The following is a 72,089-nucleotide window of genomic DNA, read 5'->3' as shown; positions in this document are numbered from 1 at the left end:
ATTCAACAGTTTAGTTTTGCTCTTCCACCGACTTGGCCTGTAACACATAAACTTGAATTTATTTGCAGTTTTTTGGAAGGCGAACCGGCAACTCGTATGAGACCGATCGCGAGACAGTGTTACTCGGTAGAGGAATTTCAGAATGCTTTTCTGTCAGCGTACTGGTCGAAGACGACACAGCGCGGAATTAAAGACCAACTAATTAGTTTGCCAACCTACGAGAACTCAAATTTTCCCAGTGTAACGCAATTTTTTGAGCATATGGTCCAACAAAATCAGTACCTAAGTGAACCGTACAGTGAATCTGCACTTATACAACTATGCATCTCTAAATTACCACGGTCATTACGAGTGTCACTTCTAACGGGCCAGCAAAAAGAAAACATTTCAGCATTCAGAGATCTTTTACAGCTCTTGGAAGTACAGCAATCTGATTATTCTTTTGTAAACAAAAACTTTTTGAGTAACAACCAAGGTCAACAACAGTACTGCAATTATGATCAGGGACGTAATTCCAATCGGAAAGATAACAGACGTTTTAGGAACGACAACTACCAAAACTTTAATAACAGGCAAAATTCTAATTATCAATACCGTCAAAATTTTCAGCAACAGGAACAACACTTTAGTAACAATAGAGGTGTTTCACAACAACAACATCAAAACCAGCCGGTTAACATACCTAACCAACAATGGAATACACAAGGTCAACCAGGCTTTAATGTTTCGCCGCGTGGACGTATAGCCCCTGGTCCAACAAATAGTAACGTACGTCAGCAAGGAAACAACTACGTACAAAGAAGACAGTATTTCAGTTCCTATCGTAATGCACCGTATAGGAATGACTATTACGACAGACGTAAAAATAATGAGGACAATTTTCAGCGAACATCTAACAACAGTCGGTCATACCAACAGCAAAATCATACGCAAGAACATATTCTCATGAATGAACCCGACAGTAGGTACCATCCAGAGCGTAACACGCCTGGAAGAAGTAATAGGACAGTTCAAATAGTCGAAATGCCACAGAATCCTCCTAATAATAATAACACGTCAGATAGAATCTGACTAAATACTGCACAGGACGCATCTTCTAATAACACAAGCACTACCTTAGACACGCAAAATGTTGTTCACGAAAATGTAATTACTTTTGACGACATTAGAGACACTCTTTTACAGGAAAGACCAGTTATTCAGAAAACCATTTCACATCCTGTTATTGAAATCAAAATTGGTTCTTCGAAATTTTCAGCAGTAATTGATTCCGGATCACCAATATCAGTAATAAATGAAGAGACTTTTAATGAGTGCAACAAAGAGAATACGTATCCGACATTACCATTAGGCAAAACAAAAGTGAAAGGAGCGGTACCGAGTAAAGGAGTAGACGTTAAACTACAGACGCATTTATCATTTTGTATTGGAGGTCACACTTTCCACTCTAATTTTTGGATTGTTCCTTTATTGACAACAGACATTATTTTAGGCACGAATTTTCTGGTACAACACGACGCAGTTATCGACTTTCAGAATTCTTATTTAATGCTAAAGGATGAAAATGTGCAATTGGCTTTAGAATTTCAGCACTCTTTATCTGCGGAAGAACAAACAATTAACCGTACAGAGGTCATTTCCGCAACTCGTGACATAGACTTTAATCCCACATTGTTCACGGATACGTACGTACATAACTATAATACTCCAGACGAAGCTGACTACGACGTTATGCAGTTAATTTCTGATAAGGTTAAAGAGAGCAGTGCAACTACAGACGACGAACGAACGCAATTACATAAAATTCTTTTACAGCAAGCTCCAGTTTTTGACAACATTCCTGGTACTATGTCCGGCTTTATGTATGAATTTCAAGTCAAACCGCACGACACATTTAAAGCAAAGCATTATCCCATTCCGTATATTCACAGAGAACAAGTTAAAAAAGAATTGCAGGATATGCTCGATCAAGGAATTATTGAACCAGCAGTTAGTCCGTACATAAACCCGCTACATATTGTTAAGAAAAAAGATGGCTCACTTCGCCTTGTACTTGATTCACGTCACATTAATGACATTATTATTAATGAAACAGATCGACCACAGACATTAGAGGAACTTCTACAGAAATTTCACGGTACAGCTATTTATTCTACACTAGATTTGAAATCGGGATTTTGGCAAATTCAACTTCATCCAAATTGCAGAAAATATACAGCTTTTCTCTGTTTCGGCGACTGTTATCAATTTTGCAAACTACCGTTCGGCTTAACTATTTCTTCTGCAGCTTTTATTCGCGGTTTGAACACTATACTTCCGACAGAACTTAAAGACAGAATTACGACGTATGTAGACGACATTCTTATCGCAGAAGCTAACTGGTCTGAACACAATATGATTCTTGAACAACTGTTACAAACTTTTCATGCACAAGGACTTACAGTTAATCTCAGTAAATCGCACTTTGGCAAAACTTCTATAAAATTTCTTGGACACGTAATTTCAGCAGAAGGCATTGCACCTGATCCGGAAAAACTTCAAGCTCTACGTGACATTACTGTTCCTACAACAAAAAAGCAATTACGCAGTTTTTTAGGCTTAATTAACTTTTTTCGCAAATTTATTCATCACTCTGCTTTAGACACACCCAGATTATGCCAATTAACAGGTAAAAACACAATTTGGTCTTGGGATAAGCAAGCACACTCTGAATTTATGAACCTGAAACATGCTTTGTTGAATGCTCCACTTTTATCGCACCCAGATCTTACCAGAAATTTTTCCATTGCCACTGACAGTTCCAACACCGCTTTAGGCGTACATATTTTCCAGGAAATTGAAGAAGATGGCTCTACAGTAATTAAAAACATCGCATTTGCAAGCCGCATTTTGTCACCCGCTGAACGAAATTATTCTGTTACAGAACTTGAAACATTATGTGTTGTATGGGCTTTCACGAGATTTAGGCACTTTCTTTATGGCAGACATACCACCGTTTACACAGACCACAGAGCGATACAATTTTTACTTTCAGCTAAATTTACTCATGACAGATTAAGTAGATGGAAACTTTATTTACAAGAATTTAATTTTACGATTGTCCACATTCCCGGCACACAAAATGTTATAGCAGACGCACTATCGCGTTCTCTCAGCAACAATCAGCAAGACGTAGCAACCCACTTCTGCAAAGCAAATTTCAGTGTCATGTACATTCAGCAAGTTGCATTTGAAAACTTTATTTCATCGTCATTACAGGACATAGCGCAAGAACAAAACAAAGACAATGTGTGGAAAGAAATTAAACACCTTTGGGAAGATAAGAATAATGTTACGATTAGAAACCACTACACTGTACGCAATGACATTCTGTTTCGCCGCTCTCATCCTGACAGCAACATTTGGTTATTATGCATACCTGACGAACTGGTCAACAAATTAATTTGGTACACTCATTTAAGCTACGCACATTACGGAGCAAGAAAATGTTTTCTTATACTGAGACAGAACTGTTATTTTACCAACATGGAGAAACGTATACGACGAGTTTTAGCGTCTTGTAAAATTTGCCAGAAAGCTAAATCAGACACCACTTCACATATTCCTCCGTTATATCCCATTATACCTGTGAAATTAAGACACATGGCCGCTGTAGATATTTTTGGTCCGATTCCGAGAACTAACAGAGGTTTATGCTACATTTTTGTCGCTGTTGAGCTCACTTCAAAATTTGTTACTTTCACTCCATTACGCAAAGCTACTGCTAAAAACTGTTTCGAAAGTATTTGTAAAACATTTTCTATCTCATGTAGGGCATGTGATGAGAGTAATTTCTGACAATGGATCTCAATTTCGTAGTACCGTATGGACACGCATGTTACGAGCTAGAAACATTTCTCCGATTTATATATCCAAGTACCACGCTTCTTCGAACCCCTGTGAAAGATTAATGAAAGAAATTGGTAAGCTGTGCCGAATATACTGCCACAAAAGACATATTGATTGGGATACACACATACTCTCATTCCAAGATGTAATTAATTCCATTCCAAATGAATCCACTATGCTATCTCCGACTGTTATACTGAAAAACGTTGAACCACCGAACAAAATTAAAGAATTAATAGAATTTCCCAAAAGTCGTCGCCTACGACACCACGAAATAATTAACATTGCGCTGAACAACATCAAACGTGCCGCAGAGCGCCGGAGAAGACAGCAAAAACAGGTTTGTACACGCCGATACTTTCACGTTGGACAGAAGATACTAGTACGTACACACTATTTATCCAGCAAATTAAAAGGTAAGTGCAGTAAATTTGAACTTCTATACGCAGGTCCATATCGGATTCGCAGCATCCCTCACCCCAATGTTGTACACGTCGAAACTTTGAGAACCAGAAAATCGAAAGGCAATCACCATATATCAAACATTAAACCGTTTATTGAGTGAAACCACTGTATGATTCAACACACTATGATGCCATTTACTAATGCAATTATTTCACGTGACTAATTATTGATGATTATCGTATTTTTTCTTGGCAAGTGCCCGGCAAGGTAAGGTTAGCAGGTCGCTCTTCTTGTCGTTACACATCAGACCGTGCATATTTCTCCAGATGAATTTACACATTTACGACTATTTCAGCAATTATATTTATGTGACTACTTATTGATGATTATCGTGTTTTTTCTTGGCAAGTGCCCGGCAAGGTAAGGTTAGCAGGTCGCTTTTCTTGTCGTTACACATCAGACCGTGCACATTTTCCATTTTTTTGTGTATGTGACTGTACTCCAGTTTTGTTTGTATGCACTATGAAATAGTTAAGATATAACACACACCAGTCGACTTTGACACTTTTTTTTTTTTTGCCTTATGACATCTCAACATCGTGACTGTTTCACATTTTTTTTTTGCTACTGCATTGTATTATTCTGTGTACATTTTTGCATCTGAACACTGTCAACGTCTTTAACATATTACGTTTTCTGTCATGTTATGCTGTATGGTTAATTATGTTACCATAAACCAGTCATTATCTAGTGGGTATATGATTTAAATGCAGGACATTAATCTTTGTTCATCAATTTCAGAAAGGAATGATGATTCTAAGAAATAAATTTAACATAAATGGGAATTTCACCTACGGAATAAACGAAAGGAGATGCAATAACTTTATGAGGAAGAGTAAAGGGATCAGGATTAACAAACATTAACAAGAATATACTATACTCATCGAAGAATAGCAGTCTTAACTAATTTTTTCTTTCAGAATACAAGGTGATTGATGCAGGCTGTCAGAGAGAACTACACATCTTAGTTTTAGTGATGAAATATGCTAGAGATAAGGAATAGTTATGTAATGAGTAATGAAGTGATTTTTTGCAGATGATAGTGAATACTGATGAATAATGATGAAGGAAATGGTATTATGAATAATGAAGTTTTTCTTTACAGGTGATGATAATGGTGAAGTTATGATGATATGGATAATGAAGTTTTTTTCTTTACAGATGAGAATAATGTTGAAGTAATGTATTTATGCTACGTAGTTATTTAAGTATTTGTTGCGGTTTGCTTTGACAGCAGGTGTTACATTGCATAGTAGGATGACTGAAAGTTTTGGAAAGGACAGCTATGGAACACATTTTTATACACACTTCACTGCCTGTTAATTCGAAGTTCACTTCTTTTCAGCATAGTGTGCGTTTCTTCTTTCAGGTCAATAATCCGTTTTTGTAATTTTTCCAGGAGAAGTTTTTTTTCATGATACTTACTAAACCTGTTACTTATTATACCTGTTCTAGTACTTGCATTTTTATATTTTTACCCATTTGTGTCTATCGTTTATAAATGTGATCACATGTACTGTCTTGTTACATAATCTTGCTACAGCTGACTCATGACGAATGACGTTACCTATCCTCATTTGCAGCAATAGGTCAAAAGCAAAAAGTATTATGCCTCAGCAATTAATTATCGATCCCAACGCAATGCATTGCTAACAAAAAAAATATAAAATGTATTAACAGTCCCAAATAGTGATACCAGTTTGAGAAAATTCTGAATAATACTGATCAACTCTGAATAGCATGTCACTTGATTAATGACCTCTTAATGAGACTATATTCAAAATAATGCTTTGTCACTAGCTAATAACTAACACTGTTTATTGTAATGTTACCACTTATAATGCTTGTGATTACTAATGATTTGACTGTAATTAACTGATTTTAATAATGACTTTGTAATGGTCTGAATACTACTGAAGGAGGAACACTGTTTATTGTAATGTTACCACTTATAATGCTTGTGATTACTAATGATTTGACTGTAATTAACTGATTTTAGTAATGCCTTTGTAATGATCTGAATACTACTGAATGAGGAACACTGTTTATTGTAATGAGTACTTGTAATGCCCATGATTAATAATGCTATGACTGTAATTAACTGATTTTTAATAATGACTTCGTAATAATCTGAATAATACTGAATGATGATTTTATTCAATACTTGCTGGCCACTGAGTGCCAATAATTAATGTCACTCCACGAGTTGTTATTAATTATGCCATTGATTAGCTCTTGTTTCCAATGTTGATACTTTGTAATTTGAAATGAATGTGACTGTTTAATAATGCTTTGTAATTAGGAGAAGGCTAATAATTCTTAATATATTGGAATTTCAAATGATTAATTAACGACGCCATACTTTGTTGTTGGAAATGAATGTGACTGTTACATAATGCTTTGTAATTAGGAAAAGACTAATGATTCTTAATAGATTGGAATGACACATAATTAATTAACTATGGTACTGTTTAATAATGCTTTGTAATTAATTAAGGCTAATAATTCTTACTATATTGAAATGACAAATGATCAATTAATTAACTGTAATTAGACAAATGATTAATTAACGACAAATAATTAATTAACTGTAATTAGACAAATGATTAATATGATTAATTAACTGGAATTATACAAATGATTAATTAACTGTAATTAGACAAATGATTAATTAATGACAAATGATTAATTAACTGTAATTAGGAAAAGGCTAATGATTATTGGAATGACAACTGATTAATTAACTGTAATGAGGAGAAGGTTAATGATTCTTAATTATACTCTGTAACTGAAAAGAATGCGATTATTTCATAATGCTTTGTAACCAGGAAAAGAAGATTACTGATTCTATGTAACACAATTAATGAACATTTTTCTGTAATACTACATACATGGTACAGAAATGTTCAATAACTGGGCTATGAATGCCGCACACTACTACTGTAATTGACAATATTATGTGACTTAATGTCCTTCACCTTATGAGCTAACTACCCTGAATTACTGCAATGTCCATTTGTCCTGTTTATCCTAGTGATCATGGAGCACTATCTTTGGTTTTGCACTAATTCTACGTTGGTGTGCCTTGTAAGAGCGTGGTGTTGATACGACATGCTGTCCACCACCATGAGCGATGAAGACATTATTATGGTCCCACTGTTTGGTGTACGTAATGTACTGCCAAAATGAAAACATGGAACATTACTACGACAGTTCAGTGTCTTGGCTACACTGATAAATTCTGATGGGAAAAGAACTTCAAGTTGTGTCACTTGGTGTTGTACTTCTGTGGAAAGATATGGACTTTCAGAGCAGCTGTGTGCAATCTAAAGTGCTACAACCATGATGCAATCCTTCCCTTTCCTATCCTGATTCTTGTCACATAAAGAAAAAATTTTTTTGTAATATCATTTATGTTCATAGGTTATACATTTTTCGATTTGCTTAACTCCAATGCGAGTACACTTATGTCACTTGTCAACATAATATTTTTTGCCAGTCTGTTTATTTGTTCTGAAAATGCTAAAGAATTTTTTCAGTGCCTGTGCACTTTATTATCTGTCAAAAAAAATTGTATATACATTTTTCTGATTTGCTACTATGTTTTGTACTCACATTTTGTCTTTGTCTGATATATTTTGTACTTAGTGCGTGTGCACAACATTTACTCTATGTACTACATCTAATTATTCTTGCCAGTCTGTTTATTTGTTCTGCATATGCTAAAGAATTTTTTCAGTGCCTGTGCACTTTATTATCTGTCAAATAATTTGTATATACTTTTCTGATTTGCTACTATGTTTTGTACTCACATTTTGTCTTTGTCTGATATATTTTGTACTTAGTGCGTGTGCACAACATTTACTTTATGTACTACATCTAATTATTCTTGCCAGTCTGTTTATTTGTTCTGAATATGCTAAAGAATTTTTTCAGTGCCTGTGCACTTTGTTATCTGTCAAAAATTTGTATATACATTTTTCTGATTTGCTACTATGTTTTGTATTCACATTTTGTCTTTGTCTGATATATTTTGTACTTAGTGCGTGTGCACAACATTTAAATACTCTGTAAGTTGTAGAATTTTGTTAATTAAAGAAAAATTTTGCCGCGCTTGGCAAGTCCAAATGACTCACCATCGCTGCCAAATTTTTGCCCCCCCAGTGGAGGGTTATGAAACACGTATGTAACATAGCAGCGATGGCGAGGCATTGTAGCATCTGTGACCAGAGAGTATGCGCTTGACCGCGCGAGTGTTGCGAGCGGTTCTCTGTGAGTAGCAGTCAGTCTGTCGTTGCGAGTCTGTGAGTAGTAGTCGTTGCGAGTCTGTCAGTAGTAGTCGTTGCGAGTCTGTAGCTCTGTCTAGTTGAGAGCAGTACTCAGTCTGTAGTCGTCATGCAGAGCGGTCGGTCAGTAGTAGCAGCCCAGTGCGGTTGTGTGATGTAGGCGGTCGGCAACACTGGTCAAGATGAGGAATAAGGTATACTGTTAATTAATATAATCATTAGATAATAAAAAAATTTTATTTATTGTAATTATTCTCCAACAAGTCTCCCAATAATAATTTTTTATTTCAAAAGCATTTTTTCAAAAATTTAATTTTTTATTGAACTCAAGATTTCGTTGCACTTCCCATTTCATTCCACTTCTTTTGAAGAAAAATTCCACTAAAATCACAAAAAAAGAGAATATTATTATTTGCAATGCAGTTCCTCCAAGCGGTGCGCAACAACAAGAGCAGATATGTGACATCCATTTATTCTGAGGTAAGACTTTAATTCTGATTGTTTTACACAGGGTTAAAGACCGATATTTCGGTTTTAATTGAATTTTCTTATCACTGAATGGACTTTAAATTTTTTTATGAAAAACTTATACTTAAGTCAGATTGCGATTCTCACTTTTATTGTCATTAAATTTAATTGCTAGGGGAGGTTACACTTGGCTCCCATTTCTATTAAGTATTGTTTATATTTTCTTTTAAAATTGCGGTGGGGAGGTTACACTTTCCACACGCACGTCCTTTTACATCCAACATGCACCCCACTACTCCTCATTAATTCCCGCCTACAGTTACCATGGGCACACATTACGTCATCCTCATCGAGATGATGTAATCGCATCGACTTCTTCCTTTTCAGAAACTTCATCATCAGTATTTTAATCTCATAAATAGATTTATTTCCATCTAAAATATATACGCACGTACTTTATAGTAGCCCGCTGGAATTTCCATCTGTATGCTTGATATGAGGAACTACTGTAAGGATTCGATAAAGTTATCACTAATGGACGAATTCACAAGGACGATTTCTGTATGTAATTTATAATATTTCGTGCAAACTGGCTAAACTACTATGAATTAAAGCACCTTGACGCTGCAAAAGGATGTCATTACCACTTAGTATTGGATGTCAGAGTTCCTTTGAATCATTCATAGATACTATAAATTAAACTCTCACGCCACATTTTTCTGCATATATGTGAAGGTTAATCTCAAGTGCTATTATCTGGACTGTGATACGGTTTTCACTAACAGGTAGACTGATTCACCATCAAGGTTTGCGGGAACAGGAGGTAGGTGTAAAGCTGCGCGAGGCAGCAACAGTCTGGCTCAACTGCCATTTGTGAGTGGCTGGTTTGAAGTACGAACATATTTTCCGGTACAGTATCGTTGTTTAATGGATGTGAAATGTGGTGTAAAGTCACAGAGACAATGTAGCTCGCGCTGGACTGGCAGTGGAGTCCCTGGCAGCAAGTTGAGGTAGCTTCTGCTGGACTGACAATACAGTCGGAAGAATCGGGCTGCGTCCTAGTTCGCGGCTCCCTTAATTGAAACGAGAGTTCAATGCAAACACCGCATATATGTGGAACAGGTAATATTCGCGCCTTAGCAAAAGTTTCCTGGGGAGCATTATTTAAATAATTCAGGTTACATGAAAGTCTTGCTGTCTGATAACCTAGCAACGTTCTCTGAATGTTTCACGTAACTCTGTGCTGTGGGCGATAAACAAAATTACCGCTGTGCTAGAGAAGTCGTTCGGTCTTAGGTACTTACGACGTGTAGCTGGGATGGACCACTAATCTTTCTATATATGAAAGTATATGTCCTGACTGACTAACTGTTCATCGCCCAGTCCAAACCGCTAAGGATAGGAAATTGAAATTTGGTGTAGGTTTTGATCTTATGTTATACTCGTCGTTTCGGAAGGGATTTTTCGAAATGCCGCCGCTCAGACGGTGAAACAGGGGCTGAAATCTTTATGAAAATATGTCACTATGAAGGTAATTTTGAAGCTAGGAGTGTGATTTTAGTTTTGGTTTCTCTGTCAGTAATGAAGAAATACATGTTTCATCATTTTTGTAAATTTAACCCCAATGAGGGTGAAAGAGTGGATGAAATTCTTTAGAAAATAATAAATAAAGCATTTTAAAGCTATATCTATGAAAATTGTTATTTAACTTCCCGGTTAGAAATAATAGAAATAAGTATTTCAACGTTTTTGGGAAGCCAATTCCTAAGCCGGTGAAATAGGACGTGTCTGATACATTGACTCATCATCGACTAGCCAAAAGCGCCATTACTAGAAACTAGATATTTGTCTAGGATGTCGATCGTACGCTATAGGTATCATTTGGTATGGAATTGTTCGAAATTCCATCCCTAAGGGTGTGAAGTAGAGGATGAAAGGTCGAATGAAAACCGAGCGGGGTAGCCGTGCAGTCTCGGCTTGTCACGGTTCGTGCCGCTCCCACCGTCGGAGGTTCGAGTCCTCCCTTAGGCATGGGTATGTGTGTTGTCCTTAGCCTAAGTTAGTTTAAGTTAGATTAAGTAGTGCCTAAGCCTAGGGACCGGTGATTCAAAGTGGTTCAAATGACTCTGAGCACCATGGTACTTAACATCTGAGGTCATCAGCCCCATAGAACTTAGAACTACTTATACCTAACTAACCTAAGGACATCACACACATCCACGCCCGAGGCAGGATTCGAACTTGTGACAGTAGCGGTCGCGTGTTTCCAGACTGAAGCGCCTAGAACCGCTCGGTCGCAACGGGCGGCAGGGACCGATGACCTCAGCAGTTTGGTCCCATAATCCTTACCACAACTTTCCAATTTCTGTCTAATGAAAATATGTCACTATTAAGGCAGTGTTGAAGCGAGACCTACGAAAATCGTTATTTGGTTTCTCGGCCGGAAATAAAAAAATATATGCTTCAGCATCTTTAGAAATCCACTACTACAAGCGAAAAAGTAGGTGAAAGTTTATATCGAAAATAAGTCATTTTATAGCACTACTACAGCACTATTTTTTTAAAGCTGCATCTATGAAAACTGGTATTTGATTTCTAAGGAAAAATGTATTAGGGGATGAACGGTTTATGGAAATACCACCACAAGAAGTTGAAAGGCAGGCTTAGCGAAGACCTCCAGCTCTATCCTAATCGCCTTTTGGTCAGAAGTACATTCGGAAAAGACCGTGCTTTTGTGGCCTTAATGACTGTGAAAAAGTTTAGATGATGTTGCAGTTTGCGAATAGCATAAAAATTCTATTAAAGAAAAAAAAATGCAGACCATACAGTCTACGGGAGTAAAGCAGCGGGCGCTAATATATTGTTTTATAAAAGTGAATGGTTGAAGAGTGTCAACATGATCACAGACAGCCCTGATCAATCTTTGGGGGTGGGGAAAGGGCAGACGGAGTGAACATAACTTTTAAATAAAAAATATATCCATTTAAATCATTCATACAAAGGATGAGAGACTGCTTGCTTCACCATATAACTGTCCACAGTTGACCCTTAGTGCATGGCTGTTTTCCAACCTCCAACTGTGGCATTACGCTATTTGATGGTTCATTAACAGGTATAATTTCAGACGAAATGGATAAGCTGCTTACCACTGATGTGCCTCAGCGGTCCACCTAATGCGTGGAAGAGTGCACGCTCACGAAAAACCACGTGAAGAACAAATGCAGACAAGGAAGCAGATAATATAACATACTGAGAACGACTGGTGCACCGTCAACAAGGAGGTCATTAGAGACGTCGCACGAACACACATTGAAGAAGGAATTCGGCCGTCTCCTTTTACCAGCATTTATGTCAAGTGATGTAGCAAAATGACAGAACACTTTAGTCTGGGTGACCGGACCAGGAATTTCACCACTGTCAATTCTAATACGCATCCAGTGTCTCTTCCACTTTGGAAGCTCACTCTCTCGCAGACATAGAGGCACGTAGAGACAAATGCGTGCTAATTGGAAGTCGAGTATCGATAACTGAATGTATTTGCTAAATAGAGATATTTACAAGTATTGTTTACTTTATATCAGGCCTCGTAGATACATCCGGAGGAAAGCAGGAAAGCATCTGCAGTATGCTGCTGCTTGTGGCCTGCTGGAGAAGTGGTCGGTTTGGTTGAAACTTGACACTGCGTAAGGACACAGCTGAAAGTCGAAAAGAGTTGCTAATTATGGAATTAATGGGCCGTGAAAAAAATTTCTATGTAGTAAAGAACCATTCAACAGCCAAGATGGCATAAAATATTTCTTTATTTAAGACAACCGGTTTCAGCAGACTTTGCTGTCATTTTTAGGTCTTAAAATCCTTTTGTTGTAAAACATGTTCATTTTACGCTGAACCTCTCGCACAAGAAGACAAGTGGATAAAAATCAGAACATTTTAAGACCTGCAGATAACAGATTGTCTTAAATAGAGGAATATTTTATGCAATCTCGGCTGTTGAATGGCTTTTTTACAATTAAAACAAATCGCCCTTCAGTGCTCTCAAAATAAGAAAATTCAAAAAACGGTTCAAATGGCTCTGAGCACTATGGGACTCAACTACTGTGGTCATCAGTCCCCTAGAACTTAGAACTAATTAAACCTAACCAACCTAAGGATATCACACACACCCATGCCCGAGGCAGGATTCGAACCTGCGATCGTAGCAGCAGCGCGGCTCCGGACTGGAGCGCCTAGAACCGCATGGCCACCGCGGCCGGCTGAGAAAATTCAATCTCTGAGTAGTGTGACATGCTAGCATTCTTTCTTTGGTTTCGGAATTGTTATATAGTGGTTGCTTTCAATTGTGTCCTCGATTGAAAATAAAACGTAGTTTCTGTATGAAACTGGCATTTTCTTGTGTTTATTATTTCACAATAATGTAACTACTACACCCAAAATCTTCTATTCACTATTTTCTATAGACTTTGGTTTACCGGCACTATATTTTGCTTCTAATCGTTCTTTCAACGAAAAGATAACATTATATGTAAACTGAAGGGGGATGACTGCTACCAGCTGCAGCGGGACATTAAGCTGAATGAGCGGCGGCGAGCGAAAATCTGTAACGGACTGTGATTCGGAACTCAGGATCTCCTGCTTACTAAACAGGTGCGGTAACCACTGCGCCATCCGGGACAGCCCATTTTAGCAGCTGCATGGACTATCACGCTAAGCCTCACGGTGATCCAAACTCCCACCGAGCGCCATCTATCCGAAAAGATAACAACCCTTCGATTTCGCAACAGCTGTACCAGCGACATGTTCGTTTCTCTAGTAAGATTGTTACACAGATGTCTTTCCTCGCTAAACTCTTTGGTGCTGAACCGTTCCTTGAATGTCTCTGCCTATTGATGTCTGAGAGGCTTGCCCTGAAGGACTGATGGCCAGTGTGGAGTCTCGTCGAGTCTTCCTGGGGACGAAGAACTGGACAGACTGTCGACTTGAGTGCGTTGTGGGGCAGCCAGTCTGCGTCCTGCTGTCACAGAGGAGCAGCCGCTGCATGACGAGGACGGTGCTGAGCTGTAGACATACAGTGCGGGTTGTCTTCGTTTCACTTCTTACCGCCGTGTGCGGAGTATGGCACTTGGATGGGGATTGTGGAGTAGCAGCCAATACGTACTGGCTGTCTGCCTGCTATTTTCTTGCTGCCGTGTAGAAAATACGACGCCCGGGCGGACGATAAAGTGCTGCAAGCATGAGTCCAGGGCTGCCCAACTGCTACATCCTCCTGGCGCGCACACAGGACGGCGCAAAGGTGGATGCTATGTCTGTCACCTACTGACGAGGATGGCTGTGAAAGTGACCATCTTAGCATGGTGCTCAGTTGTAATTGCAAGAGGATATATAGCCGCCACGTCAGTCAACACCACAGTGAATTTATTGTCTGGTCATTGTGGTTAACCATGCATTCTATCCTGGCAGAGGCTATTTGCCGGCCGTTGTGACCAAGAGGTACTAGGCGCTTCATTCCGGAACCGCGTGACTGCTACGGTCGCAGGTTACAATCCTGCCTCGGGCATGGATGTGTGTGATGTCCTTAGGTTAGTTTGGTTCAATTAGTTCTAAGTTCTAGGGGACTGATTCCCTCAGATGTTAAGTCGTATAGTGCTCAGAGCCATTGAACCATTTTAGAGGCTTTTTAGTCTGCTTCCCTTTCTAGTTGCTTCTTCCATTGTTGTTGTCATGGATTGGATTGACTTGCCTCCTAATATTAGCTTCTTGTTTGTTAAATTACGTGTGTTAGTGTGTTTGTCTCTGTTGTGAGATCTTTGTTTTGGATGCTAAGTTTTTTCCTCGTTCGTCCCTTCTGTAAATTTAGTATTAAGTTTAGCTTTTACTGATTATGTATACTGTAGCTGTCAGTTCTTATGTGGTGTAAAGGGATCTCATTCGTGATTCAAGGTTAAGTTTATGGAGGTTCCCACAATTTTCAGTTTTTAGATATTCACCAGCGCCGAGATCGTGTGACAGATGGTGGATTAAATAAACACTGTTGAGCTATTGGTGCCAGGTCCCCACTTTAACCATATGAAGGTTTAGTGAGTTAGAGATGCTAAGGCTATTTGAAAGTTTTCGCATATGTGACGCCCTCTGATATATGTTTATATGAATGGTTTTAGAGTTATGTGTTACAAATTGGTTTTAAAGGAAATCGAGAACTAACTTCTGAATGATTTTAGTGGCTTACAAGCAGTAAGAATTCTTTTTTATATTGGGTAATTGATGAAATGCAGGAGGTTTCTAAACTGTGTTATCACAACTATTTTGTAATTGCTCCTATCACGATCTACAATAAGCTTTTTGCCTGTTCATCAATAAATTTTAAAAAATGGTTCAAATGGCTCTGAGCATTATGCAACTTATCATCTGAGGTCATCAGTCCCCTAGAAATTAGAACTACTTAAATCTAACTAACGTAAGGACAGCACACACATCCATGCCCGAGGCAGGATTCGAACCTGCGACTGTAGCAGTCGCGCGGTTCCTATCAATACATCATTACTTGAAATTTATGTCCAGCAAAATCACCAGCGCATTGCACACTACCTATACTTTTCCACCTCCTCCGCTGACTGTAGTAACATGGAAGTCATTCCTAGATATCTCAACACATGTCCTATAATCCCGTCCCAATGGCAATATTTCGTTTCGGTGCTGAAAACAGGATGGGCACAGTAGCAGTCTGTGTGGAACAATGATACCAACTGAAAATCTCAGTTAATGAGCCACTCGAAAGTACATGCGCTCTCGTTTGGATGCTACAGGTCCTAACCAAAAGATGTTTTTATTAGTCTAAAATAATGGCATAAAATGCAGAAAGTTTGGGTCCCATAGAGTCATTTATGCATGAATATAAAAGCATGGTTACCGATTATTACTGTTTCACTACTGTTTTATTTGATCCAGGCCGTTTAATTATACCGTGAGTGATCTGTCGGATGACAGTAATATAAAATATCATTCACTATGTGATCAAAAGTATCCGGACACACTCAGAAACACACATTTTTCATATTAGGTGCAATGTGCTGGCATCTACTGCCAGGTACTCCATATCAGCGACCTCAGTAGTCATTAGACGTGATAAGAGAGCAGAATTGGGCGCTTCACGGAACTCACAGACTTGGAACGTGGTCGGGTGATTGGGTGTCATTTGTGTCAATCGTATGTGAGTGAGATTTCCACACTCCTAAACATCCCTTGGTCTTCTGTTTCCGATGTAATAGTGAAGTGGAAACGTGAAGGGACACACAAAGCACAAAAGTGTACAGGCCGACCTCGTCTGTTGACTGACAGAAACAGCCAACAGATGAGTAGGGTCGTAATGTGTAACAGGCACACATCTATCCAGACCATCACACGAGAGTTCCGAACTGCATCAGGATCCACTGCAGGAACTATGACAGTTAGGCGGGAGGTGAGAAAACTTGGATTTCATGGTCGAGCGGTATCTCATAAGCCACACATCACGCAGTTGAATGCCAAATGACGCCTCACTTGGTGTAAGGAACATAAACACTGGACGATTGAACAGTGGGAAAAATGTTGTATGGAGTGACGCATCACGGTACACAATGTGGCGATCTGATGTCAGGGTGCGGGTATGGCGAATGCCCAGTGAAATCATGTGCCAGCGTGAGTAGTGCCAACAGTAAAAGTCGGAGGCGGTCGTGTTATGGTATGATCGTGTTTTTCACGAAGTGGCACTATCACAACACAAGCCTACATTGATGTTTTGACTACCTTCTTACTTCCAACTGTTGAAGAGCAATTCGGGGATGGCGTTTGCATCATTCAACAATATCGAGCACCTGTTGATAATGCACGGCCGTCGAGGGAGTGGTTACACGACAATAACATCCCTGTAATGGAGTGACCTACACAGACTCCTGACCTGAATCTTATAGAGCACCTTTCGGATGTTTTGGAACGCCGACTTCGTGCCAGGCCTCACCGACCGACATCGATACCTCTCCTCAGTGAAGCACTTCGCGAAGAATGGGCTGCCATACCGCAGGAAACCTTCCAGCACCTGATTGAACGTATGCCTGCGAGAGTGGAAGCTCTAATCAAGGCTAAGGGTGGGCCAACTAAATATTGCATTCCAGCATCACCGATGGAGGGCGCCACGAACTTGTAAGTCATGTTCAGTCAGGTGTACGGATACTTTTGGTCACATAGTGTATTTCTTAATTCCTTGGTCTAGCTCCGAAGTGCATTACGTATTTATGTAACGTTATGAATGTGCCGTCACACAAATAAGTCATATGGACAGTAATTTTTCTTCATTACATAATGTAGTCACATTACCTTGTTATTTCATAAAGTATGCAGATTAATATTGTGCTCTCATTCCATGGCAGCGGAAAGTCAGTTTGACAGTGTCCATAGGTATGTACTAACCATTGTTATTTGTGTTAAAACTGCATTCCAACTAAAACCATAAAAAATTAATAATAGTAGCAACGACGTTAATCATAGTAATAACAATAATAATAATAATAATAATAATAAACGAACCAGTAATATCAGAAACGGGTAGAAATAATAAAAAATAAGAGATTTGCACTATTTCTAAAAATATAAAATCGGGGGCTTGGTATTGTGAAAGTACAGGCGTTTTAAGAGAAGCTATTACGATAGTTTCTTAGTAGTCATTCGTAATCCCAATTGTGGCATCACTAGACGTCACACAAAAGAGGCAATTTGAAGTACTGCACGAACAGAACTGCAACAATTATTGCACCAGCTTTACAGCATACTTTCAATTATTATTGACTATTAAATATGCTGTACAGTGGAGTTATGACTACCTTTCTTTTTTTTAATAGTGTAATTTCATTATCTCATTTGACGACTTCTATTTTTACTGTTTTGCTCTTTAAGCTTGAGCAATCACTGTGAGTTTAAATTAGTCGCTACTGCCTATTGCATGTAGTTTTTGTTGAAGAAGCATTATCTTGTCAATAAATTCTTGTTGTCTGCGCTATCCAGGTGACTGATTCAAAAGTGGAACCGTTTTTAATGAAATTTTTTAAACTGAGATTTTATATGGTTATTAGTAAATGGTGAAATGCATGTGTTCACTCACGGGTCAGCTCAGTCCTATCATTGATACTAAAACCATTACATCAATGTGAACTTTACTCCACGTCCAGTTTCACTTTCGTACCAGCCTCAGGAAGATCGTAGACCCGAAAGAAAATCGACTGCATAGTGGAGTATTTCCCGTTTCATCACCTATGTGTCAGACTAATTACAAGTTATTCAGACTCAAAGACTGTGGGACCGAAGTCATATGAGTGTGTACTGAATGCATCTCCCTTTATTCTGTTTGTTCAAATCTATTCCTTATCCACAGCGCATTATATCCTTTATCCTCAGCTATGGACAGTCATATTCGGCAAAGAACTTGAAGGCAGGTGATACTTTCTTTTTTAATATATAGGCTATTAAGTTTCGTAACTGTTCCTGTATTGTGTGGAACGAATGTGAGTGCCGTAAACAGCCTCTTCCCATTTTCTTGGTCCCTAAGGCTCTGTTGGGGCTGTTGTACGCCCTTTCTTTGTATGCAATCAGCATCTCAAGTAAGTCCTACTTGATACCGACCCCAGAGAGTTCGCTAATATTCTAAGGTAACCGAGTGTGATATGAGCAATAGTTCTTGTAGAATGATGGGTTTAACCTAGTTTCCTACCAAGGAATCTATGTCTGACGCCTACCTTACCTACGGTTGGGTGTATTCAACCATTCCATTTAATATCTTCACAAATTGACACGTCCAGAATTTTATATATAAAGCGACTAACTCTTATTGCGACTTACTGATATTGTAGACTTAGATACTACAGTTTGTTTTGTGAAGAGTTCATTTTTACTATCGTTATTTTTTCCATTAACTTATAAAGATATGATTGAGTATTTGTACAGAGTTTTTCAATTAGCCCTTCGTTACAGATAAATATGTCATCTTCCAAAACACTGTAGTTACTATTAATATTTTGTAGTTAACATTAATATTGTCTGACAGGTGATTAACATGCACTACCCGTTTAAAAGTATCCGGACACCACAAAGTTATATGGAATTGACTACTAGATGTCACGAGAGGCGAATCAGTCAGTATAAAAGCAGGCGGGAGTATTGTGTTGTCAGCCACTGGATAGTGAATGACTGGAAAGGAGTGGATGTTGTATCACGCTACACTATGTGGCAATCCGGTGGAAGGATTTGGGTTGGGCGACAGCCTAGAGAACGTGACGTGTGTCCTCTGTAGCGTAGAGGAGTTGGTTTTCGGTATGGTGGTGTTTTTGGTAGTTATGGCGCGCCCTCTTACTGTGCCTACGAAACCGCACAATGCAGAAGGATATAAACACATTTTATAGCATTGTGTACATTGTGTACTGCTTAACATGGATGTACAGTTCGCACACTACGTATAAGCGTGATAAAATCATGGTATTGTAAAGCAGGTAAGCAGCGTTTTTTAACATAATAATTTTAATTACAGTAAATGGAAACACTAATTATTCCTAAAGAAATTGAACCTTGGGATAAAGGAGTTTTTGTTTACATAACAAAGGAAATAATATTGAAGGAATGGTTTGTGTTAGTTATTTAGGATGTTTACCATATTTCTTCTGCTGAAGATAAAAATGTAATTCGACCTTGTTATATCTTTGGAAATTCTTATATTCGTAAATATACAGCAAATTTAGCTCAAATTAATTTAGAATAACGGCCATTAACGTTAGATTATTTAAACAAAATAAAATAGTTATTTCAGAGATATCTGAAACAATTAAAACAGAAACATAAAAAATCAAATAACAAACTTAAAACTTAAATTAAACAACAAACACACGGCTTCGTTTATTCTTATTTGGTATTGTTTTAATTTTATCTCATTTAACTTTAATCTTATAACATAGATTTATTTTTTATTTGAATTTCGTCTTCTAACCAATAATTAGAACAATAAAATCTAGTATATTTTACGAATTTAAAAATATATCTATCTTTTCTATGATAATTTTCGATAGTAAGATTAGAAATAATTAATTTGAACCCTTATTGTACATCTTCTAGTCGCCTACAGATTTTTATTTTTATATTTCCTCATTTCAAGTTTTTAAAATATAATTTTTTCTATGTAAATAAAAGCAAAACATAATGAACATGAATGGTAGTGTTGAAAATCTAGTAAGTGAATTTAACGGTTATAGTAACGGTTGGACAGAAGTGTTCACTGATCAACAGAACTAAAAAAATATATATATTATTTTAGACTCTGAAATTATGATAACTAAATATGGTGAAAAAGTTTTATTACTTTTAGTTGACGAAAATAAAATTACTCTTCCATATTGTTATTTTAAAATCTTTTCAGGAGATGATTAATTACAGAAAATTAATGTATTAAATTTTATTTATCGGCATAAAAAGCAAAGTAAACAAAAATCAGTTCATGATATTGAATTTGAGTAAGTTTTTGAAGTTTTGTATTTTTAAATTTAGTTCTTTGAATATTACATTTTAATTGAATAATTAAATTAAAATTTCGATTTTGGATATGGATAAATTTTTAAATAATGGAAACAACAAAACTAAAATCTTGGTTTTCAAGCTGAGAATTTAAAAGAAATATGCAGAAGCTACATTAAAGATACTACTAGAACAGACACAATTGACCAGATGGACATTTCATAATTTAATGAGAAAAACTGGGGCACGAAGGAGATGCGAACACGGATCTCCCGCCTTGCAGTCCGATACCATGACTACATAACTACAATGCCGTGGCTCATACAGTTCGCTCGATGTTGCACAGCTTGAGTTTGAACCGTTCACTGTTTGTATTTTGCTTCTTTTTTCACATTTCAGTACACTTCTTGTTTTAATGCTTGATCTGTGAACATCGTACCAGTAAATCTTTGGGGTGTGTGAAGGAGAGTTTGCCGTGTCAGAAGTGCAAGAATGTGTACTTCATAATAAACAAATGTATAGTATGTCAATAGTATGAGGGCTATTTATTTCAGCCCAGATTAGTTACGAAGTGCAAACCACTGCAGATATCACAAATGATTTATTTGCATCATTTAGCTACACCTTCCAGCTATTTCTCACATGGTCTCCATTCAGACTAAGACTTTTGTCGTAGAGTTGTGCCGACTTTCCAATACTAGTTACATAGAAGGCAGCCACCTGTGCTTTCCTCTAATTTCCTACGATGGACTGCAGTTCGTTTTCTGTGTCGAAATGCTGTTATGGCCAGCGGTTCATGTGTGCAAAGAAATGAAAGTCAACGGGTGGCATGTCTGGGCTGTGTGTTGCTGTAGCTCCTGCAGTGTATGCTCTAGCATTGTCTTCAAAAAGGAAATGCATGACATTTACGTTATGTTTATTGCATGAAATTGGGTGCAGCTGCTCAGCAATCACATTATACTTGGCAGAAGAGACTACTGCACTACCCATTTTTGCGTACTCACTGTGTACTAAGAATTAAAGTGTGCGACGTGAAGTAGTTCAGAACAACTAATCTAAATTCAGATCAAAAATTATAAAGGCAGGAAGTGGGATTGTGTCTTAGACTGAGCTTAATCAACAAAGTGGAAATACCTTGATTAATGCCCCAGGGAAGTGTGCTGGAACGCTTGCTGTTCTGATTATTAACAATCTGATCAATTTATTAGTGGACATTAATAAGGGGTGTGTCCACTTGTTGCCATTCTGATAGCTTTAACTCTGCTGGGGACACTTTCAACACCATTTCTGAATGTTTGTGGAGGAATTCTTTCCCAGGAGACTGAAAGCGAGACGGTAGTGATGTTGAACACAAGAATCTAGAGCGAAGTCGATGATCTGAGTCATCCAAAAGGTGTCCCACTAGGTTCAGGGCTGGACTATGGATCGGTCAGTTCATTTCAGAAATGCTACTGACTACAAACCACTGTATGCTGGTCATTAAATTGATCATATTTACTAAGTAGCTAGATTAAAATTTCGGAACAAAATATTAACAAATTTTTTTTCTGTTCAATGATGATTGATTAAATTATAAATTACGAGAAATTTTCGATTAGCGTAAAAAATTAAACAGGAAATTCGTAATTACAGTATTTATCGTTATCTGTTTCGCTTTCTTCGTTAGAACTCGAATTGTTCTCTTCTAAATAATATATATTAATTGCTTTAAATTATATATTTATTTTTATTACTTTTCTTCCAATCTTTTAATTAAAAAATCTTTTTCTTTATCGTAAACTGTAATTTTTACACAACCGTTTTTAAGTAAAATTAAATCCAAACATTCCACTTGGTATTCTTGGTCTAATAAAGTATTTAATTTTTCTATTGTATCTTTGTAACACATTTTATTTTTGTAAAGTAGATCTAAAATTCTAGCATTTTTATCTTTATCTATTTATAACTACAGTTTTTAACACAGTAATTTTAATTTACAATAAGGAATAAACTATTAATAATTTCAATTACAATAGAAGGAAAAACTAATTGTTTATAAGGAAATAGCACCTTGGAAACGTGTGCTTTTGCTTACATGAAAAAGTAAATTAAAGAAAAGGAATGGTTTCTGTTTTTATTTAGTTATTTACTATAAAATATGTACCGTATTTAATCTGCCGAAGACGGAAATTTAATTCGTCCTGGTTATATTTTTGGATATTATTGTATTCGTAAATATATAGCAAGTTTATTTGGAGTTAATTTAGAATATCTGCCATTAATAATAGATTTTTAAACACACTAATATACACTCCTGGAAATTGAAATAAGAACACCGTGAATTCACTGTCCCAGGAAGGGGAAACTTTATTGACACATTCCTGGGGTCAGATACATCACATGATCACACTGACAGAACCACAGGCACATAGACACAGGCAACAGAGCATGCACAATGTCGGCACTAGTACAGTGTATATCCACCTTTCGCAGCAATGCAGGCTGCTATTCTCCCATGGAGACGATCGTAGAGATGCTGGATGTAGTCCTGTGGAATGGCTTGCCATGCCATTTCCACCTGGCGCCTCAGTTGGACCAGCGTTCGTGCTGGACGTGCAGACCGCGTGAGACGACGCTTCATCCAGTCCCAAACATGCTCAATGGGGGACAGATCCGGAGATCTTGCTGGTCAGGGTAGTTGACTTACACCTTCTAGAGCACGTTGGGTGGCACGGGATACATGCGGACGTGCATTGTCCTGTTGGAACAGCAAGTTCCCTTGCCGGTCTAGGAATGGTAGAACGATGGGTTCGATGACGGTTTGGATGTACCGTGCACTATTCAGTGTCCCCTCGACGATCACCAGTTGTGTACGGCCAGTGTAGGTGATCGCTCCCCACACCATGATGCCGGGTGTTGGCCCTGTGTGCCTCGGTCGTATGCAGTCCTGATTGTGGCGCTCACCTGCACGGCGCCAAACACGCATACGACCATCATTGGCACCAAGGCAGAAGCGACTCTAATCGCTGAAGACGACACGTCTCCATTCGTCCCTCCATTCACGCCTGTCGCGACACCACTGGAGGCGGGCTGCACGATGTTGGGGCGTGAGCGGAAGACGGCCTAACGGTGTGCGGGACCGTAGCCCAGCTTCATGGAGACGGTTGCGAATGGTCCTCGCCGATACCCCAGGAGCAACAGTGTCCCTAATTTGCTGGGAAGTGGCGGTGCGGTCCCCTACGGCACTGCGTAGGATCCTACGGTCTTGGCGTGCATCCGTGCGTCGCTGCGGTCCGGTCCCAGGTCGACGGGCACGTGCACCTTCCGCCGACCACTGGCGACAACATCGATGTACTGTGGAGACATCACGCCCCACGTATTGAGCAATTCGGCGGTACGTCCACCTGGCCTCCCGCATGCCCACTATACGCCCTCGCTCAATGTCCGTCAACTGCACATACGGTTCACGTCCACGCTGTCGCGGCATGCTACCAGTGTTTGCGATGGAGCTCCGTATGCCACGGCAAACTGGCTGACACTGACGGCGGCGGTGCACAAATGCTGCGCAGCTAGCGCCATTCGACGGCCAACACCGCGGTTCCTGGTGTTTCCGCTGTGCCGTGCGTGTGATCATTGCTTGTACAGCCCTCTCGCAGTGTCCGGAGCAAGTATGGTGGGTCTGACACACCGGTGTCAATGTGTTCTTTTTTCCATTTCCAGGAGTGTAGTTGTGCAGAAGTGTTCACTAAATTGACAGAACTATAAAAAAACAAATCTTACATTATTTCAAAAGATGAAATAACTAAATGTGGTGTAAAGTTTTATTACTTTTTGGCGATAAATATAAAATTACTTTTCTGGATCTTTATAATGAAATGTGTTCAGAAGATGTAGATAAGTTACAAAAAATATTGCTTTAAACTTTATTTATTGACGTAAAAACACAAAATAAAGATAAATCAGTTCATGTTGTTTGAATAATTTTGGTATTTTTTTTATTTAGTTTTTTCAATATTAAATGTTAATTGGATAAATTTTATTTCTTTCATTAAATGTATTTTTTTTGCAGAAACAGATAAATTTTTAAATGGGGAAACAACGGGACTAAAATCCTGGTTTTAAATGTGAGAATTTTAAAAAGAATATGCTCTTTGGTCCAGAAACGGCATATATATCCTACATGTTCGCTATATTGAAATTTGTATATGTGTCGTGGTATAACCTCCACTTGAAACTGTGAGGTGTAAGGGAGTGACCTTCACACATACCTCCATTCTATTTGTTCTATACAAGTGCCACATGTTATGACTTTCGTGTTCCGTTTTGGAAGTTTTGGCTCTTGAATTCCTTCGTTATAACATGGTTCCCACCTGTCTATTTGTTGTTTTCATTTCTGTGACAGATCTATGCGACATCTCGCCTGCTTTCATTGAAACATCCCCTTAGAAATGTTTATATATTACTGTGCTGGTAAACCCCTTACGTTATTGATTTTCAAACAGCTGAGCAGAACTGAACGTACTCAGACATTTCGCTCTTTACCTATTCTGATCAACACTAAACTGACACACAATATTTTTAGTGCAACGAATTTCTGACTTTCAATAATCTCTACAAGAGAATGGCCCTGACTAACATTAACCTATACCTTTCACAAATCACTTACCTCACAAAAATCTTCGTTACTCGAACTACTGCAATACAGCGAGCGCCACTACTGCCAGCTAAATAAAAGATTCAAACTACAGAAGGCACTAACTACTGATAGGCATAGTTAGCAATTGAAAGATTTTGATAGAGAACAAACAATGTATTTACCTTAATAGTGTTCAAAAGTCATAATATATATAGCAGTTCATGACATCCAGTCTTACAAATTTACTTTCTCTGATGGACACACGTCCAGATCATCAGCTCTCTCCCCACATCCACCACTGCTGGCAGCTCACCTCCAACTGCGCAACGCTACGCGCCGTTAACAGCCAACTGCCCAACACTACAATAGTGAATATTACAACAATGCCACCCAGCCACCGACTGCACACAGCACAGCCAGTGATTTTCATACAGAGCGCTACGTGGCGTTTCCAATATAAAAACCTAAACAGCCTATTTGCAGCATTAATCGTCACGTTTACTTGCGACAGTAAATATTCTTTTCACATGACTCGTGCTCTGTAACCAACGTATGGTATGACAATTGCCAAGAGTAAAGGAAGACAACAGATAAGTCAGTCATCAGACAGACGGTTTATAATTTTGTTAAAAGAAAGAAAAAAAAGGGAGCACGAGGGAGGTTTGAATACGGATCTCCCGCTTTGCAGTCCAGCATCGTGACCACACAACCACAATCACAACCCCAGGGTTCTACCAATGTTCATGTTGCACATCCTGAGCTTCGACCATTCGGCACTTCTATTTTGCTTCTTTTTTCACAGTTCAGTTAAGCTTCTTGTTTTCGTGCTTGATCTATGTTCAGCTATTGGCGGTCTGTACATTGAGAGAGCTGAAATGGTAAGTCTCAGTAGTGAGAAGTGTAACTTGTCAACCCTTGAACCACTTACAAATTCTATAAAGAACTGACTGAATATGTGTGCAGCTGTTTTCATATATTCCAATAGATCTACATCATGTTGCAAAAGCCTGAGGTTTCTAGCAATATTGTTTGCCAGGTCATTAATACACGACCTGAACATCAAGCGCCCCAACACTCTTACCTGGGGCATTCCTAAAGTTATTTCTACTTCTGACGACAACTCTCAATTTAAGATATCAATCTCCTTTCAACTGTGTGAACTTCCGCGCTAGCCAAGCCTGAAGAGGTCTGCAAGATATCCTTCGGCTATCTGTGAGAAGGCTAAAGATAATGTGAATAAGAAAACAAATTCCGTCTGACCTCGCAATATCTTGCTCGCGTTTCCTATATTACGTAGCAAGTCAGCCCTTGACGTTAGTTTCATTATTACGTGACTTGCAGTAGATAACCGAATAAGAATTCGCTACGGATGGAGGAAAACTATTGATAGGTTGCAATGGCCGTTGTGATGATCTACGCGGACAGGCACGCCATAAATTACCATGGCTACCTGCAAACGGCTGTGTGCGCTTGCCGCAGGACTACATGTATCCTGAGGTAATGTGCAAACAGCGGTCGCAATTCGCTGCGGACACGTGTTCACAGGTGGCCCAGGTGTACTTGAGACAATTGACCGCAGCGGCGGCGCGCGCCCACACAGTGGGGCCCACACCCACGCAGCGGCCGTCCTGTTAATTAGGAGGGAGCTCATTAGGCGCCTTGTTCTGCCCGGCGCTTCCATTACGCAGCGAGGCTAGCTGCTGCCGCTGTATAGCCAATGTCGCCATTATCCGGCCAGCCCTCGCCTATCTGCGGCCCCTGACTGTCCGCAAGCGGCTACTCTGTGCAACACGAGCGTTGGAAGGGTTGCAGAGAAAGCCAGGCTCCACCAAGAACAGTCACCTTTGGCAGCTCCTCTCACAGTTACCACCTCCTTTCACTTTCCGTGAAGGGTCTTAACACGGAATAAGATACTCACATGTTACCCGAGTGACTCACTTTTTTCGCTTGACTGCAGGCCGGACTATGAACTAAAAATGGTTTTCTTATGACTATCGACAGGTGGATATGGAGAGTGTGAAAAGCAACGGGAAGTTATTGGTTGCAGTGGAATCACATTAATAACTGGGATTGTTGTCCAGTTTGTTTTGTATCCTGATCTGTATCACTAATGTTATAGAATCCATAAGCCATTTTCATGAACATTTAATTGTTCTAAAGCTAAGGTTCTGTGTTTAAGAGTATCTTACGACATTACACTCAGAATACTCTGTTTATTTGTGTGCATGTGAAATGGCCGATAGCGTCAAGCGACGTCGTACGCCAGCAGGTGTAGCTCAGCCAGATCCACTTGATGAACTCATGTACCCTGCTGGCGAAACTCATGACAGTTGGAAGAGAGCGACAGTTGTAAAAGAAGAGATACCGTACTCTTCAGTTTGTCTCACAGGTAGTAATATTTGAAGGATTAGCAAATTTTACCTTAGAGATCAATCCTTCATTTAAAGAGCACTTCGGTCAAAATAAATGGATATTTTGTGTCTTTCCATAAATGGAGATTTATACATATTCTATTAAATTTAGATGAATGGTAAAGTACTCACAAAATCGATAACTACCAAATGTTACGTTACATATCAATAATCAATGTATCATGTTAAACATTTCTGAGAAAGGAGTGTCTTAATTTATTCACATTACCCGGCAGAATAATATTTCGCCTGTACTGAGCGAAATTAGAAGAAGCTACCTAAAATAATTCGAAACTAATCATATTTAACCGTAACGCAGGAATGGACTGCAGTATGTGCCAGATTCCAACAATACACACTTTTCGCAGCTGTCATATTGTCTAACGTAATTCTTCTTAATAATAATAAGACGGTTTTTACTACACTGCTTAATATACCCATAGTCCAAAACTGGAAAATACAATAATACCAAAATTCTGATAATTTGGTAACACCAATGCTAATGGGAGATCACTTTCCATACTGCAGATGCGCTACTTGGTTTTCCAATATTAATTTTAAAGGCACATTTGACGCAGCTGTGTAATGATGAAATTCCAATTATTTACAGATTCATAAACAGCGGAAAATAACCAAACATCACAATCAAATTATCAGCTGAAATCCGTGCGCCGTTTATAGATTCGAAATAGCCATAAGGAGTCATGACATACCTACGTAACAGTGTATTTAACAAAATATAAGGAATATCGGTAACTAAAATGGTCTATTAAGGTATAAACAGCGGGCGCAAAACCTTGTATCAGCATCCGAGTTTCGGCAGTTCTCAGAGCAGGGTCGTCGAAATTACGGTTGTGTGATATCAGCTGTAAAATCGGTAAGACTTCAAGCCAGCACTCCCGATACTCACAATATTTTTGAGTATATGTTACTGTTATGGACTTTAAAGATTTGCGTGGTCTGTTAGTTCTTTTACAGTAACGACCATCAGAGAATCTGTGTGCTTTTTATCGTTTACCGTGCACTGTGTTGAACTTGGAGCATTGTCTGCTGACGATGCTTAAATAAATTAGGAATAAAGTGGATCCCTGCATAGTCTACCGACTCAAGTCATTTTTATTTGCTAATATGGTACTGAAGTATTGAATTATATGGGTTCTAGCTCAACAGTGTCATGGTGAACATTCGAAAAGGTGATTGACGTTTCTATTTTTGTTGGTAGGATATATATTCATTGTCTGCTAACACATTGCATGTTACAGTCGAAAATACAATTTTCGTTCGGATTATCTTTTTTAGACACCTTTGCGGTGCAGTTTAACATCTTTTAGTAAGACACGTAGAGTAAAATGGATTACAGATTAACTCAGAACCCATGATAATGACAAGCCCTAATTGGACAATACCATTGCTAAGTTCTTCAGATTGCAAATGAAGGAAACTTAGATGGATGATCTGTTAAATGGTATGAGCAGAATACCAATAACGCGTAAACTATGCTGAGGATACTGCGATGAAGAGTAGTAGAAAGGGGAATAGTGACGTAGCAGATATCAAAATTAGGGATAGCATAGGAACAGAACGAACTAAAGAGACAAAATATAGAGACAAAATATTTCGCAGACTAAGTTGATACTGATATAAAGAAACTTTGTTACAAAATGTGTTTAAAATGGCTCTTAGCACTATGGGACTTAACTTCTGAGGTCATCAGTCCCCTAGAACTTAGAACTACTTAAACCTAAGTAACCTAAGGACAAAACACACATCCATGCCCGAGGCAGGTACAAAGTGGGAACTTTGCTTTTAGTCAAAACTGAAGTGACACTTATGGAGTCCTCATCAGCGTGAGATTGGTGTATGGGTTCGTGTGGGAGTGCTAAACCTAACGAAATTTTTTATATTACAATTTTTTAAAAAAACAAGGTAAGGCACATTGATTAAAATATATTATTGTTGATGGGTTGCTGATTCTGACAATACGACAAAATCGTTACAAAATTGGGTTATAGGATTACTGTAAGATAGCCATTTCTCGAATGTGAACCCTCTTTAATATATTATCGCTATTATGGTATCACGAATAATTCAGGAAATATGGTAGCAGCTAAACACTATAGTAGGATGAGAGGTTTCGTGGGAGAGCCAACTCCTTTGGCTAAATACAGAATTCCACCGCACAGTAACAAAGGAAGATGTTGGATATTATTCGTGTTCAGTTAAATGACTGCTTTGAAAAGTAAAATTTTTCTTCAGATGCAGTAGGGCAAAAGATCATGATTTACACGTACATCAATAATCTAAACTCATCAACAAATTAGTGTTACTAAACCATAAACCAGAATGTTAAATGCTCCATAATTTTTAAAATATTGCAGGCTCGCAAATTCTACGAGTTGTTTTGCAATCAACATCAAAATATCTTTAATGTGAGACACTTCTTCTAAATTTTGCCGAAATTTTACTTATTCTATTTTGGTAAGCTGCCATGCGGGTTTCAAGATATAATAGTGGACTATCTCATTAATGTACACTGAAACAGATTTTATATGGCACAGAAAAATGAATGTAAATTATCTCTAATCTTAAGGAAGAAAGAGCTAGCCTTGAGCCAGTGTAATTCTGTTACTACATACGTATTCATGAGCCATCCTGCGATATCACATCCCTTAAATTGCTGAGGAGGGTGATGTATTGAAATACATTTTGTGTAGACACCAAAACCCACTTGGGAGCGTCTTAATGTTATGATACGTCACGTAAACCTCCTGTGATTTTATTTTTCCGAAATGAAGCCAAATTTTGTTTGGAAAAGGAGTGTGAACATTCCAAATGACGGTGACATGCGACTTTTATCAATATACTGTAATTTGTTAACTTTTTTTATTTCTCAGTATTTACCTTGCCCCTAGCTATAAAAACTGACAGCAAAAGTGAACTTCTGGGCCATAGACCTGGAATCAACTATCACCATGAAACTCATCGTATTACTTTATTGAAATCCTCAAGGTGTGTTTGTATGGTGCTGGAGGACCCGACTTATTAATTGACCCCAGACAAACGATACGCCAAAGTGCAAAGCTGACTGTGGGATTCTCGAGAAGAAGAAAACGAAAACTTTAAAATGTGTTAGAAGAGAACCACATTATCAAGTTCACATATAATTATTAACTGAATGTAGAAGGGCTTGAAAGTCTACACAGGAAAATACTCCATAGGAGGACGTGTTGTGGTACATCTGGCACTGCACCCAGATATAGTTAACTTAAATGGGGAGGAAGTGGAGGGAAAAATCATAAGAGCAGACAAAGGCTAGAGTAAGCGAAACATGAAACATGTTGTAGAAAACGACTACAGTATGTCTGTAAGGATGAGAAGATTAGTACCATATGGGAAGACGTTCACGTGTAGCAGAAGTAGTGAATGATCAAGTAAAACCACTCAAGCGGTTTCATGCATGACTGAGGAGTCCGATGCAAGAGCGCACTTGGTACCCACTGGTTAATCAAGAGTTTATCCCTCAAAAGAGGGGTTCGTCGTAAGTACGTGTCTGCACACTCGTTTCACAACTTAGTTGTTGGCCCAAGGGCTGTCGTAGAACTAACCTCGTCCTCGATGAGTTTCCACATTTAGCTGCGAGCTCCGGTGAGCTCCTCACATTTACCGCTGTCAATAGTAAATACAGGGCTATTACAAATGACTGAAGCGATTTCATAAATTCACTGTAGCTCCATTCATTGACATATGGTCACGACACACTACAGATACGTAGAAAAACTCATAAAGTTTTGTTCGGCTGAAGCCGCACTTCAGATTTCTGCCGCCAGAGCGCTCGAGAGCGCAGTGAGACAAATGGCGACAGGAGCCGAGAAAGCGTATGTCGTGCTTGAAATGCACTCACATCAGTCAGTCATAACAGTGCGACGACACTTCAGGACGAAGTTCAACAAAGATCCACCAACTACTAACTCCATTCGGCGATGGTATGAGCAGTTTAAAGCTTCTGGATGCCTCTGTAAGGAGAAATCAACGGGTCGGCCTGCAGTGAGCGAAGAAACGGTTGAACGCGTGCGGGCAAGTTTCACGCGTAGCCCGCGGAAGTCGATGAATAAAGCAAGCAGGGAGCTAAACGTACCACAGCCGACGGTTTGGAAAATATTACGGAAAAGGCTAAAGCAGAAGCTTTACCGTTTACAATCGCTACAAGCCCTGACACCCGATGACAAAGTCAAACGCTTTGAATTTTCGGCGCGGTTGCAACAGCTCATGGAAGAGGATGCGTTCAGTGCGAAACTTGTTTTCAGTGATGAAGCAACATTTTTTCTTAATGGTGAAGTGAACAGACACAATGTGCGAATCTAGGCGGTAGAGAATCTTCACGCATTCGTGCAGCAAATTCGCAATTCACCAAAAGTTAACGTGTTTTGTGCAATCTCACGGTTTAAAGTTTACGGCCCCTTTTTCTTCTGCGAAAAAAACGTTACAGGACACGTGTATCTGGACATGCTGGAAAATTGGCTCATGCCACACCTGGAGACCGACAGCGCCGACTTCATCTTTCAACAGGATGGTGCTCCACCGCACTTCCATCATGATGTTCGGCATTTCTTAAACAGGAGATTGGAAAACCGATGGATCGGTCGTGGTGGAGATCATGATCAGCAATTCATGTCATGGCCTCCACGCTCTCCCGACTTAACCCCATGCGATTTCTTTCTATGGTGTTATGTGAAAGATTCAGTGTTTAAACCTCCTCTACCAAGAAACGTGCCAGAACTGCGAGCTCGCATCAACGATGCTTTCGAACTCATTGATGGGGACATGCTGCGCCGAGTGTGGCAGGAACTTGATTATCGGCTTGATGTCTGCCGAATCACTAAAGGGGCACATATCGAACATTTGTGAATGCCTAAAAAAACTTTTTGAGTTTTTGTATGTGTGTGCAAAGCATTGTGAAAATATCTCAGATAATAAAGTTATTGTAGAGCTGTGAAATCGCTTCGATCATTTGTAATAACCCTGTACCTTCATATCGCAACATTTAAAGGCCAATGCAGGTCTTCAAGGCAGTCTTGCGGTAAGTGCTGTGTCACTGAGTAGTGTGCGCCAGGGAAAACCGGAGTGGTCTATATGATGTAAGTCTCCCAACCACCGGAGCCGACGTTGCTTGAGACTGGCTGTCATACTCGCAGCTTCACACAATTCAGGGCCACTTCATTTGTAACATTGTCCTTCCACGTTACCCCTAATAGACTTCGTAAACACCGTAGACGCGAAGTGTTGAGCTTAGGTCCTGATCCTGGCTCCATAGAAGAGCGTGCACTGCACACATATTGAATAAACGAGTTTTTTTTTATTTTGGTTACTATAATGTTTTTGTCGTCACGTATCCTTGTACGGACCTCACACAAATGTCGACCGCTTTAGAATTTCTAGTGTTTATCTCGTCGTTCAAAGAGAGATTTACGAGACTATAAAGCTAAGGTAGTAGAATTTGTCCATTACATTCAATAAGGAACCATCTAACCTTTTGGCCGGCAAATTCGTGTATCCTTACGCAGTAACCACAACCTTATTTACATTCACATATGTATAAGGATTTTTTTTTCAGCGTCCATTCTGTCGCGAAATTAAAACTGCAGTGAAAATCCGATGAAGCGTTGCGCAGTTTTGTTGCGCAGTGTCTCTAGTATGCCCATCGATCGCATTACGTCACACTTTTCAATTCCGAGTGCACTATGAGCACATAAAGATACCTAGAACACCAGAGCTTCACGCCAGGTGTGAAGTACGTCCTATCATTCGATTACATCAAGTTGAGGGTTCCGCCTGAGTTCACGCAGCACACGTAACGTAACTGTCATGCTTGACGGTAAAGTACGGCAATGGTGCAGGAACTTTGAAGCAGGACGTGCGGAGTTCTTGATGCTACCGGCTAAGGATCTGCTAAAGACACTTTTGGAGTACAACTGCGCGTTGTGGAATCCTTTCCGGATAGGATTAACGGAGTACAACGAGACAATTTAAAGAAGAGCAGCACGTTTTGTGTTGTCGAGAAATACGGGATAGAGAATAACTGACGTGATACATGATTTGGGATGGACATGATTAAATTAAAGGCGTTTGTCGTTGCGGCGGAATGTCACCAGCTTACCCCTCCGAATGCGCAAATATTCTGTTGGCGACGACCTATAAAAGGAGAAACGGTCATCATAATAAAATAAGATACAGGCATTCGTTTTTTCCGCGCGCTGTTCGAGACTGGAATGACAGAAGTAATGTGAAGGTTCTTCGATGAACCCACTGCCAGGCACTTGTGTGTGATTTGCATGTAGATGTATAAGGAAGGAAGCGAGTGTCAACCGATGATCTTTTTCAGCGAGTGAATCACACATTTAGAGAAAATCGGCTATGGAGGGCAATTCAGACCAAGCGAATACGAATGTTACCACCAAGAATTGTCCCTCTTCATGACGATTTTCACTACACTGCAGTTGCAATAAAGACACTCCTGCAGCGTTTTCGATGGGAAGTGTTTGAACACCCATCTTACAGTCTCGATCTGGTCTTCGCCCCCTCTGATTTTCACATCTTTCAACATATATACAGCCAACAAGCTGCAGAAGTTAAATTAAAAAACTCTGATCAGATTTCCATACCACTAAGGGTATCTTGTTCAGAAGGAAGTCACATAAATTATATGACGTTAGAATTGTCATGTAGTATATGTGACTTTCTTCTTAGTGGTATTGGAACATAGTCAAGGTTTTTGTATTAAACTTTTGCAACCGGTTGGCTGCATACCTTACACACTGAAAATTTATTTACAGTTGCAGCTGTCAACCATGTTTGGAATTGTTTCACCTCTTGGTTGACATGAACCGCTGGCTATGAGCACTTCATTTTGGCACAGACAAGGAGCTGCAGACCAGCGTAGAGAATATTGGCTGAAATCACAGACCTTCTACGGCGAGGTTGTAGGAGAGTTGGTGCCACGTTATGAGTAATGACTAATGCATATTCTGAACTGAAGCTTTACTGCTGAATAAATAGTTGTATCCATATAAATATCACCTACCAAATCTGTATGAATCAAATTTCACGTAATTTTCCTGTTTTAGAAAACATTTACTGATCAGTCTAGCATTTGCTAGAACAAAGTGACATAATCAGGGGATGGTATTTGAAGATATGTTAGTGTCTTCAAGACAGGAAAGGAAGTTACAGGAAAGAAAAGGTACAGAAAGATTGATTGGATATAATAGAACTAAACCACACAGTCATTTACTGTGTATGGAAATTAGGTAGTGGATGAAGCCCCCCCTCCCCCGCCCCACCATCTATACAGTTACTGACAATCTGAAATTTTTTCACTGTGTTCATAATACTTTAATTTCTTTCTCTTCGGTTTCTACATCTACATACATACTCCACAAGTACCATACATTGCGTGACAGAGGGTACCCTGTATCAATACCAGCCATTGCTTTCCTGTTCCACTTGCAAACAGAATGACTAAGTCGGAGCAGCGACTACCTTAGAGAAGCAGCTCGAAGGTGTAGGCAAATGTTTCAAATAAATCGCTTTTAATTTGTACTGTTGTTTCCATTTCGCATCCTATTGCACCTTCAAAAAAAAAAAAATAAATAAATAAATAACCCTCACGTAAACAAGCTTGCACGCAATATCGAATTTATCCACACACCCCTGTAGGGCGTCTACATTATGTGCAACATATGCTGCATAGTGAGCGTCTGAAGAGTTATTTACAAGTAAATACTCACAATAATCCTTTATTACGCCGAGCGTGATTAGCCGAGCAGTCTAAGCGCTGCAGTCAAGGCCTGTGCGGCTGGTCCCGGCGGAGGTTCGAGTCCTCCCTCGGGCATGGGTGTGTGTGTTTGTCCTTAGGATAATTTAGGTTAAGTAGTGTGTACGTTTAGGGACTGATGACCTTAACAGTTAAGTCCCATAAGATTTTACACACATTTGAACATTTGAACCTTTATTACAAGTAGCGAGGTTAACAGTTGTAAGTAGGCTGTTTATGTTTTCTTATTGGCAACGTTACGTAGCGGTCTGTGTGAGAATCACTGGCTGTGCTGTGTGCAATCTGTGTCTAGTTTGCATTGTTGTCTGCCATTGTAGTGTTGGGCAGCGGCAGCTGGATGTGAACAGCGCGTAGCGTTGCGCAGTTGGAGGTGAGCCGCCAGCAGTGGTGGATGTGGGGAGAGAGATGGCGGAGTCTTGTAATTTGTCATGAACTGCTATATATATTATGACTATTAAGGTAAATACATTGTTTGTGCTCTATTAAAATCTTTCATTTGCTAACTATGCCTATCAGTAGTTAGTGCCTTCCGTAGTTTGAATCTTTTATTTAGCTGGCAGTAGTGGCGCTCGCTGTATTGCAGTAGTTCCAGTAACGAAGATTTTTGTGAGGTAAGTGATTTGTGAAAGGTATAGGTTAATGTTAGTCAGGGCCATTCTTTCGTAGGGATTTTTTGAAAGTCGGATTGCGTTGCGCTAAAAATATTGTGTGTCAGTTTAAGCACAGTCTTGTATAATTGTTCAAAGGGGACGTTTCACAGTTTCCGTTAGCCATGGCATGTAAATAGATACCCACGTTTGTTTCGCCAAAAGCAAATATATATATATATCAAACAAGCTAGGGGTCAGTACGCTGTCTTCACGAAATTCCCTTTGCGCTACAAAAGGATCAGACATCGCTCCGCAAAATACCACGGCGCCTTCTATAGTGTTGTGAAAAACTCTGATCACACATAGCAGTCTTGCAAGACACCCTGCCTTCTCTAGTAAGGTATAAACCCCTCCCTCTTAAGTGCGTAAAGTAGATTATTTAAGTTCATACAAGCAATCAAGAATGGGGTCTTCTGCGAGTTGCATCTTTCTTGAATTTCCGGAAGTGTGAAGATCAAATCAAGAGTAGATTGCTGAGTTGGGAACTCATATTAAGACATCAGGTATGGAAGATGTCCCAGGAGCAATGGAGCAATGGTCAATATTCAGGAATATGGCAGGAACGATCATAAGCAAAAATGTCTAGTAAACAAGATCTCCAAAATGCATATCTTAAGAGCTATAAGATCTCCTTCATCTTCAGTACAGAAGCAAATCTCTTCTACCGCAAGGTCTTTGCTTTCCATATTTTAGGAGGTTGTAATGTGGGCCAACCAAGACAAAACTGCCCACCAGTAAGTAGCGAAGTGCATCCTTTAAGAGCTGTGAATACTTCGCTGCTCGGAAACACACATCTTCTACTATGTTGTCTTAACTCCCAACGTAAGGATTTTATAGTCCATGCTTATTAGACTTTTTTGCCTCAACGTTCCTGTTATATCCATGAATATTGACCACTCCTCTTGGGACACACAGCATATTATACTTGTCAAGTAAATTTATTTATATGTTCACCGCCTTTACTCGTAATCATTTGCAACTCGAGAAAACTAGCTCGTGTTATACTTTGTAGAGCACATCATTTTCTGAACCTCCAGCCGAGTGCCACGACAAATAATTCCTACGCTAATCCGGCTTTCCAAGTGTACAAACTGCTACGTCAGTAAATAGTACTTAAGCGTAGGTAACCGTTCCGGAGAAAGAGTGTTTAAAGACCGATTCAGTGGCGGTCGTTAGGCGGAATAATTTATTTCGCAGACGAGTTGCGGTTGCGGAGAACTTGGCCGAGGGGGATGCGCTGGGGGATGGTAGTGGGCGGTAATGGAGGAGGCCGGGTCGATGGTCGTGGCGTCGTCGATGCGACAGTCGACCGCCGAGGATGTCGCCGTGAGAGGGTCAGCGCAGCTCCGACCTGTCCGAACGGCCTGCTAAACTGCCACCTAATTGCTGTCGAATGAATGGGTTACCGCCGCCTCAGGCGCAACGTGCCCTGCTGCCGGCAAGCGGGGTAGCAGCGATCCTGTTGCAGCAACGCTCCAACCGTTCTCTAGCCTGAATTAGGATAACTCGCAGTCGTTTAAGGGAGACGGTGGGATGATCGCACCATTTTATGGGGGCGAAATACAGTGCTTCTCATTAGAAGTGCAAAATCATGACTGGGTGTTGCTTCATTTTGGCCGGAACGTTGTGTGTGTGTGTGTGTGTGTGTGTGTGTGTGTGAGTGTGTGTGTACCCAAGATAAACTGAGCTTCATTCCGAAACTGTGATCGGTACAGATGGCCCTTTGTTTAGGACTGCCAGCAACTTCAGCGATCTGGTAGCATGGTGACGTCCTGTGTTACATGTGTCAATCTCTGTGAACATATAAAAGGGAATATCCCGACTGCTTGACTCACTCACTGATCCTCCATTTCCCAGGCCAAACCGATGAGGATTGAAATTTGGAGAGGGTGTTGATCTTATACTCTAGACGTCGTTTAAGAAATGATTTTTCGAATTTCCACACCTAAGGGGATGATATAGGGGATGAACAGATTTTCGAAAATATGTCACTAGTGAGGGTATTTTGAAACTACATTTACGAAACTTCGTGTTTGGTTTCTCGGTCAGAAATAAAGAAATGCCTGTTTTTAGCATCTTTCGAGATTTCATCGCTATGAGGGTGAAATAGTGGGTGAAAGTTATTTCGAAAATAACTCATTATTAAAGAACTACTGAATTATTTTTATAGTTACATCTATTAAATTGGTATTTGACGTTTCAGTTAAAAATAAAAAAAAGGTCTGTATGTCTCTTTTTTTCTATATTTTAGAAAATTAAACCCCTATGGGGTGAAATATTTTTATGAAATATTTCATTTTGTAAGGATTTTTAATGCTAAACCTATGAAAATTTGAATCTGGCTTATCGATGAGAAATAAAAAAAATATGTGTTTCACTGTTTTTGTAAATTCAAGTCCTATAGAGGTGTAAAAGGCGATGCACATTTTTATGGAAGTATTTCATTACAGATGCATTTCTGATGCTAAATATATGAAAATTGGTATCTGGTCTAAACACGCATTTCATAGTTTCTGGAAATTAAACCGCTAAGGGGTTGAAATAGGGCTATAGGGATTCATTGACTCATCATTGTCGAACCTGAACCATTAAGCACAGAAACTTTAAATTTGGAGAAGGTATGGATCTTGTGCTGTAGGCGTCTATTAAGAAAGGGATTGTTGGAAATTTCATCATGCAAGGAAATTTGAAGCTAAATCTATGGAAGTTTGTATTTGGCTTCGGGGAAATTCAGCCCCTAAAATGGTGAAATAGGGGATAAAAATTTTTAACAAAATATTTCGTCGTATCAAAAAATTTTTTAAGTTGAATCTATGAAATTTCATATTTCACTTCTCGCACGGCTTTAAAGGAATAAGTGTTACGGGCTGAAAGTTTGTGTGGAAATTACACCACAAGAAAGCAAAAGGCGTGATTAACAAGAACGCTGGACTTTTGTTCTGAAGTACATTCGGAGAAAACCATGCTTCTATCCCGCTAAGTTAGTGAGAAACAAGAACGTAAGAAGTGCTTAAAAATCATGAGTGTCTGTATAATGTGCTTTCACGAAATATTTTTTCTTCCAGGTCATTATTTATGCCTTAGCTGCTGGTCTAATACAAAGCGCTCGCGCGATTAAAAGTTTGCTACCTTTCCAGCCGATACGTAAATATTGTTACTCTCACGTCCCATTGGTGTGTGGTGGCGAGGAGGGGGGGAGGGGAGGGGGTGGGGGAGTTGAAAACGTGCGATTCTGCACCTAAAATTTGAGAATAAATACTGCAGCAGGCAAGAAGCTTCCAATACTGCATGGTGTAGTACGTGTTTATACAATATATTCAGATTATTATCACTCACAGAAACTATGAAACCCCGAGTATTGGGCTCAAATCGTATTATTTTCCCGGACACATACAGTCCCTCGACGGTTTCTCATTGTTCTCAATACAAAAAGTATTAAAAATATGCGCATAGGAGACCATCTAAGAGGTCATCGATGGGTTTTTAATACAAAACTAACAAAACTACCAACACGCCAATCCTCATTTACTGAATTTTAACTCAGATTTCTTAAATTATGTTTACAATCTAAGACAAAGGAAACGACACACCGCGAGAATACTAATGGACAGAATCTATAGGTTTGATGTACTTGGACTAACAAATGATTATAATGTAAGAAAAATTTGATAATTCAAAAGAAAAGGCTTCACAAATTTGGCAAGTCAATAACACGTTTCTCCACCTCAGGCCCTCACGCAACAATCACTTAATTGGCTTGGCAATGATTGATTTGTGCGATGTACTCCGATGTCATGCCAAATTCTGCCCAATTGGCGCGTTAGATCGTGAGATCCCTGAAATGGTTGGAGGGCCCTTTCCATAATGCTCCAAACATTCTCAACTGGGATGCGATCCGGTGACCTTCTTGCCGAAGGTAGGATTAGGCAAGCAACGAAGACAAGCCGTAGAACCTCTCGCCGTGTGGGAATGGGCATTACATTGCTGAATTGTAAGCTCAAGATGGCTTGTCTTGAAGGGCAACAAAACCGGACGTAGAACAGCGACTATGAACCTCTGCACTGAAAGGGTGCAACGGGTGACAAGCAAGTGAAATATCACCCGAGGCCATCACTCCTGGTTGCTGGGCTGTATGGACAGCTACAGTCAGCCTGGTATCCCACCGTCTGTGATGGGCGTCTCTAGAGACGTCCTCGACCTGGAATCTCATTGACTGGAAAAGGCTTGTCTTCAGTGATGAGTCCCGCTGCTAATTGAGCTGTGATGGCCAGCCAGAAATGTAATACATACTATGGTATGTGAGAACATGTAAGTCTCACAAAATCAGTACAGTTGTTTGTCTATTTTTGTACGTAATCCCCACAGGCTTATATGAATGTGTCCCATCTTCTTGAGAGTCTTGTAATGCCTTTAGCTAAGAACTCTTTTCCTCGATCTCGAAGCAAATTTTGTGCTATTCTCATTACCATTCCGTTGCCGTTCAGCTTGCTGCCACGCATGACTTCTTTGATCGGACGAAACAGATACACATCGAAATTGGCAAGGTCAGTGTCCTACGAAGGACCAAGCAACTTTGCCATCAGCTTCCACAGTCGTTCGTGCCGAGCGTTGTTTTATAAAAGTGGCAAGCATTTCCTCTAAAAATTAATACATTTCCTCTTCAGTGAAGCCTCAGTGATGATAGTTTTTGAGGGTGTAATTATAAATCAATACAATGTACAAGCAAAGAAATGATTCCTGACTTAAATGAAGTTACAAACGCTCTCTTGCTTAGAAGTACTTCTGATTTCTTGGGTTATTGCATTTATATCGTCAGTTGATACACTAGTCTAGGTTTGGTTGAATTACTAACGAGTAATAACAGCACCGTTATTGCACAATGTGGTGAAACTGTAAAGAGATCCCCGACCGTATGAAGAGTGAAAAACTGAAGAAGGTCGAGAACGTAACGGCGGAAAGATGTTGCTGTAACACAAGACAGGTCACGTAATGAGGATCAGAACATTCCAAGAATTACATCGTGCAAAAGCCAAGTAATATCGCAAATTACTACAAGAATATAAACTAATAAGCCAAAACATTATGTCCACACACTTAATAGCTTGTCTTGAACGATTCTGCGTATCAGGGATCCAACAGTTTTTTAGTAGGTTTGTTAAGGTATTGGAATTAGAGTTCTACGTACAGATCATGTAATTCGCTCAAATAACGGGACGCTGATTTGTGTACTCAGTGATGGCGCCAGATAGTGACGCAGATGGGTTCCATAGGATTTGCATCAGGCGAATTTGGTCGCCGAGATATCAAGGACAATTCGCAATAATGCTCCTCAAAGCACTGTAGCACGCTTCTGGCTCACAGACGCGGACATTTATACTGCTGAAAGATGACATCGCCATCGGTGAACGCATCAAGCATGAAGGGATGCATATGGTTCGCAGCTGTCCGCGTATCTTTGATTCTTACTACAGGTCCCATGGAAGCGCAAGAGAATGTCTCCAATAGCATAATACTGCTCCGATCACCTTGCGCCCGTGTCGCGCTGCACGCTTCGAACACCTTCACGTGGATGACGGCGATCGGGAAAAGACTATCGATCTAGTGTAGCAAAAATGTGGTACACGCGAATAGCTGACAGGTTTCCATTGATTGACTTTCGAATCCTGATAATCCCGTGCCCCCTGCAATAGTAACTGATGATGTCGTTGATTCAATGTGTGAACACCAGGAGTGGTCTACTGCGGACTCCACGTTCAAAAGTGTTCGACGAACAGAGTGCTAAGAAACACTTGAACGTCCACCCTAACTGTCCTCTTTCCTATTTTACAGGGCTGACAAGCCGTCGAAATCCCCGTTCTGGGAGGCGTCGTGGACGTCGAACCATTTAGCGCTTAGTGGTAGTTTGACTGTCCTTCTGCCTCTTCTCGTAGATACTCACGACAGTAGCACGTGAACATTCTACCAGCTTTGCCGTTTCCGAGATACTGAGTCACAGATTCTGCGTAATAATAATTTGCCCTTTGTCGAAGTCACTCATCTCAGTGTGACTCCCCATTTGCAGCCCATATTTTCGCTAGGGTGAGCCCCCGTTCGTGTCTTGCTCCGCTTACATACTTTTGTTACCGCGTCACATGCCCACAGCGCCACCAGGCGGCATCCAACGCCGCTGTGGGCGATGGTGATAACTTTTCGGCTTATCAGTGTAGGAGGTGTAAGCAGGAGCGATTGCCAGTTGCGAAGATACACAATGGCTAGGAGCAGGCTACAAAATGTTATTAGAAGGGTTTTAGCCGTTTTTTGGACGTTGCACGCTTCCGTGCATACGTTCACCACGAAAAATATAGCAGCAAAAACGCAGATTTAAGTTCACGATCAGTCTGGTGCACCGCTGACCTTCAACCGTGAAAATTTACTTTCAAAATCTTTTCTTAAAGAATTTACTTTATTTACTAGCGATTCATCAAGAACATTAGCACACTATGTGAGCGTGGAAGTAGTTGCCAAAGAGTAACTGATGGAAACAATTAAATTTCAACCAATGGAAATATTTAATCATAAAAGCCTTTTCTAAAACAGATTTAAAATTTATAAGCAGAAAAGCTCCCTCGAAATATCGAGTTACAATTTAACAAATGTGAATTTTATTCCTAAGAGCTTTTTGAAAACAGTTTTAAAATTATAAACAGAAAAGCACCCTCGAAATATCAAATTACAATTATTCAGAGGCAGAATAGAATTTTTTTGTTACAGCAGGAGCCTTCGGACTGAGGACCTTGTCGCTCCCTTTCAACATGGCCGTAGTCACGACCGCTCACAACAACCTCTGAAAGACTACACTGGAGCAAATCTGCAACACACCAGATTACTTTAAACTAAAAATTTTAACAACTCACACAAACACATTAACTATGCACCCCGTAAGAGGGATGTAAATGGTACAAACACTCACACTAAGAACTTATTTTCCACCAAAAGAGCAATTTGTTTTTAAAAAGGCTCTTACGGTGGAAGGGTGGCGAATTTATAAAAATGACTATTTTACTAAAACCCATGAAATTCAAACTTACATAAAGAGTAGAATATGCTCTACATTACACATATACTGCCTCGCAAGATGATAGGCAAGATAAAAACATATTTCAAGAATTCGGCCCTTACCTTAATACTATAAACTCGTTAACACCGAATCCGACAAACATGACAGAGGCCGCTAATAACGTATGGCAGATTGACGGTGGGAGGTGGGTGGGGGGGTTACTAAACAACCCAACCCGCAGATTGCTCTAAACCTCCCCAATTCCACAAGGGAAAAACGGACCACCCAATTCACAATAACCACCTTCCCGCGGGTTGGCAAACGGAGAAGAATGGTTGGACATCCCCCAAAACAAAGAGGGTGACCTCACCAAGAAAACAAGTAGAATTTAACACGTAAACGAAACAACATATCTCCAATCACTTAACTTCTAATGAACTGCGATTGCTGCGAAGACCTGGCGCAGCACCCGCAACACTTTCCCGAACCGTCCGCTGGCAGCCGCTTCAACGGACGCAGGAAGGCGCGCCGATCTCCCGTCGCACGGCGTCGCAGCTCGCCCCGGCCAACCCGATGTTGTGGTTTCGCTCGTGTTGCTCTCGTGTGAACCGCGAAGCCACTACCCCTTTCTATACACCGCTGCCCACTGGACTCACGTGGCGACCGCACATGCGCCGACGCTCAAGGCGGACGTCATCTCGTGTCTCAAAAAGTGCGCGAGCAACCAACGGACCGATCCAACCGCTAATGAGCGTTGCCCGAGGAACTCGAGCAGACTGGCGGCCTAAAGCGCAGACTCAGATGCAGGAACTCAGCCCCGACCAGGCGATCACTAGCTGAGTTCTGTTAGTGGCGGAGTGGCAAGACTCTCATTTCCTGGCTTAAAGTTTGGTCCAAACGACAGATATAGTCGCACTCCGACGACAGACAGACACTGACTGCCCCACACTGAGCCGACTGACCAACTGACTAGCCTCGACTGACCGACTCTCCTCTACAGAGCTCATAGCGCCCCTTAAATGCACGTGAACAGGCAACCTTTCCGCTTTCCCACCAGAGGGAGACACCAAAGCTGCGATTACCACAGCGGAGCCACTGCCAGAAACGGAGGGCGACTGCTTCACACAACGCGCTGCGGCGCGCTCTTCAAAACAGAAAATTTTTTACCACGGCTAAACCTTCTCTGCATGATAACGTTCATCAATGAGACACCCGCCTCGTACACGAAAAAGCGAGGCGTCTTGTAGACAGGCGTATCCCAAAATTTTTGCCAAGCACGGTGCAGAAAAGACTGATAAGGAAGCGTGTTTCATGCACAAGAAGGCGCCTTCTGAAAGAGACATCATATTAGTGCGCAGAATGTTTGTGGAATTCCTCTCAGTAAAACACTGTATTTTGAACCTCTTCACACAGAAAAGACATGTAACTATGTATAAATAAAGTTCCAGTCCTTTTTTTTTAATACATCTTTTCTTTGCTATTCCTTCTCTTTTCATAAATAGTCTTTCTTAATTCATGTTACTCACTACACACTTCTAGAAGTTCTAGAGGGGAATTAATAGATTAAATTTTACGTAATAACCCATGTTCGACATGGTTCGTTTCCATGTCATAGGGAAATCATGAGATTCCCAGTCACGTTCCAGATGTTAATACACTCCTGGAAATGGAAAAAAGAACACATTGACACTGGTGTGTCAGACCGTCCATACTTGCTCCGGACACTGCGAGAGGGCTGTACAAGCAATGATCACACGCACGGCACAGCGGACACACCAGGAACCGCGGTGTTGGCCGTCGAATGGCGCTAGCTGCGCAGCATTTGTGCACCGCCGCCGTCAGTGTCAGCCAGTTTGCCGTGGCATACGAAGCTCCATCGCAGTCTTTTACACTGGTAGCATGCCGCGACAGCGTGGACGTGAACCGTATGTGCAGTTGACGGACTTTGAGCGAGGGCGTATAGTGGGCATGCGGGAGGCCGGGTGGACGTACCGCCGAATTGCTCAACACGTGGGGCGTGAGGTCTCCACAGTACATCGATGTTGTCGCCAGTGGTCGGCGGAAGGTGCACGTGCCCGTCGACCTGGGACCGGACCGCAGCGACGCACGGATGCACGCCAAGACGGTAGGATCCTACGCAGTGCCGTAGGGGACCGCACCGCCACTTCCCAGCAAATTAGGGACACTGTTGCTCCTGTGGTATCGGCGAGGACCATTCGCAACCGTCTCCATGACGCTGGGCTACGGTCCCGCACACCGTTAGGCCGTCTTCCGCTCACGCCCCAACATCGTGCAGCCCGCCTCCAGTGGTGTCGCGACAGGCGTGAATGGAGGGACGAATGGAGACGTGTCGTCTTCAGCGATGAGAGTCGCTTCTGCCTTGGTGCCAATGATGGTCGTATGCGTGTTTGGCGCCGTGCAGGTGAGCGCCACAATCAGGACTGCATACGACCGAGGCACACAGGGCCAACACCCGGCATCATGGTGTGGGGAGCGATCTCCTACACTGGCCGTACACCACTGGTGATCGTCGAGGGGACACTGAATAGTGCACGGTACATCCAAACCGTCATCGAACCCATCGTTCTACCATTCCTAGACCAGCAAGGGAACTTGCTGTTCCAACAGGACAATGCACGTCCGCATGTATCCCGTGCCACCCAACGTGCTCTAGAAGGTGTAAGTCAACTACCCTGGCCAGCAAGATCTCCGGATCTGTCCCCCATTGAGCATGTTTGGGACTGGATGAAGCGTCGTCTCACGCGGTCTGCACGTCCAGCACGAACGCTGGTCCAACTGAGGCGCCAGGTGGAAATGGCATGGCAAGCCGTTCCACAGGACTACATCCAGCATCTCTACGATCGTCTCTAAGGGAGAATAGCAGCCTGCATTGCTGCGAAAGGTGGATATACACTGTACTAGTGCCGACATTGTGCATGCTCTGTTGCCTGTGTCTATGTGCCTGTGGTTCTGTCAGTGTGATAATGTGATGTATCTGACCCCAGGAATGTGTCAATAAAGTTTCCCCTTCCTGGGACAATGAATTCACGGTGTTCTTATTTCAATTTCCAGGAGTGTATATGCCGCAGCGAAGAAAAAACACTAGTACGCCTGGAAAGAAGTCTGTTTCAACGCGATGACGGCATGCACTGATCGGCCAAAACATTATGACGACTGCCCAACGCAACGTAGGATGCCGCTTGGTGGAGCTGCTGGTACATGATGCGGCAACAAAAGTGTGTAACCGGAGTAGATACGGACGGGAGGTCACCCTAGCGAAGATATGGACTGCAGATGGGGAAACCCATTGAGGTAAATGACTTTGACTAAGGGCAGATTGTTATTACGCAGAACCTGTGAACGAGTATCTCGAAAAACTGCCAAGATGGTCAAATGTTCATGTGCAAATGTCGTGAGAATCTAAAGGGAGAAGTAGAAGTACAGCGAATACTACAGTTAGGCGCTAAACAGTTTGACGTCCACGACTCTTCACAGAATGTGAGGTTCTCTAAAATAGGAAGGAACACAGTGCTGTCCATCGTACACTGTTGAACATGGCGCTCCGGAGCAAACCTCTCCTACGGTTCACGTGTTGACCCAGCGACATCGTCAATTACGATTACCATGGAGATTCGACCGTCGATCAATGGAAACGTGTCGGCTCTTCGGGGAATGGCATTTTTTCTACAGTAAGTCGACGGTAGTCTCCACGAATGATGTCATCGAGGTGAACGGCGGCCCGAAACGTGTATCCCGCCATGGACGCAGCCTGGTGGGAGCAGTATTATGCTATGAGAGACATTCGTCTGCTCTTGCATGCAGCCTGTGGAAGTAATCGAAACCACGGTGACTGGTGCAAACTGCCTGCATCCCTTGATACCTTATGTCTTCCCCGACGGCGATGTCATCTTCTAACAACACAACTGTCTTGGTGTCAGAGCCACAACCGAGCCACAGTGGTTTGAGGTGCGTTATCGTGAACTCGTGTTGATGTCTCGGTGACAAAATTCGCTTGATGTAAATCCTATGGAATCTTTCTGCGTCGTTACTGGTCGTCATCGCCGAACAGCCAAATCAGCAGCCCATTATTACGCGAACTGCATCACCTGTGCGAAGACATCTAAGCCACGTACCGCTACAAAACTACCAACAAACTGTCGGATTCCTGATACGAGGAATCAGTGACGTATTTCGTTCCAAAGACAGACAAACAAGATAATAAGTGGATGTCATAATGTTTTCGCTTTAATGCTACCTGGGGGATAGTTGATGTAGTGATAGTGGTTTCGTCTGTCATGTGATAGCATAGTGGCATAGCAACCAGACCGACATCTACATATACCCTTTAATAGAGAATGATCACAGCCAGAATCCTCAGTGTGCTGCAACGAGTGAAGGAAGCAGGCCACCATGACTCGGAGATGCACTCGTGTTCCAACAGCCAACTGAGTGAGTTTGAAAGGGATCGCATTGTGGCCTTCCTAGGACAGGATAGTCCTTTCCGAGAGTATCCACACAAGTTGGAGTTGCTCCGTCAGTTGTGCAATGACACTGGTATCAGTGGCCACGTGAACATTCTCACACCTGTAGAGAAGGTTCTGGACGTCCATGCAGTACAGATGCCCTCCATGATTGTCGTATTGTAAGGACAGCAGTAGCAGAGATCATAGCACAGAAAGAGGGCTTGTGAGCCTAGGCGAGTTAACGTGAACTGTTGAAGGATTGGTACACCGGGTGTTTCAGCTATGAAAGCAGATTGTACCTGCACACATGTGATAGTCATTTGTGAGTACAACGTAGCCCCAGTGAAGGCTGCCTGATAGGGTGCACTCGTCCAAGACACTGAGTCCGTCCCAGGCCTTATGATCCTGGTGTGATAAGCTACAACTCTAGTTCACCTTTGGTCATTCTGGACGGGTCGCTAATAAGCCTTCTTTGGCCATTCTTGCTACAGGAAGGTGATTTGTAGATCCAACACGATAATGCTTCCCAGTAAACTCCTCTTGAAATTCACGTGCTCTTCAAGACGTGCAACAAACTACGTAATTATGTCCAATCGAGCACGTTTGGGACATGACGGGACCAGATGTGACTCGTGCTACTCGTCAGCCAGCAACTCCTACAGAAAAAGTGACAGGTCAAGCAGGTGCAGCATAATGTACCCCAGACAGTATTCGCCATTTGTATGATTGACTGGATGCCAGAGTCAGTGCCTACAACGCAGGCCGTGAAGACTACACCACGTAGTTACATGAGTGTTTCAGCATGGGCCCATTCCTGGCACCTAAGACCCACTGGTGTTATTGATGGGTAAAGATAATCATTTCATGCACTGATGTAACAAAAATATTGAATGAACTGGAAGCTTCTAAAAGAGTGTACTAATATTTATCCCGGCAGTCTATATATGAAGTCGCCTGCTCTCTTCCGCCTGTATATTATGGCTAACGTCAGTAACTACCGTAGGGATTTTGATCAGGTTCTGACTAATAGATACACTGATTCACGAAGAAGGTTTGTGCATATAGTTTTAAATATTTCTCAAAAATGGTTCAAATGGCTCTGAGCACTATGGGACTCAACTACAGAGGTCATCAGTCCCCTAGATCTTAGAACCACTTAAACCTAACTAACCTAAGGATATCACATACATCCATGCCTGAGGCAGGATTCGAACCTGCGACCGTAGCGGTCTCGCGGTTCCAGGCTGTAGCGCCTAGAACCGCACGGCCACTCCGGCCGGCAAAAATATTTCTCCGGTATAACTCTAGCCAGCACAAGCCTATCGAGACAGCAGCAATGTTTGACAAAGTACGGTACTAGGCCTAGTGTTGTGGCGGTATTGTGCCAGCCTAGAAAGTGGCAAGTCGCAGGATCAAATACCGGCTGGATCTTTTTCTTCATATTACCTTTTAACCCAAAACTCTACCATCTGGTGAGTAAGATGTATGAGACAGGCGAAATACCCTCAGACTTCAAGAAGAATATAATAATTCCAATCCCAAAGAAAACAGGTGTTGACAGATGTGAAAATTACAGAACTATCAGTTTAATAAGTCACAGATGCAAAATACTAACGCGAATTCTTTACAGACGAATGGAAAAACTGATAGAAGCCGACCTCGGGGAAGATCAGTTTGGATTCTGTAGAAATGTTGGAACACGTGAGGCAATACTGACCCTATGACTTATCTTAGAAGAAGGATTAAGGAAAGGCAAACCTACGTTTCTAGCATTTGTAGACTTAGAGAAATGTGGTGTCACCGCCAGACACCACACTTGCTAGGTGGTAGCCTTTAAATCGGCCGTGGTCCGTTAGTATACGTCGGACCCGCGTGTCGCCACTGTCAGTGATTGCAGACCGAGCGCCGCCACACGGCAGATCTAGAGAGATTTAAGGATTTAAGTTTAGTATTACATTCACTACGTACTTTATTTGCTACTATACATTCCCTTAACTGTTCCCGACCTCACGCCAGTCTGCGTGTAATTGAACGCGTGCATTTCGGCCTCCTCTAGCAACACGGTGTTGGCTCTACTGCCAACACTTCATATGGGGACGAAGATTTAACGGTCGTATTGCTCTAATTTACTTGTGTCATGGCTTCGCCACAATCTCCAGATGTTCTGTCCGAATTTTATCGCTTGCAGAATCAGCAGACGCAGGCGTTATTGGATGCCCTTGGACAGCTTGTCCAGGGTCAATGTGCAATGCAAAACGGTGCGGCAGCCGCCGCTTCACCGCTACAGCAGCCACAACATGCAGTTGCACCACCTTTTCGTCCTTTTGATGCGGCACTGGAAAGCTGGACGGAGTGGTCAAGCCAATTTGGATTCCATCTCGCCGCCTACAGAATTCAAGGTAATGAGCGGCAGCCTCACTTATTGTCGTGTGTCGGCGTCCAGACGTACCGAGTGATAGTGAAATTATTTCCCCGACGTGACGTAGCAACTCTGTCCTACGACGAAATTTTGTCTGCATTAGATGCATATTTCAAGGAATCAGTCAATGTAGTTGCAAAAAGGTATACGTTCTTTCGTACAAAACATACGGCTGGTCAAACTAATAGGGAGTGAGTTGCAACTTTGCAAGGCCTTACTAGGGATTGTGCTTTTGAGTGTGAATGTGGACTCCCTTATTCAGATACTATGGTGCGTGATGCAATTGCACAGAACGTTTCTGATGTTCGTATAAGGGAACAGATTTTGAAACTAGTCAATCCCTCCCTTCAACAAGTGATGGACATATTGGATAGGCAAGACACACTTTACTTTGCTCAGGAATCATTTGAAACTTCGCCAGCCATGTGTCACATTAACTGGCCCGCCGGGCGAGCTGCACGGAACGGTAAACAGCCCTCGCGCCCATCCGCGCAGCTGCCGCCAAGCTCTCCGCTAAGTGTGCCGCGCAAGCACGCAAATGCAGTGAAATCATGCCCGCGGTGTGCTACTAGACATTCGCGTGAGAATTGCCTGTCACACCACGCTATTTGCTTTTTCTGTAATAGAAAAGGACATGTTCGAAGTGTTTGCCAGAAAAAGCTCAGAACGGACACTCACAACCATTCCAGGCCCTTTGCTTCGCGCCGGAATTGGAATCGAACCACAAATACTCAGGCTCGTGAACCTTTGCCCATGGACATTCATGCAGTTCATTCCACTCCGCCCAGTGCCACTCTCTCTAACAGTGACTGTGTTCGTCCCACAAATAGTGTGCGTCGACATCGCAAGAAATCCCGTCAAGTCACAAGTGATTCTGTACCAGTGTCTGTTCACGTTGCACGAGACAGTCGCTCTTGTCGTCCGCAGGACAATAAACTTTTTGTGGACTTGGACATTAATGGCAACGTGGTCCCATTCCAGCTCGATACCAGAGCTGCAGTTTCATTGATCAATAAAGACACGTACAAACAACTGGGCACACCTCCGTTGCATGCTGCAAATGTTACATTAAATAGTTATTCCGGTCAGAATATCCCTGTGTTAGGACAGTGCAGCCTTCTTGCAACATACAAGGGAGAAACAAAACTTGTGTCTTTTTACGTCCTTCGTTCTTCTTCTGCTGTGAACTTGTTTGGTTTAGATTTATTTCAGTTGTTTAACTTGTCTATAGTAAATCAGGTCCTATCAGTGAACCAGACTGTGCCTTCCGCCAGTGTTTCTCGTCTATGTGAAGAATTTGCAGACATTTTTGCACCGGGCCTTGGTTGCGCTAAGAACTATAAAGCACATTTGGAACTGAAAGTCAACGCGCAACCGAAATTTTTCCGAGCTCGCAATGTTCCCCACGCATTGCGTGATGAGGTCGCAAGAACCTTACACGATTTGGAATCACAAGGTGTACTTGAACGTGTGCAGGCTTCTCTCAGGGTATCACCCTTAGTAATTTTGCCAAAACCTTCCGGAAAATTGAGACTTTGTGTGGACTTCAAGGCTACGGTGAATCCACAACTAGTGATCGCAACTTTTCCTTTACCCTGCCCAGAAGACCATTTGACAAACTGTGCCCGGGTAAATATTTTTCGAAGTTGGACCTAGCAGATGCGTACTTGCAAATACCAGTGGACGAAGAATCCCAGCGCGTTTTGGTGGTTAACACGCACCTTCGTTTGTATCGATTCAAAAGACTGCCATTCGGGTGTGCATCCGCCCCTGCGTTGTTTCAGCAGAATCTGCAAACTGTCTGTGCGTCGGTCCCTACTGCAGCAAACTATCTGGACGATATTGTGATCTCCGGAAAGACGGAAGAAGAACATTTAGCCAATCTCAGAACATTATTTCAGGTCTTGCGACAAAATGGTCTTCGCTTGCGTAAGAACAAATGTGTGTTTTTTGCTCGTGACTTACCCTATTTGGGACATGTAATCAATGCACAAGGCATACATCCCAGTCCGGAGCACCTCCGTGCCATACAAGACTTGCCTTCGCCGCAGAATTTGAAGCAGCTACAGAGTGTGCTGGGAAAAATAAATTATTATAACAACTATGTGCGCCACGCCTCTTCCATTTCAGCTCCGCTTCATCGCTTACGCCGTAAAGGTGTTCCGTTCGTCTGGACGACGGAATGAGAACGCGCCTTTCGCCAGTTGAAATCGGCTTTGCTTTCAAATACTTGCCTTACGCCATTCGATCCCCAGAAACCCCTTTTGTTGATGGTAGATGCCTCGGATTTCGGGATCGGTGCTGTGCTTGCGCACAAAGATGGGTCGCATGATCGCCCTATTGCCTTTGCGTCCAAATTGCTCTCGTTTGCGGAAAGAAATTATTCACAGATCGAGAAAGAAGCTTTGGCTCTCGTCTTTGGTGTTACTAAGTTTCATGATTTCTTGTATGGTCGTCACTTTACCATCTTCACGGACCACAAACCTTTGACATCGCTTTTTCATCCAAACAAGCCTGTACCTCCACGTACAGCACAGAAATTCATTCGCTGGTCTATTTTCCTCTCGCAGTACCACTACGATACCTTGTATCGGTCCACTGCTAAGCACGGAAACGCCGATGCGTTGTCCCGTTTGCCTGTTGCTGAGGATAGAGCATTCGATTCTTCCGAACTTGTTTGCATGTTCATTGATGCGGAAACAGATGACGTGGTCGAATCGTTTCCGATTGATTTTCGTCGTGTAGCTACGGCCACAGCTGCTGACCCTGTCCTTGCTACCGTTTTGCGTTTTGTTGCTACTCAATGGCCCTTGTCAAAGTCACGGATCGAGGATCCGTTGGTTCGCCGATTTTTTGCTCACAAGGAGAGACTTTTTGTACGACGTGGTGTTTTGCTGTTGCGTTCGGATAATAATCAGTCCAGGGTCGTGGTCCCACGTTCATTACAGTCCTCTGTCTTACAGCTTCTCCACCAAGGACATTGGGGTATAGTGCGAACGAAACTACTTGCTCGTCAGCACTTTACTTGGTTCGGAATCGATCCTGCGATTACGAATATGTGCACTTCTTGCATGGCGTGTGCCGAACAACAATCCACACCACAGCAGAAATTCTTTGCATGGCCAAAAGCCACTTCCTCTTGGCAACGCTTACACATCGATTTTGCTGGTCCATTCTGGAATGCTCGATGGTTGGTTGTGGTCGATTCATTCAGTAATTTTCCTTTTGTTGTCCGGATGTCTTCCACGACGTCATCTGCCACCATCCAAGCGTTGTCTGCTATTTTTTGCATAGAAGGTCTTCCACAGACCATTGTTTCCGACAATGGCCCACAATTCATGTCCGCAGAATTTCAGTCATTCTGCAAGGCCAATGGTATTCAACATCTGACATCCGCGCCGTTTTCGCCTCAGTCAAACGGTGCCGCTGAACGATTGGTCCGGACTTTCAAGTCACAGATGTTGAAGTTGAAAGAGTCGCATTCTCGGGAGGACGCGTTATTGCTCTTTTTGTCCTCGTATCGCTCTCAGCCCAGAGATGGTCGCTCGCCGGCTGAGTTTCTCCACGGTTGTCCTCATCGAACCTTGATGTCTTTGCTGCATCCGCCAAATCAGGTTCCTGTGCAGCGGCAGACGCCTGCTTTTGCTCCAGGCGACGTTGTATACTATCGCAACTATCGAGGTTCACAGCGTTGGCTCGCAGGGCGGATTCTACGCTGCCTCGGCCGCGCTGTGTATTTGGTTTTAGGGGCCTCTGGTGAGGTGCGTCGGCATCTCAATCAGCTGCGCCTCTGTCGTCGCACGGGTTCTGCCGCTCCCCGTCTGCTTTCAGCGACGGTGCCGTCCGGTCAGCGCCCTGGGGACCCATCTACTGGCTCGCCTCAGCCCCAGGTGTTACCGACGCTGCCTTCCATTTTGCTCCATGGCGACGCGCCGCCGCCGCCGCCGCCGCCGCCGCCTGTTCTCCCGCCGGCGACGCCCGCAATGGACGATTCGCTGCAGCCGCCAAGCGCCCTCCTGGGTCACGCGCCGCCGTTCGCTTCCCGTGACCAGCTGTCCTCCGACATGGACTTCTTGCCCGCTCCGGACCAGATGTCGTCTTCGCCCGTCGGCTGCCCCGCCCCGATGGAGGTCGAATGTTCGGCCCCTCCTGTCTCTTTACGGGCGCATACACCGCATGTTGGCGTGCACCCTGGACTAGGTTTTCAGGTGTTTCCTAGCTCCCCTCGGACCGAATGGCCGGGTGCGGGTGGCACAGCCTCGCCTTTTGTTAGGCTCCCCACCTCGTCGCATACGTCAACATGGGGTCCTCCCCACGGTGGGCGGAAGCCTTATAACACAACCGTACGCCGATTTGCGGGGGAGGAATGTGGTGTCACCGCCAGACACCACATTTGCTAGGTGGTAGCCTTTAAATCGGCCGCGGTCCGTTAGTATACGTCGGACCCGCGTGTCGCCACTGTCAGTGATTGCAGACCGAGCGCCGCCACACGGCAGGTCTAGAGAGACTTACTAGCACTCGCCCCAGTTGTACAGTCGACGTTCATAGCAATGGTTCACTGACAATTACGTTCTCATTTGCCGAGACGATAGTTAGCATAGCCTTCAGCTACGTCATTTGCTACGACCGAGCAAGGCGCCATAGCATTTGATAATTAATATTGTGAAGCATGTACAGTAACGAGAGATGTTCTACAATTGTGGATTAAAGTTAAGTATTACATCCACTACGTACTTTATTTGCTACTATACATTCCCTTAACTGTTCCAGACCTCACGCTAGTCTGCGTGTAATTAAACGCGTGCATTTCAGCCTCCTCTAGCAACACGGTGTTGGCTCTTCTGCCAACACTTCGAGAAAGCTTTTGACAATGTTGATTGGAATACTCTCTTTCAAATTCTGAACGTGGCAGGGGTAAAACACAGAGATCGAAAGGATATTTACAATTTGTACATTAAGCAGATGGCAGTTATAAGAGTAGAGGGGTATGAAAGGGAAGCAGTGGTTGGGAAGGGAGTGAGAAGGGGTTGTAGCCTATCCCCGATGTTATTCAATCTGTATATTGAGCAAACAATAAAGGAAACAAAAGGAAAGTTCGGAGTAGGTATTAAAATCCACGGAGAAGAAATAAAAACTTTGAGGTTCGCCGATGACATTGTAATTCTGTCAGAGACAGCAAAGGACCTGGAAGAGCAGTTGAATGGAATGGATAGTGTCTTGAAAGGAGGGTATAAGATGAACATCAACAAAAGCAAAACGAGGATAATGGAATGTAGTCGAATTAAGTCGGGTGATGGTGAGGGAATTATATTAGGAAATGAGGCACTTAAAGTAGTGAAGGGGTTTTGCTATTTGGAGAGCAAAATAACTGATGATGGTCGAAGTAGAGAGGATATAAAATGTAGACTGGCAATGGCAAGGAAAGCGTTTCTTAAGAAGAGAAATTTGTTAACGTCGAGTATAGATTTAAGCGTCAGGAAGTCGTTTCTCAAAGTATTTGTATGGAGTGTAGCCATATATGAAAGTGAAACGTGGACGATAAATAGCTTAGACAAGAAGAGAATAGAAGCTTTCGAAATGTGGTGCTACAGAAGAATGCTGAAGATTAGATGGGTAGATCACATAACTAATGAAGAGGTATTGAATAGAATTGGGGAGAGGAGGAGCTTGTGGCAAAACTTGACTAGAAGAAGGGATCGGTTGGTAGGACATGTTCTGAGACATCGAGGGATCACCAATTTAGTATTGGAGGGCAGCGTGGAGGGTAAAAATCGTAGAGGGAGACCAAGAGATGGATACACTAAGCAGATTCAGAAGGATATAGGTTGCAGTAGGTACTGGGAGATGAAGCAGCTTGCACAGGATAGAGTAGCATGGAGAGCTGCAACAAACCAGTCTCAGGACTGAAGACCACAACAACAACAACCTTTTAACCTAGCGTTCCCCTTTCATTGCTGTGGAGATTCACGGGAAATGAAATTTAGTTTGGGTTTCACATTACACTGTTGGTCCCCGTTCCCCTGTCAGATAACTGGTTAGGGACACTGAAGTCGCCTAAATAACGTCCAGTTAATTGCAGTCCTTTCAGAACACTTGCTCAGTAAAAATGTAGACTAGTCCAAAATCAGTGGTTTTTATACTTTTACGGAGAAAGTAAAACGTCTTCCTAAAACCTATTCCTGTGTTGGATACAGTTTTGCTTCTTTTATACGAAGGAAGCTTTCAGCATGACTCAACTTACAACTTCCTCCTCTCCTTGAATCGCACATAAGATTAGGGGTCCTAATTTCACCAGTGTTCCTAATTTTGTGTGGTAGGACGACAAAGTCTTCCATAAAGTGACCAAGAATTGCAGCAATGAGTCTCAACAGTGAATAGTGCATACTAAGATTCACAACAGAATTGCCATCATGGGCTGCTTACTTATATCACGCGTGGCTTTTTCCCTTCTTTTTATTTTATTTTCTTTATTGTCTTCACAGCTGATCCACAAAGCTCGTTCACGACACCTGATATGCTATACATCCAAATATATATGCAATCTCACACACACACACACACACACACACACACACACACACACACACAGCTACACCCACGATTCGCATAGAATCATTGCGTTGGTAGTAAAGAGATTAATATAGCACATCATCATGTACTCTCATATCTGTCATGAGAAGTCACTCGAAAAGCTAATAGGTACGCATACGATAACTTGTGCTACCTAATATGTTATAAACCGCCGCCGTAAAAATAGTATTTTCCCGAGACTCATACCTCGGTATCTATCGGTGATAGAAAGATAGGATCAAGTGTTTTGGATAGGAACTATGTGTATACCAAACAGAAGGATCGTCTTAGTGTAACCATTCAACAGTACAAGGTCAGAGTTTGAATATTACTCACTTCCTCCAGCTTAGGAAAATGGAGCAAATCGGATTGTTCGTGGCCCACGATGCGCCTTAAGGAGCTTATGGAGACACCAAATAGTTTATGTGAGATTGCTAAGGAAACCCCAAACCATGTTTTCTGAGTATCAAGACCGCAGATTCCTAGACGGCTATGGAAGGAAAATGGCTTTAAATTTTGCGATATATTCTTACGATCCCGGTCTCGAACAGCGTTGAAAATTTGTTTCCGAGATTCAGGCTTTCAGATTTACCCTAGTTGTACACGTAAAACTCGCATATAAAATCCGGTGTGAGGCGAAAATGTAGTTAATACAATGATCCTGGTGGGAGGATTATGCTTTAAAGTGCCTGCTGGGAACTGTTGTTGTTGTAATACTGAAGCACATGCAAAATATTTGTGCACATGAAATTTGGTCTGAGGTGTAAGATTACTTCAATTTATTGCGTTATTTCAATTTAACATGCGTGAATTATCAAAACATTACTGACCCATACAGTTATCTTCATACGAGTGACATGCCCTACTGTAGCTGGGAATGTAAGGGAACCAGCGGAACTCGAAGAAGGCGAATATGCTCCTGTCTATTAAAAGACGGACAACAGCTGCCTAACTCTGCCTTCCTCAACACCTTTACAAGTTCTCCCAAAAATTTTGCCATGCACATGTATTTGTGAGTTTTTATGTTGAGAGAAAAGTAGTCCGTGACAGTGGGAAAGAGATAGATGGCTCTGAGCACTACGGGACTTAACTGCTGAGGTCATCAGTCCCCTAGAACTCAGAAGTACTTAAACCTAACTAACCTAAGGACATCACACACATCCATGCCCGAGGCAGGATTCGAACCTGCGACCGTAGAGGTCGCGCAGTTCCAGACTGTAGCGCCTAGAACCGCTCGGCCACTCAGGCCGGCAATGAAAGAGATAGATAGTGACTTCTGGAAGATAGTAGACAGTGGTTGTGGTATAGAAAGAGTGAAGGGGACAATGGCAATGTGTGTGTGAGAGAGACAGGGCTACTGTTACAGTGGAACATAGTTGACAGCGACAGAATAATGCTAGTAAAAGTGTGAAGCAGACAGTACCACTCGCAGAGGAATAAAGTTAAGGAGAAAGTGGAAGTGCTTGAGAGGCAGTGATGATGAGTGACAGAGTCTATGACAATAAGGAAGAGAGGGAGAGTGACTGTGAGAAAAGATAGCAGCAGTGGGAAAGAATCAATGAGATAATAGTAGTAAGAGTGAGCGAGAGGGAGAAGGTGCCAGTGGAAAGAGGCAGTACTAATAGAACAGAACGAGGATGGCTATTGCTGTGAGGTAGGGGACGATGCGTTAGGCTGAATGAGTGAGTGATAATGGGCAAGTGGGAGTGAATTCGTGTGATTGACTTACAGCGTTGAACTGTTGGGTGTGTGCGAGATACAGTTAGGGGATTTTGTGGGAGTGAGAGGGGAATTAAATCTTAGAAAGAGCGCGAATATGTTAGCATCCCAAACGTTTTGCCAAAACCTTTAAAGGTGCTGAGGAAGGTAGAATGATCGAGATGGTACAGCACTTTTCGATTAGAGTCTTTTAATAAACAAGAGAGTATTCGCCCTTTTTGTGCTCCGATAGGAGCATTTGAAACTTCCCCTTGCAAAAATTTATAAATGACAGTGCTGGTAAACCTCTTACGTTGGCTCTGAGCACTATGGGACTTAACATCTATGGTCATCAGTCCCGTAGAACTTAGAACTACTTAAACCTAACTAACCTAAAGACATCACACAACACCCAGTCATCACGAGGCAGAGAAAATCCCTGACCCCGCCGGGAATCGAACCCGGAAACCCGGGCGTGGAAAGCAAGAACGCTACTGCACGACCACGAGCTGCGGACCCTCTTATGTTATTTGATTTTGAAACAGCTGAGCAAAACTGAACGTATTCAGACATTTCTCTATTTACTTTGTACTTATTCTGATCCCCCCCCTCCTTTTTTAATTTTTTTTTTAAATTTTTTTAGCGTAACGCAATCTGACTTTCAGTAATCTCTACAAAATAATGGCCCTGACCAACAACAACCTATACCTTTCATGAATCACTTAGCTCACAAAAATCTTCGTTACTCAAACTACTGCAACACAGCGTGCGCCAATACTGCCAGCTAAATAAAAGATTCTAATTACTGAAGGCACTAACTACTGATAGGCATTGTTAGCAAATGAAAGATTTTGATGGAGAACAAACAATGTATTTACCTTAATAGTAAATATATCAGTTCATGACATCCAGTCTTACAAATTTCCTTTTTCTGACGGACAGACGTCCAGATCGTCCGCTCTCAACATTCTGCCATCTCTCTCCCAACATCCACCACTGCTGGCGGCTCACTTCCAACTGCGCAACGCTTCGTGCTGCTCACATCCAACTGCCCAACACTACAATAGCGAATATTCCAACAATGCCAACCAGCCACAGATTGCACACAGCACAGCCAGTGATTTTTATACAGAGCGCTACGTGGCGTTACCAACATAAAAACCTAAACAGCCTACTTACACATTTTTCCTTTGGTTAAATATGGAGCAGGTAACTTCCATGCTTTATGAGAACTTTCGTGGCATGTGATGTTTAGGTTAGATGAAAGCACTGATATTCAAGTAACTAACGTTCTCTGAGTAACTGTAGGAGTCACATAATCAAAATTAAGCTACTCCAGAGAAGTCATCCAGCCGTAGAAACGTTGTGCTACCCGTGCGTACCCAGCCCTCGGGTCACTAGTTCTGTACTAAAATCTACATAGAAATATTTTAATGAGTTAGCAAGGCACGTGTTGAGATTGCATCAACCAGTGCTACTGGAAATTAACCTCTGAGGCAGCGCAACGCGCATGAGAAATATTCACTTCCGCGCATAATTTGTTGCGAGCACCTGAGTACTGAAATGATAGAAGCTACCTAGTTGCAATGGGAAATGCCCTTGCAGAACGTCAGGTACTAGCTTTAGATTACAGGTGGCTAGGCGGTTCTTCTAAGCAGTACATATTGTACAATAGTAGACTGGGAGACTGCCCGTGCGTCATTACTTGCAGGGAAACTCCTCGTCGCAACTGCTCCTCAGATATAGTGATAAGATGACCCAATGGATATCCCGTCAAAAACTGAACACAGATCTAGCCTGAAAACAGGAATAAGTTGTACTAAACTGTGAAAAAAGAGGCAAAATAGACGTAGTAAACGGTCCAAGATCAAGATCTGCAATTTCGAGCGATGGGCGAGAGTTACGTCGTCGTAGTTGTGTGGTCACGGTGTTGGGCTTCGAAGCGGACGATCCGTATACAGATCTGCTTAATGCCTCTTTTTTTTTCTCCATGAAATTATGAACTGACAGTTCGATCATTGACGGTCTGTTTGCTGTACTAAAATTTGTGTCTGTCTCGTGGTGTAGCGACCTTTTGCAATAGCTAGGAGTAAGGAAGGGACCTGCAGGTGTACGTAGCTCCTATTTGTTCTACACAAATACCACATCTTAGGACTATTGCGTTTCGTTTTGGAAGTTCTGATTCTTTAATTCCATCGTTGTTACATAGTTCACAGCCGATTATTTGCTGTTTTCATTTCTGTGAAGGGTCTACGCAGCATCTCGCCTGCTCTCACTATTCATCACATTTTCTCGCCGCAGTAATACGTTCTTACCACATGACTCATATTCTGTAGTCAGTGTATAGTATGACAGACTGCCAAGTCTACAGTAGGAGAACAGACAGGCAATGACCGGACGGGAAGTTCATAATTTTGTGAAAAAAAGAGCACAAGAGAGATATGAACATGGATTTCGCGTTTCGTAGACGAAGACCGTGACCACAGAACCACGACGACATGACTTTTACACCTCGCTCGATGTAGTACACCTTGAGCCTGGACCGTTCACTGTTTTGCTTCCTTGCGCACAGTTCAGTTCACCATCTTCCTATTTTCATTCTTGACCTGTGTTCAGTTTTCGAGGGCTATCCACTGGGTCACTCCACCACTAAATATGACGGGGTTGCGGCGGAGAGTTTCCCGTGTTAGCCGGCCTCCTGTGGGCCGACCGCGGCAGCCCCTCTATTGGCCGGTGTGTGCCGGCGGACACGGGCAGTCCACAGCGTCTGTGACGTCGGCCCCCAGCAGCCGCCCCCAGGCGCTGAGCGGCCGACATCAAAGCCGCGCAGAGTGACGCACACACAGCTGTGGCACGTGTCACCGTCACGTGCGCCGAATGTGCCTCTGATGGAGTGCTGCGCTGCCTCTGTGACAGGCGCGCCGCCGGGGGCATTCGCCGTCTTTGCTAACAACCCCGCGAGTTAGCACGAGATTCCAGGAAACCGCAGATACGTGGAGACGTTTGTCACCGATGTTAACCAGGGACCACCGACAAAGGCGTCTACCGAAGCTGCCATGTACCTTAACCAGGCAGCGCAGGGCCGCGTGTTATGCAGCCACAACACGAGGAAAAAGCTTTCGCAGGGTGGTCGTTGTGTTGCATAATGCCTTTCTTCCAACACCCTAATGTAATTGACCACGAAAGAAAGCGAATGTACCAGTTATTATTAAGGTCCTTTGATCATTTTAGTTACAAATCAGTCCACAGCCAAGATAAAAGAGAAATAAATGTGAGATTCCATGTTGTTTTGATAGATTCGTTGCTACATACTTTTTCACATCCTGATTTTTACATCTCTTTGTGGAAGAAATCAGGTTTCTCATTCGTGACATTGCGAAGGCCTTAACTCTTATCTTATATCTATTTACCTCTCCAACAAGTACCTGGATCTTTTATTACTATGAACGACGAATAACAGATGACAGTTCATGTGTATACTTTCACATTACAGTATAGTTTTCTGGTATTTCTGACTTGTCACATATTAACTTCTGAATCTATGAGTACACTATACCTGGTTCGGGTAAGAGGTTGAGAACCCGGACATTTATGTTTATATTTTACATACCGTCCTTTTGGGGTAATTTGCTACTGAGAAAAAGGAAGTCAGGAGATGACACGCGGTCCTTTGTTGCAGTTAGCATGGCATACCACACAAAACGAGACTTTTATCAAAATACTGTCACTCTTAAGTAGGGTTGGTCCGAGGGAGTTGGACCACTGGGTGAGAGGGACCAGTGCCAGTTTCACAAATGCGCCGCTAATTGTGAGGAAGCTCTTTTGTGAACGGGTACGGTGCAAAAATGTGGCTGTTATTTCCGTGTTAGATCTGGAAAGAAATAAGATTGTAATATCGAAGCCCATATTTTATTCAAAATAATGTTCACAACGGCATTTTATGTGGAATGTGACTGAACTTTGATTGTATTCTAGTAATACTAATAAATAGGATTTCATCGTTTATAAAATAATAAATAATTGTTGTCTACGACATAATTTAATATTTTGAAAAAAGTTGTATCTCAGACAATTTTCATGTATAAAGGTAATGAAAATCTTAATCTATTGGTATCTACGATTTTGTAGAAAAACCCTTCTTGTTCTTGTTCGAACTATTGTTCTCATAGGACGTGATTGATGACTCGTAACAGAGGTTCTAAAAAAACTGTACTAAAATATTGTTATGTTGCTAACCGATATTCGAAAATAGAGTTTATGTGTTATTGAATTGGATCTTCTTTGTTTAGAGTTATATCTCATTGTAATTATCGACCTATATAAATGTTAAGTTTTCTGCTCAGCTACCAACGAGGCACCCATTAGCGCTATTAATCTACAGCGTAGTTTACTGGTAAATGGTGAATATTAATGTGTCTTGGAACATTTTCGAATGTTAAAGCATATAGTGAAGGTGAGAAAAGATTAAGAGTAAAACACAACCTGAAGAAGAATGAATAAGTGATTGTCTTACGTTAGCCGCCATCTTTCTGAAATTTTGGAACGGCTGTTTTAAATTGATTTTCTATACAGACTTAAATGTTGTTGACTATAATAACAAGAATTATTTTGTACTAGTGGCCGAGGACCCACTCTGAGGTAACAAATTCCGGTTAGACTGTGAATACATCCAACTTCTATGAATGTAAACAGGATCTTACGTGATATAAATTAGTATCTGCTGGTGTGTGAAGCCATGTAATTTCGTAACAACTTTCATGAAATATTTTTACAGGAAAATAGGTTAGTGTTCAAACTAACCTAAAATGGCCATCGAGTTTGCGTCCTGCAGATAGAGGTTGTCGTGGTCCATCCCTTCCAGGCAATCGCAGAAATGGATCAGCGTTACTTGGTAGAGGTGGAGCACGTCTTTCAATATGGGAGAGATGGACCACAATTAAATTTAGCTTCGATAGTCATGGAAAGTTAGTTCGCATTTTGAAAGGAGATTCAATGACATGTATCTTTCCATAGTTATCATTATTTTGTTTCAGGAAAATGACAATAAATTACAATAAAACTAGATCTAGTCTGCGAGGCGAACTGATTGAAGATGAGTTGATGAAGGCCATGAATAATGTGTAGGACAGTTGCGTGTTTGTCAGTGCAGCAACTAAAGCTTTCAATATACATAAAACCACATTAAAAAGCATGCTAGAGTAAATAAGTTGTTCTAAGAGTAGTATGCCACCTCAAACCTTACTGAGGACCGAGACTGAACGGAAGCTCTTTGCTCATGTTAAGAAATAGAATGAGCAGTGTTTCGCATGATACAGAGATTCAATAAAGTGTATGGCATTTGCATTAGCAGAATGGCTAAATATATCACATACTTTCAATAAGAAATTTAAAAAAACCTGGTTACATTTGGCTTAACACTTATGTTAGAAGCAATCAGAATATACACTCCTGGAAATGGAAAAAAGAACACATTGACACCGGTGTGTCAGACCCACCATACTTGCTCCGGACACTGCGAGAGGGCTGTACAGGCAATGATCACACGCACGGCACAGCGGACACACCAGGAACCGCGGTGTTGGCCGTCGAATGGCGCTAGCTGCGCAGCATTTGTGCACCTCCGCCGTCAGTGTCAGCCAGTTTGCCGTGGCATACGGAGCTCCATCGCAGTCTTTAACACTGGTAGCACGCCGCGACAGCGTGGACGTGAACCGTATGTGCAGTTGACGGACTTTGAGCGAGGGCGTATAGTGGGCATGCGGGAGGCCGGGTGGACGTACCGCCGAATTGCTCAACACGTGGGGCGTGAGGTCTCCACAGTACATCGATGTTGTCGCCAGTGGTCGGCGGAAGGTGCACGTGCCCGTCGACCTGGGACCGGACCGCAGCGACGCACGGATGCACGCCAAGACCGTAGGATCCTACGCAGTGCCGTAGGGGACCGCACCCCCACTTCCCAGCAAATTAGGGACACTGTTGCTCCTGGGGTATCGGCGAGGACCATTCGCAACCGTCTCCATGAAGCTGGGCTACGGTCCCGCACACCGTTAGGCCGTCTTCCACTCACGCCCCAACATCGTGCAGCCCGCCTCCAGTGGTGTCGCGACAGGCGTGAATGGAGGGACGAATGGAGACGTGTCGTCTTCAGCGATGAGAGTCGCTTCTGCCTTGGTGCCAATGATGGTCGTATGCGTGTTTGGCGCCGTGCAGGTGAGCGCCACAATCAGGACTGCATACGACCGAGGCACACAGGGCCAACACCCGGCATCATGGTGTGGGGAGCGATCTCCTACACTGGCCGTACACCACTGGTGATCGTCGAGGGGACACTGAATAGTGCACGATACATCCAAACCGTCATCGAACCCATCGTTCTACCATTCTTAGACCGGCAAGGGAACCTGCTGTTCCAACAGGACAATGCACGTCCGCATGTATCCCTTGCCACGCAACGTGCTCTAGAAGGTGTAAGTCAACTACCCTGGCCAGCAAGATCTCCGGATCTGTCCCCCATTGAGCATGTTTGGGACTGGATGAAGCGTCGTCTCACGCGGTCTGCACGTCCAGCACGAACGCTGGTCCAACTGAGGCGCCAGGTGGAAATGGCATGGCAAGCCGTTCCACAGGACTACATCCAGCATCTCCACGATCGTCTCCATGGGAGAATAGCAGCCTGCATTGCTGCGAAAGGTGGATATACACTGTACTAGTGCCGACATTGTGCATGCTCTGTTGCCTGTGTCTATGTGCCTGTGGTTCTGTCAGTGTGATCATGTGATGTATCTGACCCCAGGAATGTGTCAATAAAGTTTCCCCTTCCTGGGACAATGAATTCACGGTGTTCTTATTTCAATTTCCAGGAGTGTAGTTACAAGAAAGCAGGAGGTGTGTCAGGCGCTAGAGCCATCGTAGTGAACGCCACAGTAAAAGAATGTTTAAGACTTCTTGAAACTGTGATGCACGAAAATGACTTGTTTAGCCAACCAGGGCACATCTACATCATGGAGGAAACCGGACAGCAGCTGAACAACAAACCTGGTAGCTATTTAGCAATCAAATGTTACTTTAATAGCGTATGGAGAAAAAAGCTAAATCAGCGTACCTGAAAATGATGTAAGTGGCTTCAAAGGATGTGGAGTTATGCCACTGTGTATGGCCATAATCCCAGGCTAAGCTTAGATGTTGGAAGATATGTCTGTGCTAACAAACGGAAGAGCAGAATCTCACACACATTTCAACCAGCCACTTCAAAGCTCCTCATAAGACACTGTGATGCTAAGCAATTCAAAAGATCGGAGCCATCTGCACTAGTCAAATTTCTTCACTGAGACAACTACAAGCTCCACTCTTCCTAAACCTAAAACAGCCAAGATCACACTTCAAAACTGACTATTCCTATGCCAATACCGCTAATACTTTTGGAAGAAATATCACTTATTCCTACTATAGATAAAACTACGAATTCCAAGAGAAAGGCCACAACTGTACGCATAGTGATAAACTTTGCTGAAAATACTGAAACTGTAAAGAGAAATAGGGATGAGAAAAGGTAGTAAACAGAAAAAAGGGGAAAAAAGACACTAAAGCAAAATCCTAGGGAAGAGAAAAAACAGACTGAAGAAGCTGCAAAAGGAAAAATACAGCAGATAGCTTGCCGCTTTCATCAGAAGCTAAAAACTGCACATTTAAGACATTGTAGAAGATTATAGAATTAACTTTGATGACTGGGATGTATATGGAGGTGTTGGGTTTGATGAAATCTGTTACAAAACTAATCAAACAGAGATCTGGATTCGTTGTCTTTCCTGTTCATGATGATCACATGAATGTTGTTCAGCATTTACAAGTAATTGCTCTGATAAAAGTAAGGTAGTCTAATGCTTGAACAAAACCAACAACTCATTTCAAAACCCAATGTTCGACCAATGTAATATGTATAATTTTGTCTTCATTAAAACACATTCCAAATAAGAGTAAGCAATTTTCACTCTTTTATTCGTGTAGAAACCTTCTTTATACGATCCGTTCACGTACTACACTGATCCCTCTCACTCATACATCTAAAGATAAGATGAACGACCCATTTAATTTTATCATATCTCTCGTATTTCAAGTGGCAGTGTCTCAATAATATAGTGTACTGTTTATATGACACCCTATACGAACTTAATGACGGAAGTCGAAAAAGTTAAAAATACACGTATTTTATGTCAAAGAAAAAAGTGGTCCTACCCTCCCGGACTTATTATACGGTTTTTTATCATTTTATCTGGAGGCCTCTTGTTGCTCTTGTTCCTAAGAAGGAAGATGGGATGTTGTGCTTCGTATTGCCATAGATCTAATTATAGTATGCTATGTTAACAATTCTCTCTATGATGTTATTGTCGTAATACTTAATTAGTTCTATATTAACATAAATGTACGTACATAAGACCTCTCTATAAACTTTACACACACACAGTTTAGACACAATCTTCCTTCTTTCCCTTCCTACCACTCATGTTGTATAACGATATTTTGGTGCTTAACAAATGTAATACTCAGGTTTATCATTGACTCATCAACAACAAGGTGTCGCCAGCATATTTTAGTACTCCCTTACACTTTCGACTGTGGTGTGTAATTATTGTTGCTATAACGCCTGGCGTCGAGCTGCTGTTGAACTGCATGCGAACATAAGGGCAGCCGTAAGATTAGGAACTCTAATTCCGCCCATGTCCCTAATTTCGTCCCCATAGAACTTTCCGGTTTCCACAGTTGGTAAGTAATGCTTACCTGCAACAACATGGTTAACATCATTCCATTGTCTTATTGAGAGTTTTTTGTGAGTGACAAGTTTAAATTCCATATAATAAGGAATTCATTTCTGAAACCGAGGTGAGTTAGTAAATCAGTCAAATTAACAGCCTGCTATTTCTAATTAGAGCACTTATTTGCGTTCAGATATTGGGTTGTACGAGTATTTCAGTCGTGTGTTGGAGTTTCTGGCATGTAATGGATATAGTGAGGGCTTGGCATATGTTACGATACTACCCTTGTTATAATAATACTATTTTTTTCTTTTTTTTTTTTTGTCATCAGTCTACTGACTGGTTTGATGCGGCCCGCCACGAATTCCTTTCCTACTGAGGAAATTTAGCGAACTGGCATTTTAAGTTGACTGCTGAATGATTCCGCTGCAGCTGACATACATTTTGTGCGAGGATCATGAAGATAATATACTAGAAATTTGTGTTCATATGGAGGCGTATATACAGTCGCTCTTCCCTCTCTGTATTTGCGAGTGGAACATAAAAGGAAATGGCTAGTAGTGGGAGAGGATATTCTTCATCATGCACCGTATGGTGGCTTGCAAAGTAGGTATGTAGATGTAGGAAGAGGAAGGTTGGTAATTTCGCCCTCCTTGCAGTTCCTAGTTTCGTCACGTGCAGAAAATTTTTAAATTTTATTAAAGTTTGATTTTATTAACTATTATTATTATTATTATTATTATTATTCTCGTGTCAGAAACATGCATGTACATGTACATACGTTTTATGCAGTTATGATTAAATTACTTTTGACAAAAACTTGGTCGCTTCCAGTGTATTGTCTGTTGCTTGCTGTAAAGGAGACTGGGCACAATCGACACCGAAGCATGTGCCGAACTGTCTGTTCTTCTTCACAGTCACACCGAAAATCATTTGGATCTGTGTATCCCCATCTTGCCAATTCACTATTTGTAATGATTACTTTACTTTTTTCAAGATGAGAAAACGCAAGCGCAGAGAAATGGGTTCGTTCGATATAAATATATATATATATATATATATATATATATATATATATATATATATGTGTGTGTGTGTGTGTGTGTGTGTGTGTGTGTATACAAATTTTCAGTATTTTCTATAACATTTCAGAGCTTATACAGCTGTTGTCCATGTACCAGGCACTTAGCGTGTTCAGTTAGAGGATAGCCTGCACTCTGTAATGTAAAAAAATCATTGAAATATACAACTATGAACCTGAGCGGGTGTCATGTGGCACCCACCCAGACCAAATGGCCAGAACAATAACGGACAAAATGAAGAGGACAAAGGGGGGCGGAGTAGTGCCTCTGATTAGTAATGCAAAATATGGGTCTCGGGTTCGAACCCAGCCATTTCTTAAATACCATTGAAAATGATCAGCAACGGCGGTGGAAGACCTGCCGTATAAGAAGTCACCCTCATTCTATCAGTGACCTTGTCAAAGAGGGCGGAGAAGGACACAGAGGTTCTAAGCTCTCTCATGCTCTTGGGATGGGAAATTGACCCAAGAAAACGGAAAACTGGGCAATGATCAACGATATATGCAGGAGTCAAAGGAAACCACTGATTTGTATGTACGTGACATGTGGCCTATGGCTGGAAAAGTGTCATGATGACCTCTCTATTAGAAAATATTATAGATTGGAACAGGCCGGACCACCAATAGAGGACTGCCAAGGGGGAAGTAACCATGAGAAAAAGGTAGAATAACCAACAGACGGATATCTACGAGTCGGAGCATGGAATGTTGGAAGTTTCAATGGAGTAATAAAGCTAAGACATATGATAAGAGAAACGCAAAGGCTCAGTCTAGATATAGTTGGGTCACTGAAGTGAAAGATAAGGAAGATAAGAATTGACAGTCAGACGAATATAGTGTAATGTCAAGAGCAGCCGAAAGTGAGTGTTATAGGAGTAGGATTCGTTATGAATAGGAAGGTAGGCCAGAGATCGAGCTCCTATGAACAGTTCAGTGACAGGATTGTTCTGATCGGGTTCGACAGCAAACAAACGCCAACAACGATAGTTCAGGTACAAGTTCTCCATATAAAAACCTCTCGAGAAGTCATTACTAATGTCATTTAATACCATGTAATTCCACACTGGGTTTGACAACCACCTGGATTCGGTTAGGAAATGAGTCCACGAGGTTGTGCATGTATGTCTCATAGACGTAAAGCAACTCGCTGAGGATTTGATCGCGCAATTCCACAAAACTGCAGGACGCAGATGCTGGCGTTTTACCCGATATTGCAACATATCTCACAGACTTTCTATGGGGTTCATGTCAAGTGGTTTTGTACGCCAGTCGTGATGGAATCGGCTGGCGAATGTTCAGAATACAAGTCACATATTCTTCCAACCAGAAGAATTTTGCTGTTGCCATCTTTATGTGCCTCTGTGAGCGAAGGCATTTTGTAAGGTGGCCCACTCCAGCACGTAGTTTTCGTCGGAATGTTTCCTCGCTAACAGATTCGGATGAGACTTCACTCACTATCTGCAGCAATACCTGCAGGGTTTGGAAGCGAATGTGGTTCACAATCTGTGAAATGTATCTTCGGTCCCTTTCAGTGGTGATCTCTTCCCATCCACGGTCCTGACGTCGTACTTCGTGGCCACATGTGTTACAACACTGCTTGTAGATACGTTGAACAGCAGTCTGCCATGAAGCGCCAACTAACCCATACATATTTTATAGTCCTCTAGTGATAGAGTGGTGTAAGCACTATGCGACATAACAACCATTAACTGTTTTTCTAGTCTGAGTTGCCAATACTTCTGACACTAATAATTGCGGTAACGTAGCGATCTTGGCAAATAAACTGGATTTTCAAAAACAGACTGAAGTACAAAATTATAGATCACCTCCTATCTGAATGATCATGTCAGGTTCTAACGAGCCGATGCTGGTTTGATGTGACCCATCTCAACACTTAGCGTGTAATGAATGCTCTGAAAATTGAAAACCAGGCCCTGCCAGGTGTGGAAATCCCAGCCACGCCGAATGGTAGACATCAGAAGAATGGTTGCCGTTGGTGTACCTAAAATGTGTCAGTGAGTAAAGGGTAAACTTCACTTTAAGATAAACTACAGTCTCTTCCCCGTACAAAACAATTTATTGCATTAATAACCATACACATTTGGGTTCAAGACACTGAAATAGTAAGCTTAGGAAAATCCTATAAAAACTACGAAGGTCCCGTAGAAAAATAAACACAAGGACAATACTGATTAAGGTCGCAAGTAACTTAACACCGAAAACCTACTAAAAGTATTTCAGTTGACATTGCTATTAAAATCAAAATTCTATATCGTGACAATATAAAATACTGTAGCAGGGCAATAATTTCTAGCTGGATCACTTCCTTAAATTTAAACCTCAAAATCACACGTGAATTGTGTGGCTGACATGGACACGAGAGAATGCGAATAATTACTCGAATCTCACGCATCGCTGAAGTGAAAGCACGTTGGTGACTTCGACCTTTGGTGTCTGAGCAATGCGTCATTTATCTTCTGCAGAATGAAGGGATTATATCGGTGGCGGTCGGCTGTTGCATGTGTCGCCTCTCATACCTGTTGATCCGACAAAACCTGTGCTGACCTCTGAATTTAATAGCGTAATACCTCCCTACAGTGCGTGCACACTGGAGTGACGAATTTTGTTGCCCGCTGAGCGTACATGCCGACATTGCAAGCGGAAGACGATGAGATAGAGGAAGTGTATGAGGATACTGAACTGGTAATTCGATGTGTAAATGGAAACTGGAACTTTTTTTTTTTAAGGAGAAGGAATGGAAGATAGAGTTACACTACAATAAGCAATAGGAATGAGAGAAGAGAGGGTAATACCGAATACTCTGTTCAAGAGATGGTATATTCGGAAAAAAATATGGAGACATGGGAAGATTCCAGCTGGGTTACATCATGGTCAGAAAGAGACTTGAAAATCAGATATTGGACTGTAAGGCTATCCAGCCACTTGCAGTAATGCGTGACGAGTATGTTGTCGACAGCCTTCACTTAGCGAACAGTTTGTTAGTGGAGATCTTGGCCGCTGTTTACAAAAGCGTTCTGGCCTCTGGTTGGCGGGACCAGCTGAAACATTGGCAGCGCCTGTTATCCTGAATTGGATGGTCCCGTAACCTCACAGACTGGATAACGTCGATATCTGCTGTGTCGAAATCAGTGTCGCTTTCTGGGCACAATAAATGTCTTTCTATGTGATACCAGTGGCGGCTCGTGACTAAAGACGATGGTGGTGCACTTTACTCACGAAGGAAAACATCAACAAAAGAGAGAAAATCAGTACACTGCTCAATGTTTTTGTAATGCCTGATATAAACAGACCGCTCACTCTTTTCACTCTTGCATCTACTCATAATAAAACCAAAAGGTGTACGCAGAAAAAAGTATTACTCTAGCAAAATAAGAGGAATTAAAATCAACTGCAGCTCTATGTACTCAAATAGTGGCAGGCATGCCTTACTAACCATTTTCAGCAGGACTAATATTAACGCCGTTCGATTAATTCTCTGAATTTGGATGTGGTGGTGATCACTTGTACGAGGTGCATTCAAGTTCTAAGGCTTCCGATTTTTTTTCTCCGGACTGGAAAGGGATAGAAACATGCGCTTTGTTTTAAAATGAGGCCGCATTCATTGCCAATACGTCCCAGAGATGGCAGCACCATACGGCAGATGGAATGTTACCGCCAGCGGCGAGAATGAGAACTGTTTTAAATACTTAAAATGGCGACGTTTTCCTTACTTGAACAGCGTGCAATCATTCGTTTTCTGAATTTGCGTGGTGTGAAACCAATTGAAATTCATCGACAGTTGAAGGAGACATGTGGTGACGGAGTTATGGATGTGTCGAAAGTGCATTCGTGGGTGCGACAGTTTCATGAAGGCAGAACATTGTGTGACAACAAACCGAAACTACCTCTGGCTCGCACAAGCCGGTCTGACGACACGA

Source organism: Schistocerca piceifrons, chromosome 8 (genome assembly GCF_021461385.2).
Source record: "Schistocerca piceifrons isolate TAMUIC-IGC-003096 chromosome 8, iqSchPice1.1, whole genome shotgun sequence".
NCBI classification, from domain to species: domain Eukaryota; kingdom Metazoa; phylum Arthropoda; class Insecta; order Orthoptera; family Acrididae; genus Schistocerca; species Schistocerca piceifrons.
Note: the sequence above shows the minus strand (reverse complement) of the source record.